This window comes from Taurulus bubalis (genome assembly GCF_910589615.1).
Source record: "Taurulus bubalis genome assembly, chromosome: 4".
Lineage (NCBI taxonomy): Eukaryota > Metazoa > Chordata > Actinopteri > Perciformes > Cottidae > Taurulus > Taurulus bubalis.
This window is the reverse complement of record NC_136592.1, coordinates 8,066,138-8,138,226: the sequence shown is the minus strand read 5'-3', so window position 1 is coordinate 8,138,226 and position 72,089 is coordinate 8,066,138. Positions and strand designations below refer to the sequence as shown.

Below are 72,089 nucleotides of genomic sequence, written 5' to 3'. Positions count from 1 at the left end.
AGACAAAAACGAAAAGAAAGCACTGCGACGAAAGATCATTTTCATCGTCGTTTAGCAAATCAGTGTATCTGAGAAGCTGCAAACAGAGAATTGTTTTGGGGTATTTGGGCTGACAAGCAATAGTCCGAAATGATAAATCAACCATCAAAACCGTTTTCTGACATTCGATTGATCGACTATTCAGTTTCAGCCCATAGTTTCCAATCTGGACTGAGGATTCATACGATGTATGTCAGATTGCATAGGCCATACATTTGAAGCCACTGGAAGTCTGGAAGGGCAAACACATGAGTTTCATCATTCATCACAAAAGCTTTAGCTTAGTTCTTTCTAAACTTGCACTCCAATTAGTATCCGACAGGTAATATTTGTGCTCAGCAGGTGTACCAACATGTCTGCTCTAATGTGATGCCAAAAGGGGCCTTTTCCACTCCTTTCCCCAGGCAACACACATACGTGTGAAATGTTCCTGCTGACTTGGAATGAAAACAGTGACCGTCATGAACCATGATGACAGCTACCGGCCCAGGCATCCTTACCGGGCTCCACTCTTTCCTCTTGTGGCTCCGTAGCAACGGAAGTACCACATCCCATGATATACAACAAGGAGGTCCCAGGGGTCACATCAGTTGGTTTGTCCAAAGCTGGGTCTCATCTGGCTGGTGGCATGCGACCTAAGAAAGTAATATGTCATGATCATGGTTGTCTGAATGGGAGAACTGGGTTTCACACTTCAGTTTATTAGAAGTTTTCTAAACACCATCATCCAGTGTCACGCAGGGTTCACTTCGGTGAGCATGTCCTGTAAAATGCTGTGTGTGTGTGTGTGTGTGTGTGTGTGTGTGTGTGTGTGTGTGGTGGGACAACCAAAGTGCACCATTAGGCTTCGATATAGAACAACAAAAAACTCACCACGCATGACGCAATAACGCAGCCATGAGGACAAATCAAAAAGGGAAATATTGCTCATTACGCATCGTTTCACGACATTTTTACACAGCATCATATTCCAACAACGTGCACATTTTACGCATCCGGCGCAAGTTTCATCCTACCTGCAGCTTGTGTCCGCGCGATCCGGAAATCATGAACGGGATGCGCAATTCCACTTGCATCGGTGCTGTGAGCGCAACGTTTGTCTACGCGTCCCTCCAAAATGACGGGTGAGAGGTGGTTTGGGCTTAAAAGGAAGGATACTATGAGCGGTGAGTGTTTCCAGAGACGCTGCAGGAGAGCTGCTGCTGCAGCTGCAGGGGGCGGAGGCATCAGGTGGATTTAAAGCAAGGAGAGCACCTCATAGGATGGAGAGCCACTCAGCAATCCCTCCCATCTTTTAAGTATCCAGTGCATTAATATATCAGCAAATGCATAAAGTCGGGTAATGTCTACCTGTTCCCCTTCAGGTAAAACACTGTTGGCCATGTGTCAGCACCGTTAGCTGCGAGCCGCCCGTCGCCATGTTGAGAGCCCCAGTGGGTGTGCAGTTTCAGTCAAACATCCAACAAAGTGTGGGCCAGGTCATTAAAGTCATGAATTTATACATTTACAGCACTTTGAGAAGCAGAAATCAAAGTAGAGTTTGAGAGCGACAGATTGTTCAACAAAACTACTCAACAGCAAGTTAGGACCAATGTGATGTGATCTGCTTAAATTTCATAATGATATTCGAAATTTCACAATATTCAAACAGCTATAGAAACTGATCCTTAGATTTGTATATTGAAAATGTGGGCTCACTTGACCGCAGTGTGTTTGAATAGCAAGCTTGAAGGGTTTTCTTTGCGCATGTTAGATCGTGTACAAGTGGAAGTAATCACTGTGACCTCACCTATTGGTTTTGGACTACAGTTTGAAGCCATTTTAACAATCATTAACATTAGCTAGACTGGATATGCGTCTATCCGTGGGTTGCTTTTCAAACATACTGGCACTCATTCCTTGTCCAAGTACACCAAAATGCTCCCTACAAATTCTTTAAGCCCTTTCTATTTAATGGTATTTTTTAAAGTACCTTATCCACAACATAATTTGATTCTGCCAACACTGTTCAAATGCTTTGTTGGGCAAATAGCCAATGGGCAGCCTCACATGAGTAATAAGTACAGACTAATAGTGAGGTTTAAGATGTCTGCAACTGTTTTTGGGGTAGTGAAAACTAACTGCGGTTTATGGTCCATTTTACTATCATTGGGACCACTAAATGATCATTCTGCATTTAACATTTTAGAACAGCAGTTGAGATCATAAACTCATGTTTATAAGTGATCATTTTCTCATAGACCTCTACACAGAACCAGAGGAGTCGCCCCCTGATGGCCATTAGAAAGAAAGCAAGATTAAGGCACTTGGAGAAGTTTGCCCTCGAGGCTGTGCGCCAGAACTCTCGAGTTTAGTCAACAAATAAATACTTTGTTAGGTTTTGGAACTAATCATGAGCGACTTGGTTAAAACTTTCTTCAGTTGTAATCCAGAGCAGACATTTAGCCTACTGGATCTAACCTGGAGAGCCAACATTCCATTTTACTTGGCATCGGTGTGCATTACTTGAAGAGAAGGCAACGGATTTAAAAATTAAAATTGTTTAATGATAAAAGTTATTTAAATAGACATTTTTCCAACTCGTCATGCAGCAGCTCTCGTATGAATCCTCCGTTGTACAAGTGTGACAGCAGCCCTGATCTCCTGCAGGGTGATCACTTTCAGCCTGTTTGTTTGGGACAGCCGGGAAGCCTCCAAGCTCACCAGTCTGAGCAGGACTGGTTTAGGAAAACAGAGCCGACTGGCCAGGAAGTCAGGAGTCCTCATCCCGGCCGGACTGACCTGCAGAAGAGGTGAAAGGCTCAGGTGAGTTGCACTCATCTCCTTTTACATGATCTGACTTACTGCACTTTGACACCATAGATTATACATTTTTGTAATCTTCCGTAATATTTAAAATCATCCCATGAAACATGAGAATGTCCCGTTGAGTTTTAAACACCAAGTTGCTGCAGTTCGTACCTCTTTATGAGCTCTGTAGAGGAGAGCAGAGTGGCCTCCATTCCTTTTCTTAGTTTGTGGAGGAGTCCTGCGCGTTGCTTGGACAGGAGCCTTCATTTTGTCTTATCAGCCTTAACACTTGCAACAAGAAATCAACTGATGAGATTTACAGCAGCTTTTTCCCAAAAAGCCTCAGGCATGAGTGTGGTAGAAGAGAGAGTGTGTTGAGTCAACATGATGTTTTAATGACTGGAAATTGAAGCCTGCTTTGCTTAATTAGGCTTAATTACTTTCACCTGGCAAGCGTGGAAACCCCCAGTGTGAGTTGAGAGGTCGTTACCTGAGTATCTACAGCAGAATGAAACGTCTGGATCCTTTTTAAACATGACATAATATTGTTTATAACTTTTGAATGCTGTGTGTGGTCTTATTCTTTAGTTTAGATAGAATATGTACAATCCTAATTGTGATTGCGTCTTGTAAATACATTTATTTCGGTATTCTGGTAAATAAATTCCACATTCAGACATTTCCCTCATTACCTATCACAATTTGTATCACCAGAGAAATACACTCATAGAGAATCCAAATTGTTAATTTTTTTTGGACATACTTGACTCCTCCCTTGACTTACCTTCAGCTGTGGGTTTGTAGAGTTAAGATGAGATGTTGAAATGGTTGCAATTTTTGTTTCATTTCATTTGACTATCCAATAATCACATTATTTCTTTCTCCAATTCTTTTTCAACAATAATGATTTAGATTTTTGAGCGTTAAAAAAATCAGATAAAGTATCAGCTGATATGATCTTTTTTTTACAGAAACAAATAACATAAACAAGCATTTTGGAATCTTTTAAATTTGGCAATGAAAGGTTTGTGACCAAGATATGTTCAGATATGAGTGGGACTTTTCCAGTTGAAAAACAAACACATCAGTTTTGCAGATATTTATTGTAACTGTACAAACTATCGGCCAACATATAACTATCTCTCTCTCTCTCTCTCTCTCTCTATATATATATATATATATATATATATATATATATATATATATATATATATATATATATATATATATATATGTGTATGTGTGTGTGTGTGTGTGTGTGTGTGTGTGTGTGTGTGAAAGCTAATCGCAGCCGCCTTATCCGTTGATCTCTACTTTGAACACGTTTTTCCCTTAATTTTATCATTATTTTTAAATAATTTAAAATGATATACATTTACTTTCTTTCTTTCTTCCTTTCTTTTGTATTATAATTAACATGATAATGCAAATGCAAAGTGCAGCAAACATACAAGGACATACAAGTCGACCTTCTGGTCAATCATATGGATCACAAGGCCCAGCATAAGCCAGCACCACCCTCTAGCAAACACACACATATACACACACACACACACACACACACACACACACACACACACAAGCGCGCGCAACCCAAATCTGTCAAATTGACCTCGCTGGCTTTTATTTTTTGCTGCAGGATGTTTGACTTGACCTCTGTGGCTGTGCACTGATTTCCAGAATGTATGGTGGTCGTTTATGGTGATGGATGAACAGCTGTAGGAGGGGCTTTGTCAGATAAGGATGGCATTAGGTAAGGCCATTAGTGTCCTGTGGATTATTGTAATCCAGCCTCTCTATCACTGCTGGCTCGGCTGCTCAGTCTACAGTCGGTGTCCTCTGGTTCGGAGCTGGTTGGAAGATGGCTGTCTACGTGCATCATTTCCTGCTGGCCCTGCTTCTGGGAGCTAACGGTACGACTTCACTCTTTTCGCCTGGTGCTGCTGTTGAGTTGTGAATTCGAATTTAGAATTGTAACATCAGAAAGCTTTGAAGGAGTTAAATCACCTCAAACTGGACAATATGCTGCAGAAAACTCAGACGTCAAAGGACAAACTACTTCCTAATTGAGACTTATATATATAGAAATATATCACATTTAATTAATAATCCTGTAGATTATTGTGCACATTTTCCTTGGCGACACTTTACTTGATTCTCTGTGTCCGTGTTGTGTTTATTTGCTTATTTTTAGTGTGGTAAATTGACAAACTAATGCACAGATTGTGTTGGCTAGAGTGGGTGACTACTGTGTAACAGTATTTTGTTCTTCTTTCTGTCCATCTGCCTGAACAGTGTTCATCAGCGTTCACGCTCAAGAGGTACGAAGAAAGCTCAGATTAATGTCAGAGATGATTGAACACTTGGAGAGTGTTAAAATCATCAGTGTTTGCAAAAAAATGTGGCTCAGAGATGTTTAAAAAAAAAAAAGCTTTGGTTTTTATTTTAAAAAATCACTGGAAATCTGCTGAGATGACACATTATTAGATTCCGTCTCTTGGCTGCATCGTTGTCTTTCCACTCATCCATGAAATTACTCTTTTGACATTTTTTATTAAAAACCAGCTGTATTTTAAAGATAGTGGTATTTATTATGCAAATATTTTGGGGTTTTCTGATGACACTACTTTGGATTGCATCGATTTCAATGTTTTATGTGTGTTTGTATCAGGCGGGAGTGTCCGAGGCGTGGACCAGCAAGTCTTGCAAATGTGATTGTGAAGGAGGTGAATCCCCGACTGAGTTTTCCTCCATTGGGGCCGGCTCTCCCATGGTACGAGGAGTGGACTGCATGCCAGGTAACGACCATCAAATACTGTTTTTGTTTGTGCCAGTAGCCTGTAACTTTCTTAGAAATGCACATGTTCGTTTTGTTTTCCCCGTTCACACCGAGCACAGATTTTCTCCTTTCTAATAAGGCCACTTTTTGATCTACTTATTCAGTGATTTAGTTGATTAGATGATCAAATTAAATCATTAAACTCCTAATAGTCCTTGTATCAAAGACTTTGTGTGTTTACGAGGACAAGAATCATACCTGCTGGAGATCTAGTGGACAACACGGTAGGCACAAAATAAAATAAAATCGTCAGTTGCAGAACTGACGATTTTATTTTGTGCGAATCTGATGAATGTTTTAGTTTGGGTTATGAAAGTAAAATTTAACGCAGCATAAATCACAGTAAAGCTGCACATATTCATAATCAAATTAAGCAAATAATTGATTATCAAATCAGCTGCTGATTAAATTTCTGTAGATTAAGTAATCGATTAATCACCTAGGCTCTACAATGCAGACGAATGTAGAGATGTAATATGTGTGATAGAGACGGAGAGAAGGGGACTCTCCATATGCACATGAGTGCATTAGACTCCAGATTTGACGCCACAGGGTGGATATGCTCCACTGGACACCATCAGAGAAGATGATGAAGCCATGAAAAGCAACACAAACACCTCCGGCAAGGCTGCACGGGCCGCTAGATTTACAATATCAATAACTGGAAATGTGGTCTGCATCAAAATACACACAATAGCTGTCAGATATTTTTTTTTATTCATTCTTGAGCTTGGAAACATCAGTTGACGAAATGTTCACGTCATATTCATCAGTAGATAGAAAGCTCCATTTTTCCACCGAATCTGCAAACTTGTTTTTGGGCTCTCCTATAAAGCAAAAAAACACACAACGAACCGAAAGCCCCGCTGGCATCGTCGTAAGAACGGAGATATAAAGATCAGACTTGAATCATGTCAGGCGTGATGAGAAGAGAAAGGCAGTGCTGATGTGCAGTGAACGGGTTTCCCTTCAGTTAGTCAATGTCTGTCAACTGAGTCACCAATCACATGGCAAGAAGAAGTTCAGCAGATATTCATCATCTCAGATCGTAATGCTCAGATTCTGGCGCTCATAATAGACTCTGATGATCGCACAATCACAAAAAGCAACAATTACCCTGGACCTGATGATGATAAGTGACGAGTGAGACAGACTTTCCTGCACGGCCTCCGACTCCATTGCACCTCAATCCATCGGGTCTCACCCCTCGGTTTTCCCAATAATTCATGTTTTATTCCACTCTTGAAATACATTAGAGCCCGACCATGGAGTCACCCGCATTACTGTTATGTGAACACTTATCTCCTGACTCACACAGGCGCTGTTGCTTGCTGCTGTATGCGTTGTAATACTGGGGATTAGATAGGATGTGACCCTGTGCCAGATAGGCCTAAGCCAGTAGTAAACAAAAGCGAAGCAGGTTCCTGCTCCATGTATCACACAGCTGATATTATTTCTGAAACTTTAGCGAGGAAAAAAACTCACTCGTGTGCAGCTCCCTCATCTCCCCCATTCATGCATTACTAATGTGTATTTACTAAGTCAACAGAGGACTGGCTCTCGTGTGTTTTTAGTGGAAGTGATACGGCAGATTGACAGATCAAAACATGGGAGCAACACGGAGCTAAAGCTGTTGAGGGTAGAACACGGCCATCTGTCCGCCTGCCGCCCTAATGGACATCGCTGATCTCTCGCTGAATTAAATTGCAGGCTTTTAGGATGGGATATGGGTCACACTGGGTCTGCTAACGACGGGGGCTCTGGTGTGAGGATGGAAGTGAGCAGGGGCGAGTCCGGAGAGATGGAGAAATAAGCACATAGAGAGGCTTATAGTGATGATCATTTGCTGGTCACATCTCTGTGTTTTACTGCTTAGCTGTTGGCAGACATGTTTGTGTTCTCCTTCTACCGGGATGGTGACCTTGAAATCCATGTGGCCAAGAGGCCTTTAAAGGCAATGTAATCAACAGAAATACAAAAGAGCTTGAATTAAGAACTCTGTTTTATAACTTTGTCTCTGATCCTCCTGCAGAGTGTCCATACCACAAGCCTCTGGGCTTCGAGGCCGGGTCAGTGAGTCCAGACCAGATCACCTGCTCCAACCAGGAACAGTACACCGGCTGGTTCTCCTCGTGGCTCCCGAGCAAGGCCCGGCTCAACACTCAGGGCTTCGGGTGGGTACACGCCACAAAAGATGTTACTATTTTCATATCATAAACAAAAAATGCACAGTTACATCGCTGCATGTATTTTTAGTCTCCATCAGTGAATGCAGAGATTTGCCAAAAGTTGTATTTGTTTGAATTTGAACTCACAAAATGCTTTTGGCAGAGACGGCTGTTCTAACCCTAACACACAAATGTCGGTCACTTGCCATCTGTGAGAAACAGTGTTAGAAAAGGATGCAGTCAAGAGAGAGATGAAACCCATCTCTCATTATATAAGATGTGAGGTCGGCATGCCAATATGCTCTTGTTTAAAAACATTAAGATATAAATAGGACGGGCAGTGCAAGAATAGATATGCTGAAGGAAACTCTGACTCTGTGGAGCTGTTATGCTAAGTGTTGAAAGTTTCCCCTCTAATATTAAAGGTCCCATTAATACAATTTATATTTAGACAAATATTTATCAAAAATAATACAGCCACAGTTTTTAGAAAGTGAATGAATAAGATTATCGCTTTTCCTTAAAAAAAGTATTGCTATTGTGAATTATTTGTTTAAAAAAATACTGACGGGTCCAAAATGAATGTTTTGTTTATCTCTGTGAAAGATATCTGAGGTTTGGTGCCAGCTTCTAACGAGGACTGTGAGCCAATAGTATCAGGACCTTGGTAGTGACCTTAGTGTGGAAAAAAACACATAAATGGCAGAGTTTGAGGTTAAGCGCCCGGCTTCACTTACTGACACCGCTGTCTGACTGCTCTCCATCAGGATACAGAATATGTGAACATGTGACATGGCACGGTAGCACATTTTATCTTTCTTCACAACCCCTGGAAAACAAGTGCTTGCTGACCTCCGGTGGTTCTTCTGCTTATCTTCTCACCTGCCTGGAGCAACACACAGGTGTACTTCAAGACCCCATGAGCTCTATTGGGTGTGCTTACAGCCGAGTACAACCAGAGAAGGCATGTTTTTAGCCTGGTGTTAAGTTACTCTTTAAGAAAAGAAATGCATAAAGGGAAACTTCAACCCTGTATATCTTTCTAGAAAAATAGAGAATAAATATATAATAATGGTAAGAATGAAAGCCTCCACAGAATATACAAATAGTGAATACATACGAAATAAATGCATTATATATTATATTATATTTGTTACAAAATACCTCAGCCTTCCAATACCAAGTCTCATTGGGAGGGAAAAGCAAATCAAAGAACAGCTTTAACCCTGTGTATTTAAAAATGCTTTCTATAAAAAGTCAAAATGTCCGCTGGGAGAAACCAGCTCTAGTGAAGCACCTTTACATATGTGGCCGAGCTGCTGCGTTACATCCAGACTTTGTGTTTGTCCTCCAGCTGTGCCTGGCTGTCTAAGTTCCAGGACAGCAGTCAGTGGCTGCAGATTGACCTGAGGGAGGTGATGGTGGTGTCGGGGATCCTCACTCAGGGCCGCTGTGACGCTGACGAGTGGATCACCAAGTACAGCGTTCAGTACCGCACGGACGAAACCCTCAGCTGGATCTTTTACAAAGACCAGACTGGCAACAACAGGGTCAGTTGAACATTATCATCATTATCATCTTGTTTATGATGGCTTGCACAGTGAAGAATTTTGTTTTTTATTTAGATTTTGAATATGTGTTACCGAATAACAATCTGAAAAATTGTTTAAGTCATTAATCAAGCAAAAAGGCCAAACATTTGCTGGTTCCAGCTTCTCAAACGTGAGAATATACTCTTTACTACATTGTGATTAAAAGTCTTTTACGTTTTGGCTTGTTGCTCTGACAAAACAAACAATTTGAACATGTGATTTATTCACTATTTCCTCCAGGGTTATAGATTTAAGAAGTAATTGCTCAATCAATGCCGCATCCCTATGTTAAAACTATTATTGACATTATTAGTAGTAATTGTAGTAACTTTACTGAAAAACAGGCACTATTTAGTCTGTATCAGCGTCTGTCTAAATGAATCCATCCTGGCCTTTCACTCCTCTCTCTCTCTCTTCCTCTATTTCTCTCTCTCTCTCTCTCTCTCTCTCTCTCTCTCTCTCTCTCTCTCTCTCAGGTGTTTTACGGAAATTCTGACCGAGCCTCGTCCGTGCAGAACCTGCTGCGGCCGCCCATCGTGGCGCGCTACATCCGCATCCTCCCCCTCGGGTGGCACACGCGCATCGCTCTGCGCATGGAGCTGTTGCTCTGCATGAACAAATGCAACTGAAAACTCTCCTCCCCGCCAAAGGCCCCGCCCCCCTCACCCAAATCATCATCTGTACCTAAGCCCCATCGTCCGATTGTGTGATCTGTTGTTACATCCACAGGTGTGTCCCCCTCCAGCTCCACGTGTAAAACCACAAGGTGAAGATACAAAGACAACAGTTTGACTGATGTGATCTAATTTAAATGTGTTCGATATGCTCAATGAGCTTTCATTCACTCCTCTCTCCATTGTCTGTGTTCAATCAGTCTCATACCGGGGGGCTTTTATTTGGTGAGTTCTCAATAGATTGTTCCAATGAATTTTGCAATGAAATGGCATAAATTCAAAGCAATAATTAGGCATGGAGAGGGAGAGACGGCGTTGCCATGGAGGTTGTATCCAACGGTCTGAGACAAGCTCTTCCAAAACATTTGTGTCCTCCTGTGAAATGTTGTCTGCTTCTCCTGATATTTAATAATAAACAGGGACCTCTCCTCCTGAAGGATGAGGCTGGTGATAGTCTACATGTTTCTAACGGTCAACAAATCCCACAAAACAAAAACAAAACCAGCAATGAGTTCATCCCAACAAGTATTGTTTTGTATTATTCCCCAGAAGTATTATAAGCACATCGCTGAGCCACATTGTTGCATGTATGTGACATGTGCCTTCAAGACTAAGAACACGGGCACTGTAGTTTGTTTTGAGTCAATAACACACACTGTCCTGCTGCTCTAAACACCCAATGGTTCAATGTGTATCACATGTGTAGTCATCCACAGCTGAAAATAGTCCCCAACAAACGCACCGTTCACTCCCGTTTGAGTAACGTTTTGTGCTCAGCTGGTTTTGGAAGTCCCTTTTTGTTCACTATAAAAGTATATGACGGTGACCACTCCGGTTTGACCGAATGGTCTCATGTCTGACCGAATAAAGAAGCAAGAAAGCATTGAGAAAAGGACTTAACGTGTTATTGTTGGTGCTGTAATGGGATTTGTTGATAATGGGAAAAATGTGGAATAATGTTTGACTTTTTCTTTAAATACGCCTGTGATGTCACTTCCTTTCTCCTCTTTCCTGTGTGTAAAAACGTACATTTGTACTCACCAGTGCTGTATAAAGGTCGAGGGATGGAAAAGTCACGACTGTTCAGATGTGGGTTCTGTATTGTGGTTAACTCCTGATTTCTGTTTGTAACATTTCAATTCAGTTTCTCATGATACTTTGGGAATACACTGCAGCGTCTTATTTACTCTGAAGATGTGTCCTTTATTGTATCTTTAAACCATTTCCCTGATTAAAATTAATACTCTGTACTCGTGATGCGTCTGTCTGTGCAACAAAAAAACATAAGAGCTGTTCAAAAATGTACAGTTGGCTTTTATTATGAGACCCTATCATTTTTAAAGTAGAATGGTCAGTATAGATACACTCTATTATTTCTATTTACACCCTGTAAGAAGTGGGAAACAGCTTAATGGGAGAAAAAAAAAGAACTGATGTTTTAGGAAACACATTCATATTAGTGAACATAAATTCTTCTCATCTCAGTTGTCAGCGTATGTGACTTGCTGGGGGTTGAAGCCTCCATCTCCATCTGAAGTGTTGAGTCAGTAAGCTAGTATAAGGCTTCGGGTTCTCTGGCAAGGCAAAGCTTTGTCATCACTCGGTCCCGGTAATGAAATAGACAAACCCACGTCAGCAGTCATTTACAATCATTAGCAATCAGGATTTTCAATAATACACAACATGGGGTGGTTTGTCCTGCCCTGGGTCACGTTCAAGGACAAATTGGAGAAAAGAAATAGATAAATGTGTATATGATATTTCACGTGGACACTCTAATCACAGTCTCCTTATGGAAATCCTTCTCGGCGCTATATTTGGCTCCAATTTAACTCGCCGCTGATTTAGCCAGAACAATCTGCATTAGTCTGAGTCTCTTTCTTAATGTTATTGCTTTCAATCAGCCATGTCGTCAATTGGTTCATTCCTTTTTTGTTGTATTTTTTTTTTTTTTGCTTGTGTATTTTCACCCATTCGACCGTTTAGAAACAAAACATTAAAATACTCCAAAGTTCTCTCTTTAGTCCACAGATGTTCTGAATTGTGCACAAATGTATCCGTCCTTCTGTCCTTTGTTCCCCCCTTCTGTGATACATATGAAAGGGTTTCTCCTTCACTTTAAGACCACAGAGGAAGAGGAAGGAACAAAGGATAAATGTAAGACTGGAAGGAAAACAATGCTGTATTTTTTTTTTTTTGCTTAGGCCACTCATAGTGTTTTGTTCTGTATATTTTTTCATTATCCACAGGTCAGTAGACAACATGTAAATGCTTCTATGAATAACCAAGCTGAGTAAAATCATCCCTGATCATGACTATTAATATTAAAAACAAGTTGCAATGCGAATACAGTAGGAAAACCTACATCGGATGTACAAAAGGCATTTACAAAAACTTTGATAACACAAGCTTTTAAAATGCAGACTGAGAAATGTAAACACACACATTAAAGGATTAGTCTGGAGTTATTCAATACCTTTCTTATTGTCAACAAATCCCATGAAAAAGACTAAACCAACAACAACATTGCAAGGGGCTGCATTAGTTATTGTTTCAGGTCCCAGTGAGACTTGAAATACGAAGCATGAAGTCCAGTTTGAGGAAGAGATTAATGCTTCTAAGGCCCTATTTAATCCCCAAATACTGCACAATAGTTTATAATACTCTGAGTCAGGTTTTTGCAACACTGGAAAGTTATCACAACAGTAATAATTATAATTATTATTATATTATTTATTGTCACGACGGTTACAGGCTACAAGTAATCTAATGTAAGTAGTCTAACATTCCTTGTTGCTTTTGGTCTTTTCATGAGATTTTTCCACATACTATTCTTTTAAATTCCACCAGACTTAATATTTCAGACCTTAAAGGTTGCAGGTGAGGTATGCCTTTTTTGCTGAATGCTCTCCTACTATCTTACACACTTAGATGTTGTATTTGAGTCAATCAAACCTCAGTTTAAGAGGCCAACTTTTCACCACCAAAGTTGATGTCCGTAACTTGCTGTTAAGGCTGTAGACAAAACCAACATGGCGGCACGAAGCTGGAAAGCGGTTGTGGCTGATGAATGAACTGAGAGACTGGAAATAGGGCTTATTTTGAAATGAGGACGCTAAGAGTGGGACGTAAAGAGAACCAACAGTTCCAGTGTGTAGAGCACAGAGCCTAACAGTCTCACTCTGGCTGTTCTGCTACCAAACCCTGCTGACAAATAGCCCGACCCGTCACAAAACTTCAAAACGAATGTCACGAGAGTGATGCGCAGATCTGTGAGAAATGTCCAAGATTTTCTGTTTTTCCCCCACCTTGGGCAACAAGTATTAATCAATACATCTTTACATTTGACTGAAACAAAGAGGAAAAAAAGGTGAAAAATAACGTGATATAATGTGAAAATCTGTTAATAACATATCAAATTGAACAAAAAAGGACATTCACCATTATTAAATATTCCTTTTGACACACTGTATACACATAAATATCTATGCATTTCTTTGTGTCGAAACTAAAGCTCTTGCGATTACACATTTAATTCTATTACCTTATAATATTCCCATATAGCCTACATACTGTGTCATTTATAGCTTATATCCTTGAATTTAAAACAAATAAATATTTAATAAATGATGTTGATATAAATCTTTTTTTCTTCTTTTTCTTATTAAATATCAGAGCTTGAAAAACATTTGAGTTCATGAGCCACTGGAGCGTGACAGCGGCTGTCTGACGCGTTGCTTTGCTGTCGTGTCCTGTGAGCAGAAGGTGGCAGCAAAGAGGCCACATGGCCAGTGTCTCCTTGACAGGAAAGACCAGCTTATTCTAATGTCCTAACCTTGTTAAGAAGAGAGAGAATAACATACAACTGATACAGGACTGGCATCCCGGGAGGGAACGGGCCTCTTTCCTGTCTTTGATTCCCTAAACGACACTGTTACTGGTCTTTGGCCTCTCGTAGTCAGAGACACGAGCGTCAGCACGCAGCAGCGTTTCTGAACGAGGACTCGAGCCAGTGAAATAGGCTTTTGTGTAAACTTTTACTACAGTACCGTGATGTCTGCGTCTGGCAGATGCTTCCAGGAGGATGGAGACGCCGTGGTTTGGGAGAGGGAGGGGAGGGGCTTACAGCGCGGTCTCCTTCAGGTCGTTGAGGTTTGGCATCCTGGTGCGGGAGGCTCGGGTAAAGGTGGGTCCGTTCTGCCCCGGTTTGATGCCCAGCTGCTCGGGGGTGAACTGAGCGCCCTCCGCCCGCTGTATGGCAGACACGTGCCAGCTGGACTCGATCTGTCCGGGGAGGGGGTAGCTGGGCTTGCGGCTCTTGGCCTGGGCGGAGCTGATCACCCCTGAGTGGCCCCTGCTCTCGACGTGCCCTCGACCCTCGGAGTAGACCACTTTGGACGACGGCTGAGGGGGGTTAGGGAGGGGGGCTTGGAAGCGCATGTCTGGAGGAGGAGGAGGAGGAGGTTGACCTTGATTTGAGGAGGAAGGGGAGAGGTGAAGGAGCCTGCGGAGTGACTTGAGTGGTTGACTCTGTTCGGAGAGAAGGAGATACAGTGGATGAAAGAGCTAGAGTTAGTCCATCCACCCTGTCTGTGTTCTTTCCTAGTTAAGACGTCCCTAAAGTAAATGTAGGTAGAACTGTTGCAGGAATAGCGTAATGAACAAGTCTTGGTGTTTCTACGAGGCCAAGTCTGTCTTTTGCATTCCAGTTGGGGACGATAAGGTGCTGTAATAGACTTCACATGGCTGTAATGGTTTAAAAATACTACCAAGCAGTACCATACCATAAAAAGCAATACAAAAAGCTCTTTCACGTTTCTTATGTCATGTGCACATACTTATGTGACTTACATAACATGATTTATATATAATTGATGTATATTAAGTGTCTGTTTGAGGCCATTTTAGTCTCCAGTGTGTAACAGTAGGCTACATACCTGAGAGTGCGAGTCCACTGGTTTGTCCGGTGCCCAGTCATTCACTCTCTCCCTCTCCCTCCCTCGTTCCCTCTCTCTCTCCCTCTCTCTTTCTCTCTCCCGCTCTCTCTCTCTCTCTCTGTCCCGGTCTCGGTCCCGGCTCTGCTCCCGCTCCCGGTCTCTGTCTCGGGATCGCTCGCGGTTTTTCCGCCGGCTGCCGTGGTGAGAGGACGACTTGGAGCTCCTCTGCAGGGACAGGTGTTCTTGTCCGTTACCAGGAACCTGACATTTCAGAAACCAAAAACAAAATTAAACACCTTCTCACACAATACCTGTCACTCAGATCACGGTGAGGTTCTTCATGCACCTCTGCAGCACCAGACGAAACACGAGGATGATGCGATGGTGATAAGTGACTTCGTACAGAAACATAAATGCAAACTATATACATATATATATATATATATATATATATATATATATATATATATATATATATATATATACATACAGTTGGGCTGCAACTAATGATTCATTTCATTATAATTTTTCTGTATTAATAAATTCCTCATTTAATCTAAAAAACGTCATAAAAAGTTAAAAAAAAATGTAATTAAAAGTTTTCAAATTTCTTGTTTTGTCGGTAAAAGTTAAACATTTGAAACAAAAATGTAACTAACAATAATATAAAAGAACAACAAATTTAAAATGATCATATACTATGATATTACCTATAATATTTGGCATTTTTACTTGATCATTGTCTGTTTCCCTTTCCAGTCTTAGTGCTAAGCTAAGCTAACCCTGCTCCTGTGTGTTGCTCCATGTTTCATGACAGACATGAGAGTAGGAGTATATCGACCTTCTCATCCAACTCTTGGCAGAGAAGGCGAAAAAAAGTACATTTCACAAAATGTCCAACTATTGCTTCCTGCAGCGCAGCGCATCAATGTGCCCTGTGTGAGTTTGCATGCACGAGAATACGTTCATGACCGTCATACGTTGCTTTGAAAAAGATGAGTGTCGTCTCACAAATGCAACGTGAGTACAAAGTGACTGCATTCGACAAACGCTGAAGCAAATACATGACGGACGCATAGACACCATGCAGCGTGACGACTCAAAATGTATTTGAAATCCTTTCAAATCGGAACTTTTCTCAGTCAATCAGTCATGAAGCGCTTTGAGAAGATTTCAAAAGCAGGTGATTCTGGCGAGGGCAGTGCGAGTTAACATGCAGCCGTAGTGCCGAGGTTAGATTACTGGTGAGGCAGGGTAGGGCGCGGTAGGCTGGTGCTGTGCCATGGGCGAGGCGACTACAGGTAGGACTTTGACAGCCGAGTTGTGCTTTAAGCTGTTCTTTGAGCTAAAGAGCGGGAAAAGGCTTTTCCTGATGCTGGGGTTCCTCCCGTCCTCCATGTCCGTCTGTGGAGCAGAAGACGCACAGCCACAACTCTCAACACAACTCTCCGACGACAGACAGACAAAACAAATGCAGCACCTCATGCTGACCCATCTAAATGAAATACCACTTAGCAAAAGAAACAAAGAGAAGAATCAATAGAAGCATGAATATCTGATTAAGAAGGTCAGGCCAGCATTTATGGATCATTCTGTTTTATTCTTTTGGTTATTTTAGCCATCATTTATATCTGTTGTAGTAACATTGTGCTCTTCAAAGTTTACTACTAGACGATCAGACATTCTGCCAGGTTATCTAAACCAGTGATTCTCAACTGGTGGGTTGCACTTTTTTGTTGGACTTTTTTGTTTGTGCATGAAAGCTGTTGAGTCTGTTTAAAAATGGCTGAAAATTCTGAATTGTCTGTTGTAATACCTCGTGTCCTGAAGATGCACTTTTGGGTTTTTAATTGAAATGCAGCTAGTTGAGTGTAAAAGGGAATAGTTCCCTCTCTAGCATCGCCGCCAGCTGCTCATTTTGGTTTATCATTAAACTTGTTTTTGTGTTGGTATATATATTCTGTACTCTCTCAGGTTCAAACTGCTTCAAATCTTTTCATTAAATACATTTGATAAGTTGAGAATGTTCCTCGATTTGGGGTCGCGACTTGTCATTCCGGGGTGATGGTGGGTCCCGGAGCCAGACCAGTTGAGAACCACTGATCTAAACCACTTGGTCTGGAGCTAAAACTAAAAGTGTGTCCAACATGTTGCTAATAATCAAAAGTGTGTTTCCATAAAAAAATGTACTGCAGATTTTCAGTTTGCACATAAAAAAATAAAAAAAGAGCGGAAACACTGATAACAAAAGGAAAAATGGAAATATTGCAACAATGTAAATTTGATCGGGAAAAAGAAAATGCAACCAAGCGCAGAGGAAAAACAGACTTAACGAATCAGTCATGAGGTCCACAAAACACCGCTCCACTGGGGAGACGAGGAACATCCGATCTGTGTGGACCAATGAGGAGGCTGCATCCGTCCTAACTAGTAGATCATAGATTCATGCAACATTTCCACTGTTTTGAGTTTGAGTGGCACTCTTTTAATTACATCATCTCGTTGCAACCCCTTCCTCTGCAGTGGTTTGACGGGATGGAAAATTACCCCCAAACTCTTCATCTCCAACTCCTAATAGTGGCGTAACAATAGTGGAGGCAAACGTGCGTTCATTTCCATTTTCTTTTTGACAATCTTTCAGGACATTTTGTGCAACTCTGATTTTAGTTTGGGTAATACTTTTACAGATCATGTTTGTTGTCTCCCCCAGATAACTTTGACTAATTGGGGCTTGATAGTCTGACTTCTCGTGCTTCTTGGTCTCATTCTCGCGATGCCGCCGTGTTCCCAGATTTCAACGGTTTCCTCGGTGAGTTTAATGTTATTATTACCAACAGGAATGATGGCAGAAACTGTGAAAATAATAAACCCTTCAACACCCTCGGTGGTTACATAGCATCGATCCTTCACACCGCAGGTTTGCTTTTAAGCACAAATAAACACTGATGCTACAGATAATCATTTTCCACTGATCAGCATTTACTACGCACTCAAATTAATTTCATACATAACCAAAGGAAATATGTCTACGTGTGCTATAAATGACTTAAGTGCTCTTACTATTTGCGTCTTCTTCTTTTTCTTCTTGATGGCTCTGAAGAAGCCTTGTTTTTCCTTCTCTTTGGCGGGCTCTGGAGGATTCATGACCATTGCTTCTGCAGCGGTCCTATGTGGAAAATGTGGAGAACATTGTTCATGCTGTTTGACTCATGTTTATAATTACAAGCTCAGGATTAAATGGTGACTTCTTATCAGGCTTGTCTCATATGCTGCGGCACAACCTGAATATCAGATGTAAGCAAAATAATAAAAATACAGTATGAAAAGAGACTGGTTCTAAAATAATAGCAGTCGTTATTTACTCTGAACAGAAACATGATCAAACTGAAAATACAAAAAAACAGCACGATGTGTTTTAGTGTTTTCAAGAAAATTGTGGATAGTGTAAAAACACTGCAAGTAATTTTCTTGTTTCTTGTTCACTTCATTAAATGTGCCCTCTAATGGTTCATTAGGACAATATTTACAGTAAATACTGTAAATAGGAATAATGTACAGTAAATATGGCTTCTTTTTCAACTGTCAACAAAAGAGAGAAAACATTTTTTTTCAATTCCATTCATTTAGAGACTGTAATAGTGACTTTGTAAAATCAGATGGATCTTAATTAGTGTTGTGACAACGAAGAAAATGTGTGCGGTAGTTTGAGAAAAACTTTTTTCTCCTTTATCCCTTTATCATGAGATATCTACCTCTGAGGTTAAAGCACGCTGGGTTGTAGAAGCTCAGTTTCTTTTTCACAACAATAAACGTAGACAGTTTCCTCGATGCAACCTTCAATCTACATCTACTATGCTGTAGTCACGGTCACATGCCACGGCAGTTAAAACATAAATAAACAATCATCACCAGTCAAAAGCCGTCTGCCGTTTGGAGTGGTTGACCATGGAAACAGGGTCTCCGGGTACAACGGGTGCAACCGGCCCTCGGCCCTGCACGACACCGTCATGGAAAGAGGAGGAGTTGTCTGGTCTGGGGGAGGGGACTGAGGAGACAGGCAGACAGACGGTTACTAAAATGCATCTCTGCAGATTCTTACTTTGGATGTTAGCAATCTATGATGTTTGATGTGTTCTTGAGTTTTATGAGTTATGTTTTATTTTGCTGCACTTACGTTTGCCAAACTCCACTATTTCTGCCTTGTCTATTGAAGCCCAAATTTATATGTCCGCCTATTTTAATTATGATTCCACACCCCCCTCCCCCGTATGATTGTTGTTTTTCTTTGATTCTAAAATGTGTTGAAGAGTCAGAAACCCCAAATGTTTGTGTCAAACTGAATGTTATGGCATCTCACTTGACAAGTATAAATACATTTTAAAAATACCACCAAATATAAAGAATAAGTCCAGAAATTCAATCTTGTTTTAAAACGTTGATGTATGTTAAAGTGGGCTCTTCCTTTAAGTATTTACTTTTGATCCATCGTTTTTTTTTCCACCTTTGTCAATGAACACTAAATGTTTTTTGTGTCTGCTTCCTATCCCCAGAGTCAAACATGGAGAGGAAGTTTCTTTGCAGAATAAGATACTTCCCTAAAATAACAAAACTGTCCACTAAATTAACTGAAAATGCAACACAATTTTATTTATATTAAATGATGGCTAAAAGAAAACCAGCATTGTTCTCACATCTACTACCCCTGCAGTCACACCTGCATTTTGTATCTTGCATATATATTTGTGTGGATATATTTGTGGGCGTATTTTTGGATGCATTTCTTTTATTTTTGTAATTACATTTGTATCATTATTTTCTTTCTCCTTTTAAAATAGCTGGCGTTTCACTACAAACACTATGCAAAGTGCATCTGGTCCTCGTCCAAAAATGTATGTTTCAGTTCCAAGGCTCCTGTGATGCCCATGTCAACTAAACTAAACAAATAAACAAATAGATCAGTAATTCCTTTTTCCTGTTGCCACAAGACACACAGTGTGTCTCTCTGTGATTCCTGCTCCTTACCTCGGTAGAAGCTGCCTACTCTCCGAGGCATGGATTCAGTGAAGATCATCCGGTTCTCCTTGGAACCTGCATCCTCCACATGAGGGTCGTGATACATGACCTAAGAGACGTCATGCGGACACACAAACCGACAAGTACACACATGGACACAGGACCATAAAAGGTTGCTCAGCATCTTCATATTTGTGATCAATAATCTCATTGAATTCCTCCTTTAGCGCTAGCTATCGCATTCACAAGATAATCGGGACAATCTTAGAGCTTTTCAGCGAGGTTACATTTATACCAGCGACAACATGCGGTGAAGCTGTTGATCTCAGTAGGAACAGAAAAAGCTATGGAAATGAGCGGTCAGAAGAGCGACTGGCTCTGCTGGGTGAACTGGCTGGAGGAAGAAAGGAGTCAGGGGGTCGGACCTCGTTTTTAGAGCGCTGTGTATGAAAAGCAGCAGCGTTGTCCCTCGTAGAGTCTTTGATGGGGGCACAAGAAGGGTGGCTCATGTCTTTAGGGGACTGCTCACTCTGTTGAGGAGACGGACAGGCGCAGGTCAAAGCAGACTGGGAAAGCAGCATGAATCAGTGGCAAAGACAATGTCAGACAGTGACAGTCCCTGCACACACACACACACACACACACACACACACACACACACACACACACACACACACACACACACATTTTCAATACATGTGTTAAAAGAAAGATTCACCCTAAGAAAAAAAAAAAAAAAGTTTTCCTCCCGCTTCACGCTTCACCAATTTCCAACATTTCTCAGATTCACTTTCAACAAACAGTAAACAGCTTTTACTTCAGGTGCAGTGCCTCAGTGATGGTGGAGCAACACAAATTTGTCCGAGACTTCCTACATTACACTACATTATGGTCGCTTGAGGTTGCTGTACTGCTTATGGAGAAATTGGGTTCAAATCTCAGGTTACAGTGGAAATACGTAATAATTGGCACCCCCCTCCTGCTGGCCACACTGTCACCTGCACATTTATTGCCTCTTGGCTCATCTTGTTTCATTACTTAAAACTTTATTCATTAACTGATCAGTTGTATTTCTGTAGTTTTCCTTTTTTAACTTTGTGTTTATTTTAGTGGTTTGTCCTTCATATGTCATGAGTCTCCTTGTTTTATTTATTGTGCCACAAAATCAAGTTATACATTTCAATTTAAAGATAAGAAACCTAATAATTACTTATAGCGCTTTATATTTATTTATAACCCAATCACACCGAACATTAAACCGACCACAGATGTTGCTGTTACCGTGAGACGGTCAAAAAGAAAAAAGTAAAAAAGTATTGCATCCATGGTTTTGGAAATACCCCCATCTCTTTTTACCCTATTTTTTTTTTACTTTTAATTGATCTCCTATACATTTACAAAACTGTGGTGGAGGAGTTTGAATGGCTCAGTGATCCTGGGAGCTATGTTGTCCGGGGCATCAGCCCACGGATTGTAGTTACCTCGCCCGGACCAGGGAAACCGGGGAACCCTCCTGGAGCCAGACCCGGTGGGGGGGAGCTCGCCGGCGAGCGTCTGGTGGCCAGGCTTTCGCTCTATGGAGCAGCCACCCTGTGGACTCAGGGTCGGGTGCTATGTAGACCGGACGGCGGGCCCCTGCCCGGCAGCATAGACTAGCTCTAAGGATGTGGAACGTCACCTCGCTATCGGGGATAGCCAGAACTGGTGCAGGAGGTGGAGTGGTACCAGCTAGATATAGTTGGGCTCACCTCCACGCACAGCAATGGCTCTGGAACCAAGCTCCTGGAGAAGGGTTGGACTCTGTCCTGTTCTGTAGTTTCCCAGGGTGAGAGGCGCCAGGCCCAAACATATAGTGAGGGTGAACTGGGAACGTCTGGCTGAGGATCCTGTCCGGGAGGTCTTCAACTCCCACCTCCAGAAGAACTTTTCACACATCCCGAGGGAGGTTGGGGACATGGAATCCGAGGGGACCATGTTCAAAGCCTCTATTGTGGACGCGGTCGCTAGAAGCTGTGGTCGGAAGGTCATTGGTGCCTGTCGTGGCAGCAACCGGAGAACCCGGTGATGGACACCGGGGTTGAGAGAAGCCGTCGAGCTGAAGAAGGAGGCCTTTTTGGCCTGGTTGGCCCAGGTGTGTCCTGAAGCAGCTGATAGGTACCGACAGGCCAGAAGGGCTGCAGCTGCGGTGGTCGCCGATGCTAAAACTCAGATATGGGAGGAGTTCAGGGAGGCCATGGAGAAGGACTTTCGTTTGGCCTCAAGGAGGTTCTGGCAAACCATCCGACGGCTCAGGAAGGGAAAGCAGGGCAGGGCTGCTGACCCAGATGGAGGATATTGTCGGGCAGTGGAAAGAACACTTTGAGGAACTCCTAAACCCAGCCAATATGTCCCCTGGAGAGGAGGCAGCGCCTGAAGACTTGGTTGCACTTAGGGCTGGGCGGTATGCCCAAAAATCCATATCACGGTATTTTATAAGATTCTGACGGTTTCACGGTATATCAAAGTATTTTTTTCACATTCATTCATTGACGCCGAAAAGGACCGCCGGCCAACTGTTCTCCGCTCGTTGTTCACTGCTCGCTGGCCTAGACCGGAAGGGTCTCTTCCTGTTGTTTTTTTATGTAGCGACGGATTTCTTCTTGTTCTGATAGTGGGCGAGCTGTACCTAGCATGCAGTTCGGCGGTGTAATTTTATAAATGTACAATTATTAGTGTCACAAATTGTTGTGTCGTGGTGTTTTACTTGTGGGTTATTAATTGTTGTTATAAAGTTATAACCATGAGTAAAGTTCTAATAACCATGACACGTAAGTAGCTCCGACCGCTGCGCCCTCAGCGGTGAGCTGTGAACAATGCAGCAGTCGTTACGGCTATGCACCACCAGTATGACGGTATATAAAAAATTCATACCGTATGGAAATGTGAAAGCCCTAGTTGCACCCATATCCCTGGCGGAGGCCACTAAAGTAGTCAAAAAGCTCCTTGGTGGCAAGGTACGGCAGGGGTGGATGAGATCCGCCCTGAAATGCTGACACGCCTTTTCAATGTCACATGGGAGTCAGGAACAGTGCCCATGGACTGGCAGACCGGGGTGATGGTTCCCATCTTCAAGAAGGGGGGCCGGAGAGTGTGCTCGAACTATCAGGGTATCATAATACTCAGCCTCCTGCAGAAAGCTTATGCTGGAAAGGAGGCTCCAATCGTTTGTCGAACCTCAGATTCAAAACGAGCAATGCAGATTTCGTCCCGGCCGTGGAACAGTGGACAGTGGACCAGCTCATTACCCTCCAAAGACTACTGGAGGGGTCCTGGGAGTTTGCCCAACCAGTCTACATGTGCTTTGTAGACTTGAAAAAGGCTTTCAACTGGGTCCCTCTGGGGTTTTTGTGGGGGGTGCTGCGGGAATATGGGGTGCCGGTCCCGTTGCAACGGGCCATCCGGTCTCTGTACGGCTGCAGTAGGAGCTGTGTTCGTATCCTCGGGAATAAGTCAAACACATTCCCGGTGGGTGTTGGCCTCCGCCAGGGCTGCCTGTCCTGTTCGTGACCTTCACGGACAGGATATCTAGACGCAGCCAGGGGGCGGAGAACGTCAGGTTCGGGGGTTTCGGGGGGTGTTCGCACATGATGTGATCCTGTTTGCCTCCTCGGACCATGACCTCCAGCATTCACTGGGGCGTTTTGCAGCCGAGTGTGAAGCGGCAGGGAGGAGAATCAGCACCTCCAAATCTGATGCTCTGCCGGAAACCGGTGGATTGCTCCCTCCAGGTGGGGACAGAATGCCCCAGAATGAGCTGGAAAATGTTGCGGGTGAGAGGGAAGCCTGGGTCAGCCTACTGGACCTACTGCCACCACGACCTGACCCTGGATAAGTGGCTGATAATGGATGGATGGATGGATAGGCCCAAAAACAGCAAGAATAAAAAAAAGCTATTTAGTCTAAAACCTTCAGAACTGACACCTGATGTCATTAAGATGCGTCCGACATCATCTGCTTTTTTGAGCATCAACAAAAGGCAAAAAGGGTCCCGCACTATTTTTAAACTGACTGAGCAGCTCTGGTCTAACATTTATGTTCTACATTTATCTTTTTGTCGCAAAAACCCATCATTGCTCTTACAGTACTTTTTTAGGGTGAATGTTTCCTTTAGCTTCCACCACATTCACAGGACTGTTTGCCACTAACCCTCATCATGTCCTCCGTGCAGTCCTCTCTGGACGAGCTCGCTGAGTGTCCAGTCAGGGTGGTCCGGTGCTGCAGCTGGGGGGAGAGGATCTGCAGGCTACTGGCGCGCGTTGGTATCGCCTGCCCCGGCGGAGGCAAGCCCGCCATCCCACCCTCGATCCCGTGTGGTCGGTGGCGGTCCCTCCTCACGTACATGGAGTGGCGTTGAGGCCGTTGCTGAGAGGAGAAAGGCGAGGTGTAGCCCAGGCCGTAATGATAAGACTCATGTGGGGAAGGCAGAGTGTGAGTGGAGGGCATCCCTGCTCCTCCCGGGTCTAAGAGCTCTGGAGCGCCGGCCTCTTCTGGAGCAGAGAGGAGAGATGGAAGCGATTAGAAGGCTTCAAGTCATGGTTATTCTGTTATTTGGTTTGATCAATCATTCAAACTAATGTACAGTATTTAATTTACAGAGACATAAAACAAAACAAATACAAGAAACATTTAAGAAGCTGGAACCAGCAAATGTTTGACATTTTGTCAGATAAATTTACTGAAATGATTCATCAATTGTCAAAATTGTCAATTAACCAGCTAATAATTTCCGCACCACATGTCAAAGTTGTCATTTATTCCATGTCATCCATTTTAATTACTGTTCCAAATACAGATAATACACTGGGAACCTGTCATAATGCTAAGGACTTTTTTATTTATTCATGAAAATGAAATTGACTTGTGGATTCTGAACTCATATCCTGAAGATGCTTTGTTCTAAACTGTTCAATGTACAGAAAACTCTCATCTTGTGGTCCAGTTCCCACACACCTGCCTTTATACCCATGAACTGTCTCTGGGGAAAACCTTTTTTGGATTATGGATGTGGAAGTCAAGGATAATATATTAATCATTTAACGACACATTTTTCTGTTTCCTGTTGGGTGGGTGTGGAGAGCTACTGTTTGATGAATATAAATAATTGTAAAGACCTTGAACAGGATTGAAATAAAGGCTGGTTGAGGCCTGAAGACAATGGCAAATTGACAATAAAGTTGACTCTTGAATTTAAATTAAGCTCTCACACCTACCTGGAGCTAGAGGTTTATGTCTGGATTTGTGTCTGGACGAGGAGTCCAGCGTGCTGCTCTCCATGCGGACATTGCCGCTGCTACGAGAGGCGGGGCTGTGACCCGATCGATCACTGTGCCGAGCGGAGGGGCTGCCGGGCGGCCCCTGTGGAACTGAGGGGGCGTTGAGGTCTAAACAGCTGGCAGGGAAGAAGCGGGCCCCGGGGCCCATCCCTGGTGTCGTGTTGGAGTTGGGGTCATCCAGGTGGAGTCGGCCGTCACTGAGGTTCCCCACCGATTTGGCGTCGCTCAGTGCGCTGTGGCTCTTGGACAGGCTGAGGTAAGAGGCCGAACTCTTTGAAGAGGAGGACATAGATCCGTGGGCAGAGTCGGCCATGCTGTGGGTGTGTCGGCCATGTTGCTTCTCCGCTCCAGACTGCAGAGTGTTGGTCTTGCCTTCCAGGAAGGTGTGGCGGCCGGCCTGCTGCTGCTGCTGCTGCTGCTGCTGCTGCTGCTGGAGCTGCTGCTGCTGGAGTTGCTGCTGCTGCTGCTGCTGCTGGAGCTGCTGCTGCTGGAGCTGCTGCTGCTGGAGTTGCTGCTGCTGCTGCTGCTGGAGCTGCTGCTGCTGCTGCTGCTGGAGCTGCTGCTGCTGCTGCTGGAGCTGCTGCTGCTGCTGGAGCTGCTGCTGCTGCTGCTGGAGCTGCTGCTGCTGCTGGAGCTGCTGCTGCTGCTGAGAGCGAGACGAGCTGGGTTTGCTGTGGCTGTACTTAGCCCCGTGTCCCTGGTCCGGCAGCTTTGTGGAGGGTCCCAAGCTGAAATCAAACTCTGTCTTGCCTTTGGCTTCTTTGGGGCTGAGGAGGTGTGGCAGGTTGTTGTTAGCCAGGTCTTTGTTGGACGAGGCAGAACGATTGAGGGTCTGGGACATGTACTGGGCCTTGGGATGGAGCGTCGGACTTAAGCTGGACGGAGCCGGTTTGTTACCATTGAGGAAACTCTTGTTCCCGAGGTGATGGAGGTCGCCATGGCGAGGGAGGCTGGAACATTCTTTGCTGGCGGAGCGGCGGCTTGTGCTCTTAGTGTGACTCCTGGAGGGGCAGAGAAATCGATGGAAAACTTGCTGATGAAAACCTGCACTTAAAATTCTCACCTTAGCTCTTATTCCAACAATCCTACAACTGCTTGGGAAAAAAATAGTTAACTTTTTTTGCAAGGGACATCTTCTCCCAGGAAATTATGCTTGTGTCAAGATGCAAGGGCTGCGGCCATTATAGCGAATTGCTGTGATTTATTTGCTTTATAAGGAAATTTCTGAAGAAAAGTCTGAATAAAAACTGTGAAGTGCTTTGAATCAAGTGCCACCTAAGTGTCATATACATTTTCTTTTACGGAACATCCTGATGGCACATCTTTTAAGTATTATTAAGCAAGCGCTGCGCATATGCACGGCATCAAGATGACGATGATGAAGAGACATTTTTGGGCTTGAAAGGTTGCACTCTTTCTAAATTTAGTTCAGAAACATAACTTTAAAAGGGAGCTTTCTACAGTATAATGAATCCTTGTGAAACAAATGAAAAATATGGTTGTTCACATCAACAAGAACCAGTTATATTTAGTTATGTATCCGAGGGTTTATCTTGCTCCTATACTTCACTTTATTAATAAAACAACAACACAATGCTGCATAGTTTACACAAGACGTCAACCACTTTTATTCTCGTGCCACACTTCACTAGAACATTTCCTCTCTTTCGTTTTTCCCTTCACAATTGAAGTCCCAGAAACGAACATCAGAACACTGCTTCCTAGAGAACTGTCCAAGTACTCAATATAATAGCTTAATATGATTCTTGTGCTGGCAGTTACATCCCAGCACATGTTAATGGTCACACGGGCCCTGTGACGAATCACACGTCCAGAAGCTAGCAGGTCATCACAATGTAGTTTAACCCGCTATTCTACCATAGAGAAACAGAGGTGAAATCTGATTGATGAGAAATCTCCTTAACCACGGTGGCTCACACGACAACATCTATCCATATACTGAACCGTGACAAGAGTTTCCTCTACCCTCTATATCATCAAGCCCTAGTGTTTACTCAGAGGAACTGGACTGCATGTGGAAGCTGTGACAGTGAGTAAAAATCAAGGAGTCGGACCTCGTGGGGACTGTGTTCTCTCCATGATGGTGTGTTTTCCTCTTGGAGGAGCGTGGCGGGTTGGGAGACGCAGGAGGAGGCCTCTCTGCCTGCCTCAGAGGCTGGAAGGCCGGATGGTTCAAACTCTGCTCCGTCAGATAACGCTCAGTCGGGTTTAGCAGCAACAAGCTCTGATGGGAAACGTGCATTGATACCAATGTGAATTATTGACAAAGTTTAACAGGAGCAGAAGAGGATGGATGACACAACAGGTCCATGTAAATTCAATTAAATACAATTTGAGTTATATTACCTTCATCAGATCCAGCATCAAACCACTCAAGATGCCTTGGTACCTTCTCTCCAAAGTCTGAGGATGAGCGACTGAGGGAAACTGGCACACACACACACACACACACACACACACACACACACACACACACACACACACACACACGTATATTGAAACTGAACTTTTGGAAATTATTGGAAATTATTATTTGGATTTCCAACTTACAGTAGATGTTCCTGCCAGTAAAAACCATCTCTGTTCAAATCACACATAAATCTATCACTGGATCACACTAAACAAACTACCAAATCTCTCTCTCTCTCTCTCTCACACACACACACACACACACACACACACACACACACACACACACACACACACACACACACACACATCTTGCTCGGTCTTCTGGGACATTTTCTCTTGCTGCTAAACTGAACACCAACCACCTATCTCATGAGTCATAGCAATCCACTCAGTCATGGTGCTGGGAACACTGCCGAGAGAGAGAGAGAAAGAGAGAGAGACAGGGAGAGAGAGAGAGAGAGAGAGACACACACACAGAGAGAGAGAGACAGGGAGAGACAGAGAAAGAGAGAGAGAGAGAGAGAGAGAGACAGAGAGAGACAGGGAGAGAGATAGAGAAAGAGAGAGAGAAAAAGAGAGAGAGAGAGAGAGAGAGAGAGAGACAGGGAGAGAGAGAGAGAAAGAGAGAGAGAGAAAGAGAGCGAGAGAGAGACAGTGAAAGAGAGAAATAGAGGAAGAGTGAAAGAGAGAGAAAGAAAAAAAATAGAAAGAGAAAGAGAGAGATTAAGAGAGAGAGAGAAAGGGAACAAGAACGAGAACGAGACCAAGGAGGTAAAAACAGGGAGGAGGAAGAGGAGGAGGAGGAGGAGGAGGAGAACATTTCCTACCCTGATTCCATGAAAGCGAGCGTTGTTGTAGAAGAGTTTCATCTGCTCTGCAGGAAGTGGCCCCAAAACCTTCTGGATGGTGAAGAGCTGGAGGTAAATAAAATGAATCAGCATTGCAGTGTGACACATTTGGAGGTGTTTCCAAGGTCAAAAATGACCAATATGACGCTTAAAGTCTCGCAAAGGACATTTTCAACTACCATGGCAACAAGGCAAAATCTACCTGTTGATGAAGATCATGTGAAACGATCGAACATCTACCGAATGGACATCGAGATGATTTCTGATGTTCGTAAAGCTTAATTCAACATCCAGCAATGCAAGTTCAATATTCACACTCCTTTTAGCTCTGCTTGGCTCTCCACCAACTCCAAAAGGAAGTATAACCGTCCCTTTAGCGGCTAAATGCTCCACTGGGTTCACTGGCTAGTTGCCAATGTTGTCTTATGTTTTCTTCTTGCTGTAAGCAAATGCCAAGGCAAACCGAAACAGTAAAGTCGCCTTGTGATTTGCTTATTTTCGTCATTCTTGTCCAGGTGTTGGGTCAAAAGACCTGTGATCTCACAAGGTTTTGCAACACTGTTACACCCTCCCTTTACATTTGTTTTGGGTTTATTTTGTCTGAACGAGAGGACCAACAAATACTTTTCGGTTGATTCATTTTCTGTCAGCTAACAGCTAACGGACTAATGGACGTCTTGTCTCTTTACCAACCTGATCTATCTCACTCTCCCCTGGAAACAAGGGCTGTCCGTCACTCAGCTCCCCGAGGATGCACCCCACCGACCACATGTCCACCGCCTTTCCATAGGGAGCCCTGAGATGGAGAGAGAGAGAGAGAGAGAAAGAGAGAGAGAGAAGACGATCATGAGCAGGGTGGTGGTGAGGGTGATGTTACGAGTGTCGGGGAGGTAAAACATAAGCATGGACGCTGTGTTCCTGGTGGAGACGCTCATGAAGGAGATGGTCATTTCTGAGGGAACGGAGCTGAACGGTCTGGTTAAGAAATGGCGAGAGATCTGGCAGCAGAGAAGCAGAGGAGTGGTGGTGTTGGAGGGAGAGAGTATTTGAGTGGGCGGCATTCAAACACTGTCTCAATAAATGTTCCAGGGCATTTACTAAATCAGGCTACAGCAGTGAGGCTAGTTGACGTTCAGCTGTCTCCAAGCTAGAATGGACATTCAATGCAGCAAAAAAGCATTGAAAAACAAGACAAGAAACAGAAATTGGGTCCCTAGTTCCGGTGTGCTTTGTGCACAGGGATTTGTGTCATCATGTTGGAGCAGGTAAATCATCATCGGCTCTTTTTGTGGAAAAGAGTGACACCTGTTTCCCTAGTGATGGGATGATTTATAGGACTGAACCGTGAAAACAGAGTTTTTTTCTGACATCATGAAAGCTGATTTGGAGACACCAGATTTCCCTTGACAGGGACGATATGCTCGATGTGACTTGTTGTTCCCAGAACTGCTAATATCGAGATGTAGCATATTTTAGTGTGTCAACAATTTACACAGTACAATACTGGAGATGCATTAATCTGCAATGCCAGATCATTCTGGACTAGAGCTGGCCCAGGCTGTTATTACCATAACATAAACAGACATAATCCATTAATTTGTCAAAAACAAATATTCATCTGTCAAATACATACAATGTGAAATGTGCCATGTGGTGAGTTAGCAAGCTACTAAGTTAACTAATGATGAAAGTTACTTTGAAAATGTGAAAGTGAACAATTCATTTATAAATGTTTGACAATGAGGAATGAATCGAAATAGATTGATTATTTCCTTAATTATTCTTCAATTAGCTGCAGGACAAACAAGCTACTTCCCACCTGGTAACAGCTAGCTGACAAAACAAGTTGTAAAGTGTGTACTTTGCTTTCGGCTAATATCTGCTGGTTAACTGTAATATCATAAAACATATCAAATATATCCACTACAGTATTGCAACTAAAACTTACATGAAAGCATATATTTCTTGTGGCTCAGTGCAGCAGCGTTGGCAGTAGTGTGGGCCGCACATGTGCACAGTGCATGCAGAGGGATGAAACTTTACTGAATTCTTATTTCATGCCATGCTGGTAATCATCTGAGTGTGTGATGGGAATGCAGCTGAATGCAGTGCACGGTTACAATTCAATTAAATGGGTTTACTTTTAACCAAAACATATTTTTTATCCCTAAAACAAATTCACCAATAAAAAAAGTCTGATTTTTATATCCAAACAATTCTAAATTACTGACCTTAATTTCTCTTGGAAATCTACCGGAAACTTTTCGGGCCCTTTGCAACCCTATTTATGTGATTCGCTTCATTCGATAGATGTCCCATACTTTTTGGATCTGATGGTTATATCTTTCAATGCTGCTGTGAGTAGTATGTGAGGAGGTATTTTTTGGCACTCCCATGCAGGCCTTCAGGTAACGCTCCCAATATTGCTACTGTGAGTTCTTGTTGGAATATCTCTTTGAGGGCATCAACGACTTCTCTCCAGTACGTATTTAACTTAAGGCATAGCCAGAATATGTGTGTGCAACCCTATTTTTGAGACAATTGACGGAAAAATTCAGCTTTGTATCTTTATAAAACTCAGTGTCTTCTCTATCAGTTACTTTCATTCAGTCATGACAAGCCATTGACTACAGTTTTTTGTTCCACAGCGATTATTGGCCTCATGTTACCTGACATAAATTATTCTTTGACAGATTTTTAATTTGGGAAAGTGAGAGCACTGGCATTGGATCGATCGACTGATAACCTGAACTGAAGTATTGGGAACGGTAGAGAAAGAGATGGATCGGTGCGTCCCAATCGTATCCAAAAACTAAATGAAGTCACTCTCTCATTCTCCTTGTTTCTCACGTAGTGTCCTACACACACACACGCACACGCGCGCGCACACACACACACACACAGACAGACTCACCCCAGCAGCAGCTCAGGCGAGCGGTACCACCTTGTAGCCACATACTCAGTGTAATTGGCATCTGTTCCCTCAGACAGGTTACGAGCAAAACCTGAGCCAGAGGGAGATGGAAATGAACACATCACGTAGATACTCGTACTGTTTTTTAGACTTCCAGCTCTGTGATAAACAAATGGCTAATTAGTAAGAAGAAAGTGCAACCTACAGTCAAATCGTTTGGACAGCTACAGTAACAACATGGCCATCGTCCCATGTGACCAGACTCTAATGAGTTATGTCATTGCAGGCGGGCTGAGGCCAAGCTATTAGATAACTGGTGCACATAGAGTCCATTTTAAGCACAACACATCACAATAAACAGAATGTCAGCTCCAACAGTGAATAACAAACAAATCTCACCCCGGCTGACTCAGTAGGATTGCATTAGAAATAAATATGCAAAGCTAACTGACCGTGGGATTTTGCAAACACATGTAGAATATACCTGAGAGATTGTAAAATCATAAAAAGTATGCTGTATCAATACAATCTGTCAGTATTTTACAAGAGAAACAGGAGCCCAACATTAACTGGAATTTCTTGACATATAACTTTGGTGATTAATTGGGCGTATAATAGTTCTTATTGGCTGCTTTCTAGTGGCAGAATTGATCTTCTCAACTCACATGGTGGCAAATTAATGGTGGGATTTATTTCACACAGAACCGAGCCCAAGAAACCAAACTCGTCAAATCACGAATATAACTGCAAAAAAAAACAGATAATTTGACAGCAATACGACAAATGTGCACCTGTCTAGTAAACCAGTTAAAGCTGATTCAGTCTGTCAAACAAATATTTGGATTTGACAAGCAACTCCCTTAATTGGACATGGGCAAACGTGCAAGCACGTTTTTTTTTACCGCATTGCACATGTAAATCTCAACAATTCAACGTGACAAATATGGCTGCTGCATAGAACAGAGGGATGAGACCAAAGACTCACCAAAGTCACAGAGTTTGAGGACATCCTCGGAGCTGATGAGAAGGTTCTCCGGCTTGATGTCTGAAACACAGACACAGACAAAAGGCCCATTTTAAAACGCAACACCAGAATGAGTGGCACTGATATTTTTGCAGCAGATACCTAAATGTAGAAGTAAAGATAGACCCCTCACCTCTGTGTACTATCTCATTCGTGTGACACCAGTTGATGGCTTTGATGAGCTGGTAGATGTAGCTGCGGACTTTGTCAGGCGGTGCGCCGTTGGGCAGTTCCTCTAATAACTCCAGCATGTTCTGCAAACCACAAGACAGAGCTAGGACGCGTGGCTGCAGGTGTGACTGTTTATACTATCGATTGTATGAGAATGTGCTTTCAAATATGAACGTCGTCCTCGATCATTCTTACAGTGGGGGGATTTCTCTCCTCTTTCCTTCTTTCCTTTTTAAACCCTGACTAAGAGAGTGAGAGTGGACACCATGCTAAAGTGACTGTATTATAATAAACCTGTCAGGAAGTAAGCACTTGGCTGGATACCCTGGCAACACAGTGGGGAATACCATTATTCACCAACTGCATAGTTCATATGTTGCCATGGTGATGCTTTTCTTTTTAATGCTTAACCGAGCAGTCTCATCATCCTGAAACTTGGAGCCTGGATATAGCAGAGCGGAGATAAGAATTCATGTGTGCATGTAGCATGAAACAATGATGAGCTGACCCTCTCGACGTATTCGAAGACGAGGTAGAGTTTCCCCCTCCTGCGAAAAGCCTCCTTCAGCTCCACGATGTTGTCCTGCTTCAGTGTCCGAAGCATCTTCAGCTCCCGAAGCGTCGTTTCCTTGACCTCCTCATTTTCTGTGAGGAAATGAAATAGACAGAGATGATACCGGCGCTCCTCTTTCTCTCCCTCCTCATCTCCCTCTCTCACTCACCTTCGCTGTCTTTGAACTTCTTAATGGCCACCAGCTCATTAGTTTCCTGTGAAGATATGAGGATGTGCGTTGTGTTAGGAAGAAATAAATCAATGTGTCGGGTCAACAAAGCTGCTTTCTGAGATTGATGGCCAGATAGAAGCATTAAAAAAGAAAGTGTTTGTAGAACAAAAGGTGAAAAAGACAAATAAGAGAAACTGTGCAGCTATATCATTTCATTTCCTGCCCACATGAACAAAAAGATTTGGGCTCAAGTTGCCGGCAGTGGCAACGCAAACCGTGCTGTGTGCTCTCTTTTCAATTATTTTACCACAGGGCTTTCACACACAAAACAACTCTAAACTCTTGGCATAGTTAATATGCATCATAGGTTTCCTTCAGCTTCTTGCGGGTTGCTAGTTGACCTTGCTGAATTTTAAAAGCTGCCGTGGATGCAGATTCAGAGATTTGCCGTGGCTTTGTTTCAAAGGCTGTGCTGCAGCTTGAGACATCAAGTATAAAGTGTACTGGAAAACAATAAAAGGGTTTAGGTTTTAGTGCAGCATTTCACGGGTCAAGAACACCCGATATGTGTTTGTACAGGATACTCATAGAATGATAGCACATGTCTTCATATACTCTTTACCAGGATTTCTGATGCCTGCATCCATGCTGGGAGTCGGGGAATTGGGCAAAATGCAGCTAACGTAACCAGAAAGAAATCATGCTTTTACCACTTTCTTTCTACTCATTGTAATATAAATAAATATCATACTTTCCCATGAGATCCTTACCAACAAATTATTATGAAATAATAGAAATCAGACTGGTCTGTGTTCATGCCCAGGGAGAAGCTGCAGAAAAAATATCCTCAGAAGTAAAGCTGAAGGGTCAACGTTTATCTGCCATGTACATATAAAGTAGTCAGAAGCCCGGACTTTGATGAGCTTTGCCAAGAAACTGGGAAGGAAGAAACATCTGATTTAAGGTAAAACTTCTCGATTTGTATGGGTCTTTTTTGCAAGGTCATACATAATCCAAAACAAATGGCGTTGGATGGAGAATGCATCACACACATTGCACTGCAGGCAGGCATGTAACAGCGTGAGCTTCTTCTAATCTAATGTCTGGCCTATTTTGCTGACAAAAGCAGCAATTTTATTCTACTTCAAACTCTAACATGTCACTAGCTAATGTGTCAAACTGGTGTTTAAACTACAGCTGTCCATGTGCATACGGATACTTATGTTTGTATTTTATTTTCCAGCAAGGTGTGTTCATTTCTAAATACTGGGAAGTATTTGCTCACATCGATTAAACGGAAAACCTGTCTGTTTAATCTGAGCGTTGGATGCTGAGGTTGGAGTGGGTGACAACAGCGGTCCAGAGAGAATGAGACCCTCTGTCTCAGTCCTCTGTGTGTTCCTCTATTGTCCTTTTTTTTTTAATGCAGGGTCAGACAACAGAGTCGGCCTCAGTGTCAAAGAGGCCACGCGGTGAGGAGCTGCACGCCACGGCCAGCGCTCCGGCTCACACAAGCCAATTGTTAACACCACTTTAATTAGAGTTGGCTCTACACAGATGTTCACACAAGATATGAATGAAATGAAAGATGGACTTATAGACCTGGAACGTACACTTAATCCTGAGAGTAAAGTTAGTTTCCAGTGAAAGGAAATACGTCTGAATAGCAAACAGGGAGATTTACTGTGTTTACCAAGCAAAAATCATAGCAGGTGACATTTCAAGCTCGTGGCAGCACCTTGTAATGTGCTGATGATGCTTGCACACATGTGTGAAATCTCTGCCCTCGACTGATTTACCTTTTTGAGCCTCTGTTAAGTCAGCACACCTAAAAGAAGAAAAGCAAAAACCCATGTTTTTACTTCACCAACTGCTTGAATAATTCCTCAGTTCTCAAAGAGTCAGTGATGATCAACCACCAGTGATTAAATAGCATCACTTAAGCACTATAATACCGCACTGTGTTAACGTATAGGTCCCGGGAAACGCTGGCTAGCGTGTATTGTCACTCCCAACACACAAATTCAAGATAACACATAAGCCTCCACATACACACACCCACATACGCTAATACAACACTTCCATAAAGTGGCAGAACATTGCACAAACGCCAGCACATGTTGGCTCGGCTAATTAAATGTTCCCATCAAACGCATACTGTACTGTAAAGTATACATAATTTATACAGGGACACACATTCATAATGCATTTCTTTTCTTGGTATTCAATTAGTCTCTTCTGCGTCAACTGGTTGGGTGCCTATGATTCCCTCACACAGGTCGGCTGTCGACTCCTCACAGGGTGACCCATTTACCGTCAGCATAGTCTCCCTATTCAGTACCTTCCTCTGCACCTCCTCCTCTCCATCACACACACACACACACACACACACACACACACACACACACACACACACACACACACACACACACACACACACACACACACACACACACACACACAACACTCTCTGCCACCCTTTTCTCTTTTGCCCTGTATCCAGCTGAGAAAAATAAAATATACTAAAAATAACTGTTCTCTCGCAGCAAAAGCTAAACAGCTTTTATTGCCATGGTCTGAGTCTTTGGCTCTACATGTGAAAATGAAGCCCCTACAAATGTTATATAAGTGGGAAACATGTCACCTCTTAGTGAGTTCGGGCAACAGAAAGGATTTAACGTAACCACACTTTGAGAGCTTGCATCTACATTTTTATGAAATGAGATTCGCCGGCAACCAAATTCACAGTCCAATAAAATGGAAAGAAGATCGAGACGGAAACATGAATTCCTGTTATTGGCTTTTTCCCGAGCATGAAAACATATTGAGGTTCAGCCGCATTATACGCACAGCTTGTCATTTTCTTTAATGATTGAGTTGTCCTACTTGTTGGTTCTTTCTCACAGACTCTTTGCTTTAATTTTCCGCACGGTATTGAGCAATATGACACATCTTCTGGTGCTTTTATGACACAGAATAGAAGTCATAATCAATAACTAGAAGCTTCTGTCTCTTCTGCTCTCGCTCATCAAAAGCAACCGAAGAAAGCTGTCGCATACAAATAACAATCAGCAAGCCAAGTTTTTACTTGCATATGTGTTCCATTCTAAACTAGTGCTGATACAGAGAACATTTGTCTCACAAATGCAGCCTTTTACTGCAAACAAAGTCCTTAATCCATGCAAACACACACACACACACACACACACACACACACACACACATACACACACACTGAGACATCTTCGGAAGACGAGTGGAATGTGACAACAAATTTCAGATGTGGATTGTCCTCTTAGAGTTCCTCTTTTATCTGCCTCTGCTGGGTTTTTAACACTCCTAACCACCATGTTCCACTTACCATGTCATTTTGTTGCTTGTGCCCAGAACACAAGCATTTGCATATTTAGAGTTTCACTCAATGTATATAATTTATGGCTCATTTGAAATTTTCATGAAGCATACAGCGTGGAGAAAACTTGGTCAAGTGCAGTGCCTAAAATGAAAGAAACATGCACAAATGGCATAAGGGACCACAGGGCAAACACCAAGCACCCCCAGTACTCCATAATGAATCAGCCCAGTTTAGTTCATCTGTCATACAATGCAGCGTTTGCTATCAAGCACATCTCCGCAAATTTCACTTTGAATCGAGGGCATGGGAACAACAACGATAGCCAAAAATGTACTCTTTCTTGCTGCTGAATCCTCTCCGTGAAGCACACTAGGGTATGAGCGGCATTGAACATTAAAAAAAAGCCTTTCTCCTCTCTCGTTGACTCTGTCACTCCTCCCACAGTAGTCCTCTCTCGCTCTCCGTGTGGAGTGAGGTGTTTTTCACAAATATATTATGTTCATAAATGTGCTGACAGAAGGAATGATACAAAATTAGACCCGAAACGTGTACTTCTATGCAGTCAATGCAGAACATGTTGCGCATGAACCGTCACCACAGAACCTTTTTGATTCATGGAGCCCACTGTAGTTGGATCCCGTGTAGGGGAGTGAAAGTATTTCCACACGTGAGAAATCTATTCAAGGTACATAGGTCTAAAACATATAAAGAAGTGAAGTGCGGGTCTATTTTTAGAATACAAAGCCACACTTATTTTAGTATCTCTGAACATTGATCTCGTACTATTCAGCCACCACAATCCACCTGAGCTGACATCTGAGCTGAGAACAATGCTGATACACAATCTGAGTGGCCTTCAATTATCACCGTGAGCTCTGAGCAAAAACCTTAACGAGCAGCAGTGCTGCAGGGTGATGTGTGGATGCTTTTCCCCCTCTCTGGCTGCATTCAAGCCGACCAACTTTATTGCTGAGAGGAATGCCTGCAGACAATGCTCAGGGCTTAAAAGGTTCTGAGCAATTACATTTTAATATCAATGCAAATTCAACCATACTCTTTCAACGATACAATACATATAACTCTAGTTTTTGTTATATTATCATTACTATAGACAACTCAATAACTAACTTTCATTTGTTTTATTGATTTAAATGTTGAAAACTAAACCTCAGCCCTTGTTAGCAACTAAAGTATGATACAAATGTATTTACTTCTATTAGGCAGTGTTTCCCAAGCACCTTCCTGCATGAACAAATCCTTTCAGTTTTGCTTTCTTAGAAATAAATTAACTTTTGTAACAGTTATGAATGTTGCTCGATGTGACATTATTTACTTCGCAACTTCTCAAGCTGATGTCTATTATAAGAAAATAGTGCCTCAGGCTTGATGAGGTTAGAATAACGACTGTTATGCTGATGGTTATGGTTTTGGTTCAGCAGTACTCAATGTGAAAATTACAGTTTTTTTATGCTGCTCAGACCCCTCCGTGTGAAGAGTCCCTGAATTATTTTAATTACAACTTTGAGTCTTAAATTAACAAGTCTTCTCTTTCTACAGAACTGCAAAAATAGTCTTAAAATTGTACATTTCTGGTATGGATCTTGAATGTCTACTCATCTGATATATTCACAATATATATTGATGTGAAAAAAACAAACTAGAATATGTATACGCATATGCATTTCATACAGCAATGCAATGTCATGTTGTTGATGAGTCACCAGTAACAGCTTCTTTCATTCAGATTAAACTCAACATGACTTCATTAATGAGGCCTTGAATGCAGGTGATTACAACATTAACCCAGTTATGGCCGATCAGGCCGGGACATCCGTTTGGTGTTTCACTCATAACAATGTTGATGGATTGAACGATGTTTTTAGCCTCTGAGATTTTGCTTTCTAGGTTTATTTTCTCACATACTTTGTGTAGCTTTCTAAAGAAACTGTCTTTGCTCTCTTTAAAACACCACACAAGATTGACAACGTGTCAAAATGCCTCCGTGGAGCAATTGCATTGTAATAATGACACTAGTTTGATTACCAGCCATGACAGGATCTGGTTACCTGGTACTTTCACTGTGTGTGTGTGTGTGTGTGTGTGTGTGTGTGTGTGTGTGTGTGTGTGTGTGTGTGTGTGTGTGTGTGTGTGTGTGTGTGTGTGTGTGTGTGTGTGCGTGTGTGTGTGTGGAAGGCAGAATGTGGTCCTGGAGACACCTACTTTAACGGATAACGGGAACAGCCTCTGACTGAAGTGTTTCTGAGTACCTTTGCCAGGTGTTTTCCAATCTGTCTGTGGACAGTTTGTCTGTGCAAGACGCAGTCATGAAACTTTACAGGTGTGTACCACAGACTTTAAAATAATAAAATTAATTAATATATATATATATTAATATAAGAGCTATATATTCCATGCTGTAAACATGTTTATTTCTGCTGTAAAGTTGGACATTTTAACATCGAAAAGGGATTGACACATGTTTTGCCTAAAGTTGCCATTTGAGGAACTGCATTTTTTTAGCACTTGTGTGCTGTCTTTTATTATTTTGAATGCCAAATGTTATGGTGTGTAGTAGAGATTGAAATGAAGGCCAAGGAAGGGTGGGATTTGAGCAACGGCAATCTAAGTGGGAATCAAGGAAGTGAGGAAGGGGACATTGGACTCTTTACACATCTGGCCGGATTTGGCATCGCAGAAGGTGTGATCCCGTCGCCAGATGATCTCTAGTTCTCTTTAAATTAGCGAACTACGTTTTAAGAAATACTCCTGACACCAGACCATCTGTGAAGTAATGTGTGGAAGCTTTTGGGATTCCACACCATAGATGGAAAAGTCGTTGATAAAATGTACGACAGGGATTTTTAAGATACGGGCAACATGCTTACCTTGAAAATAATTTGAGAGAATTGTGTTAGGTTGTTTCAATTAAACTTGATTTATGGAAAAGTGACCAGCTTATATTAACTGATGTTATATATGTGTAACTGACTGAGTATATTTGCTGACTTTGACTCTAATTTGTTTGAATTCATCATTATTATTATTAATAATTGTCACTGGTTTTCACAGTGTCACAGTACTAATAGGCATGTGTTAATATAATAATATATGCTAAAGGTGGTTATCAAAGTGAAGCAAATTAAATAGCACATAAGAGCTATTTGGATGATTAACAGACTTTTTTCTTTTAGCTCTTTTTCAAAGTTAAGTTGAAAATAACCAACTTGAGCATTCGAAACGTGTCTTTGCTTGATAAACACACACTGCAAGAAGAGGACGATACAACAGTATTTTAGTGTTTCCCAGAGTGTATTAGAAGTAGAGGAAGATAACTAATATATTAAATCTTGTATTCTTCATCATCGTCTGATTTTATTATTGAAACATATAGACGTCATACTTATGATGAACCATACATATTTTTTTTACAAATGAGCAGAAAGGAGAAAGGCTGTCTTACCTTGTGCCTGCACTTAAGCACCACTCCATACGCTCCTGGACCGAGAAATGGAGAGAAAGACACAAAAGGTCAACATCTTAATTACTGTTTTGGTTTCACCTCGAACAAACAAGGTCATAAAAAAACAGTGCAGTAGGTGAGAACCACCAGAAACAACCGCTAATAGGTGAGGCGGAGGATTACGTACTCCCTCCCACACACACACACACACACACACACACACACACACACACACACACACACACACACACACACACACACACACACACACACACCTTTAGCTCACTACCATTACTAAGAACACCATGTTCTCGGTTGGTTATTCATATTACAGATGTCGGGTCGTTGAGGTTTTTTAGGAATGTCAGCCAGACTTGAAGTTAATTATTTAATTTACAAACTGCTTTGGTTGCCATTCAAATCACACGATCAACCTCATAAGCTCCGGTTCCAGTTTAAATGTTTAATTGAAGCGTGGACAAACAAATCGTCATACGTGAATAAATCTAACAGCAATAACATCAATATAAAGTAGAGTAATTTTTTTCAGGAGACTGCATTGTCTGTTGAGTTGAGAAATATTCAAACATACAAATGTGAATTAACAATGGTAAAAAAATATTTTCATTAGCATGTGCCTACTATTTGAACAATAAAAAAAAAACGCTTGAGCTTTAAATGTCTCGTCATTTAATTGCAGTTCTCGTGAGTCTAACTCTTTGATTTATGTATCCTGACGAGCACCAATGTAGTTCACAGTTAGTGAGAATTATCAACAGAACAATAAACACTCGGTTACTCTGTCTTCTCACATTAGAGTGAAGCCAGGGATACATGCTAGTCCAACGCACTGAAACGAGTAGAATGACGCTGCAGACTGAAATAAATCATTCCTGCTTGGTTTGATGTGTGAAGGACTGTGTGTGTGTGTGTGTGTGTGTGTGTGTGTGTGTGTGTGTGTGTGTGTGTGTGTGTGTGTGTGTGTGTGTGTGTGTGTGTGCGTGTGTGTGCAGCTAGACTTTAGCTTGAATAGTATCCTCATTTATTATATTTTATGACCAGCCATCAATGCTGTCAATGGAGCAAGAGTTGATTCTCCTGCATAACACACACAGTTTCCCCGTGATAATTTTTTTAATTCTGGTTAGAAAATAAATAAATATATATATATATATATATATATATATATATATATATATATATATATATATATATATATATATATATATCTAAATATATATATATATATATATATATATATATATATATATATATATAAATATATATATATATATATATATATATATATAAATATATATATATATATATATATATATATATATATATATTTTTTTTTTTTTTACTTGACCATGGCTTAAAAGTGTTCTAAATATACTCATAGAGTGAGATAAAAAATTGTGATATCTTATTTTCTGTCTTTAAATTACTGATACTCTACACCAAATTTCCCCTTGGGGATTAATAAAGTATATATTCATTCATTCCTTCATTCGGTCACATTCACGCGAGTGTACACAGCAAAGCTGTGAAGGCAGACGAATTGGCGTGGTGACGTTTTGTAGTCTCATTTAGCCACTTGTTGGCGACCGCCTTTTGTTTTTAAACCAAAAACCCGTTCAAGAAAACAAAATGCTACTTTACAAAAATGCTAATTTACAGGTTTTTGGACATATTCCTTCAGCACTCTATTATCAACAGATTGATAATGTGTGGAGCTGGCACAGCACTGTTGAGATAAATCTGGCTATGAGACACTACATTGATGGTAACTTAACCGTGCTTGAAAACAACAAAAACAACTGGAAATAATTAGGGGATAAAAACAGTATTTCTGTGAAACACTCAGAGCAGCAGAGGGTTGAGCATGACATGACTGTTATTGCACTGATACAATGAGTGCTATGGAAACGTACACTATCAAGAAAACAGGCAACAACAGGGTTTCATCAACAGCAAATTAATCAGGAAACGGGGGGACTTCTTAACAAAATCTGAGATATCTAAGATATAAAACAGGGAAATGTTGAAGAAATGTATAAGCCTGTTTCAGATAAAGGCCTGGTTCTCTCAGCAGTCGAGGTAACTAAAGGCCCTGGAAACTATTTGCGAATATATGGTAAACAAATGACTAATGCTGTCGTTTTCTTCGTGAGGACAGTCTTGAAGGATTACATGCTTCCCTATTAGAAACGTCTGCCAGCTCTCAGGCTCACAAGCCCCTTCAAATACCCTCTGTGTCGAAAAATGAAACAAGACCTGACAACTGTGCAGGTTTCAGCTGCACAATACAAACTGATATAAGACCCCGAACCCCTTGAAAACACACAGTATGACCTCATCTGATCACCAGGATCAGAGTTAAGGCTTCATGCAGTAAAGGCCTGTGCGCTGTAGAAAAAATAAAACACCCACCTTCTCCCACAATGCCAAGGACTTCAAACTTATTCATCACATCACCAAGGGTGGGGGCTCCTCCAGCAGGTGAAATGAGCTGCTCGGGGGTTTTAGCGAGGAGACTCCTGCTTCGACCGGCAGCTGACGGAGTTAACTGTAGAGTCCAGGAGAAACGTTGTCTGACCACACTCCATCTTCACAACCTGCTTCTCTCTCCCTCACTCTACAGCTCTCTTCCTGCCCTACGTGCTTTGCTATGTCAGTTTTCTTTTTTTTTATGGATTTGACTCAAGTAGCTTCAGTTGTCTTCGAACACCCTTTATTCCATGTCTTGAGGCAGTTCGTCGAGCGCTTACATCCAAACCTCCACACGGTCGAACCTGCAGGACCAGAGACACACACAAAAAGAAGAAGAGAAGCAAGGTTTTCAAACATGCTGTCAGAGGGTCACTCCAAGGTCCAACTTCCCATCATGCCTTGCACAGGCAGTGGCATGCTGGTGGTATTCCTGGCACAGATGGTGGCTAACTAGGGCATGTGCATGTACAGAAAGGCAGCTTTTCCTTGAGGACACATTTAAATCATGGATGACTTAAGCATGACTTCCACATACATTCCTCCTATTTCATCAGCCACACATTCAATATGGAGGATGCTGCAATTCTGACAGTCTATGGTGGATGTACAGTATAATGTAGCACTGATAAGCCATGCTTAGCTCAGGTCTAACTTACTGGTTCGCTGTCAGTCAGTTGGACCACCACTTTGGTCCAGACTAAAATATCTCAGCATCCTTTTGACTGGATTGTCGTACAATTTTGTACCAAAACCTATGGTGCCAAGAGGATGAATCCTATATCTTATTCAGTAAAATATCTCAACATCTCTGAGATGGGTTGGCAAAATATTTGGGACAAACATGCATTGTTCTTATATGATGAATTCTACTGGTTTTGGTGATTCAGCTTTTCCAACCAGCAGGTTGGCAATTTATGTTATTTGAGACAAATCTCAGCAACTACATTTGGTACAGACATGCATGTTTCCCTCATGGTGAATGTCAATCCCCCATCAGCCTCAACTGCACTTTGTGTTTTGTGCTAACAGAGTACTGCAGGGGTGACATATTTTTCTAGGCCAACCCCGAAAGTTAGCATCACAATGGTTCCCTCGAAAAAAATGGATATTATAATATTTTACATGGTAGAACCAAACTTTAAGATATCTTTATCATGTTAACCACAGACCGTATTTCTGGCATCCAACCAAAAACACAATTACAAAACCATTGACTTCAAGACGAGGGAACAGGAAGTGCAAACAATGCTAAATAATTTACTGGTTTCGGACTCATTACTTTGGCACTGTATTAGCAAATATTAGCATGCTAACACACACAACTAAAATGGTTAACATGGTAACATTGCAGCTGCTCAGCATCCGCATGTTAGCATGCATGTTCATGAGAGCATGTTTGCATGCAGATGCCAGCATTTAGCTGGAAACATGGCTACAACTATTGGATGGACTGCCATGGATTTTGTTGTTCTTTTCACTTCGGTAATCCCCTGACTTTTAACCCGCCATCATTCGGTCAAAATCTCCTCCAACACTGTGGTTTGTGAGCAAATACCTGCAAAGCAAAGGGCATTCCCATCCGCCGCAGCAGCACTTTGTGTTCAACCCACTGTATAATTACCCAGAGCTCCCTGTTGCTGCCACATTCAAGATGCTGAACTGGATGGGTTGAAATGTGCGATGATTAAACCGTCTCACGACTTAAATGTAGGGGTCAAATGTAGCCCCATACTTTCCTTTTCCCCATTGAGAGCATGTTCTACATACACGATGAAGTGTTTTGTTGGACGAAGAAAAAAACACTTTTATAACACAATTATATCCTAAGGCTTGTCACACATCCAGAACTTGACCACGATTATGAAATGCCTCTTTTGTAATGCGAATGCTTTTGGACTGGAACCATCAAAGCTTCTCACAGTATCAGCCCAACCTGGTTTGTTTAACACTTGATTTATTCAGCAGTGCAACAACACTTTAATGTTGATTTGGCTCATGTGCCTGTGTGGGCGTTTTCCTATGCAGTGTGCACTCCACACACACCGCGAAGTCTTTCCAGGGGAGGTGATGAGGTGGATGTTGAGGCCATGGTCATTTCAGGGATATGGTGATGCCACTGGGGAGTGATTAGATCCATATTGTATCTTGTCTGAATAGACCCTGCACCTGGAGCAGCCGATGGATTATTGCCTGCACTCGAAGATTTTTTTTTTTCCTAGAAAATGGGTTCAGCACAGAGAAGCTTTATTGATAAGCTGATGCTCCTTCTTGCAGCCATCAGGCAGACCGCTGCTGGTACACGGACATAAGGTGGAGAGACGTCAGGGAAGTCCAGAGAACCCTGACAGAACGGACTGGACCATTAATCTATCCTTTTTTTTTTTTTTTTTTACAACACACGCCTGTTGGAGTCTCGCAATGCAAAGAGAAAGCACGGGAATGGTTGAGTTCGGGAGAGTGATTTTAATAGGCTGGTGCGTGCGTCCGCGCGCACGAGAATATGTGTGTGCGCGTGTATATATGAGGTGTGTGTGAGAGCGAGAGAGATAGAGAGAGCGAGGGAGGGAGAGAAAAGATAGTAATGCTGCTCTCTCTGCATCGAAACTGCGTCTCTCTCTCTTTCTCTCTCTCTCTCCTCGCTGCGTTGCGGAGCGCACCACCATTCCGTCGCTGTCCACGCGTTTCTCAGCCTACACAGCGACCAGTGCAAACAGCATAACGTAGTTCACGGAGCATGTTCACGGCAGTGTTGCACAACAAGACCAGCAAACAGCGTTTACCCATACAGCCATAATTAGACATCGTGATAAGCACGCATAAATACAAATACAAAATTTGAAACAATCCACAATCCGTCCATCAATAAAAGCCCTTTTTACCTGCAGGTGTGATGTGTCGCCAGTGTGGGGTGAGACTGCTCGATCCGTGCAGCACACAGCATCATGCCCATGAGAATGGTGATGTGGGAAGGCGAAGAAACATCATGTGGAGCGACAGAGAGAGAGAGAGAGAGAGAGAGAGAGAGAGAGAGAGAGAGAGAGAGAGAGAGAGAGAGAGAGAGAGAGAGAGAGAGAGAGAGAGACCCGGGCCTGTGCGTCGTGACACGATCAAATGTCCTACTCACTCAATCCCTGGATGGAGCCGAGACCGAATCCGCAGGCATAGCCCCGATGACGGGGTCTCCATGTACCGTCAAACAGTTCTTCGGAGGCTCCGTGTTCATAGCCTCAGTATCAGCTGGTTATAGCAGCAAAAAAAGGAAAGAAAATCGTCATTCCTCTGAGCGACGCTGCGTGCAGCCAATAGAAGCGCGTTCCGGCAGTCGTTTAACACCCAGGAGCTGTGGTGAAATACAACTTTGGCGTGGGAAAAAAAATCCAGCTCATCGTTTGTTAAATCAGAAACACGCCTGATATTGTTCTCCCTGTTGTACTAGCACATATTCCACGCGGTCGTCTCCTGACATTGCTACTGCATCAGTCCATGTTGTGTCACTGGTTCAGCATCTCCCTGCAGCTCGTCTCTCTGCCTCCTACACCTCCCCTCCACCACGCCACTAATTGGCAAATCAGTGCGAATTCACTGGATTCACAATGTATTTCAGAATGAGCAGGTATTGTGGATATTGTACACATGATATGCTGCAAAAACACCTTCTTCTTCTTCTTCTTCTTCTTCTTCTTCTTCTTCTTCTTCTTCTTCTTCTTCTGTCCAACAGTCAGAGATGGAGGACCATAAATACCTCATTATAAGTAAGTAAGTGTGTCATATAACTAATACAAATATCTGTAATACAAGTACATAATTATGTTCTTATCAAAAAGTCTTCTCATTATATTGCCCTTTGAATACTGTTATGAAATTATTTTATGACTGGGGCGTTAGAGCTTTTTCATGCTTGTTGAGGGGGAGGAAACAGGCTCTTTATATAGCTTACTGTATAGACTGAGCTTTTAATCCATCATAAACTACTTACTATTTGTTCTAAAACAGGGCATTGTAAACGTAGCATTAAAGACTCAAGTTAAGGTGCAATACGCTTTCACGAGTACATGATGGTACAGTGACTCATCATTACTGATTACTGTGTGATGTGTTATCGACAGAAATAAAGAGACATTTTGCATTTAACTCCACAGTCAGTTTAACATATAAGATCAATGTTATTGGTCCAAGGGAAATTCGATTTTTTTTTTACTTTACTTTACTTTTTTTTAATAAAAGTACACTTTACTTAAATGAAAGCTCATGTGAGATTGTAAATAAGCAAACATAAAGTAGTTCAAAGTAACTCCACCTCTGCCAGCTGCTTAAGCTTCATGTCAATATTCATAATCTATGAAGTAATATATAATTATTCTGCATAATGAATACTTTAAAGTACAAATTACTGATAATAATTGTGTACTTCACCCAAAGAAAAATACAGGACTTTTGGAACAGAATAAGTTCACACTGTGGTGTTTGTACACAAATGGGAATCGTGTGCCTTTTTTCATTTAGTGACGTTTCCCCTTCATTAGCAGCATCTCTCTGCTGAGTTCTCCTGCATGAAACACAGGAAACAACACAGTCGGTGTTTCTGTTTTCGTTTCCACACCCCATGCAGTTTATTATCCCAACCCAACATGAAACAATATCCGTCTCAATAAAACGACTAATTATCAATTTCCCACTCCTCTGTCTGATTTTTTTTCTTCTCCCACCTCCAGTGGTAAAATGTGAATTACAGCACTGCGTGGTGGACATGCGCGGAGCTGCAGCGAATATGGCGGCTCGCATCCGATAGAAAGTGAGGATTCTCCCATCAAAACACCCGGTTCAAACGGTTGGTATACGGCTCGTGTCTCGTTATTCGTCTCGTGGGCTGCCAGGGACGGGTTTCTCTCTCGTAGGCGACGAAAAGCGGCGCTCCTTCCCGCTGTGCGTCCCCGCAGCGTTGCGTTTGCGGAGCGTGTTTATCGTGTTCCGTGCAGCGGAGAGCTCGGTGCGTACAGTAGCGACATTGACCCCCCTCCCTCCCGTCCCACACTCCCCTGTCTGTTTACTGGATTCCTGCAGAGGGTTACTGCAGCTAAAACCAGTCGGTTATGGTCCTGCAGCCTCGTGTTGTCGCCCGTCGTGGCACCGTAACGGTAGCGGTGTGTGTTTGGCCCGCACGGTGCTCACGGTCCCGCCCACAGCACCGTGACCATAACGCAAATGAAAATGCGTCACAGACTTGTTCCCCTCAAATTTAATTAAATGTTCTGCTGATTCAGTGTTTCCCCTTTTCCGAGCCCAAATCCGTGCACGCGGAAGAAATGATTTATTTATCAATCAAGCACACACACAAACACACACGTGCAACCAGGTGCCACAGAGGTGTGGTGTGTGTAATCGAAATGTCTGCATCAACAGCTGTCTTATTGAAAATACTCTGTATTGAAAGTTTTTTATGGGGTTGTTTTCTTTTTGGCTCGATCTTAGTTCGCACCCTGGAGGTGACGCCCTGCAGCGGCTCACACTCCTCAGCCTCCCGGCAGTAACGTGATCCTTTTACCCTCCTTTCTCCAGCTGGCCCGCCTGAGAGAGAGAGAATGGGGCTCAGTCTGGTTTTAGAGGCTGATCTCATCGTTACCTTATAACTAAAAGACAAATGTATTTCACCTCCAAGATGAGCTACAGGGTAAACCCACATAGACTCACTTTGGCAACTCTCTTAAGTCTGAATGATTTAAATGAATTGCAAATGTAATACAGTATCAAGCTAAAACGACTGGCTGGTTAATCAATCAGAAACTATTTTGACGACCGATTATCATTTAAGTTCATCATCAAGCAACAAATGCTGCTCAAATGTCAGCATGTCTTTCCTCTGCTTTTTATCATGGTATATTTGGTAAATTGGAATTTGGAATGGTAAATCTTCCAACTATTTTCTGAATTAATCGATTCATATTTTTGTCTATATATAAAATGTCCCAAATTTCCCACAAACCTAAACATATTTACATTCCCATAAAGCACAGATGCAGCATAATGCAGCAAGCAAAGATTGGAGAGGCTTGAACCAGCAAATATGTGCCATTTAGGTTTCTGGTATTATTCATCAACTAACAAAATAGTTGTCAAGACATTTTCTGTCATTTGATAATCGGTTAATCAACTGATTGATCCATATTTGCTGCTTTTCTTCCTCTTTAGGGATTGTTTGTGAATATCTTGGGGTTTTGAACTTCAAAACCAAGTATTTGGAGACATCTAAAAAATAAACATTTAGTTGGGGTATTTTGATTCTTTGATGTATATGATTATTACATAAAAAACAAAATATTGGGCTGTTCATGGTACAATACATTGGAATCTGTCAATTTGAGCTTTATGCAGATTGACACAGATTTCTGACATTTTATAGACTTGATCAAGTAATCAACTGGTTATGTATTTCTTAATGGAATGAATAATTAGTTACAGCCCTCGTACTATATAACATTATTATGGATTTCACATAACTTCAGGTGAAATATAGAAAGTGATAAAGTAACACAATAAATACAATAAAATTGTGTCTGCAATGCTTCATAATGCAGTCTGAATACTTCATGCTATTCAAATTTGGCATCATGATAACAAAACATCTTTGAGTAAAGTATAAAGTTTCACTCACATCACTTTACTCACTAAAGAAAAACTACTATGGGAACCCTTTGACAGAAAGCATTACCTTTAACATACACTGATCCCAGATAAGTGAGTGGCTTAGTGGCAAATGGGGGTTGTAAAAATTAAGTGCTTCCTGGTCTGCTGTGCGTTTTTATTTTTTTGTCTGACCCTCTTGAGCCAGACAGGCAGACCAGTGCAAACATTGAACCAGTCGGCGGCTGAGCGAAGAGCAGAGCTGGAATCCTTTTCATGTCGGCCAGCAGACGTCCCGCATCCACACGTCTTAATGGCTTTTTATGGCAGCTTGGAATCTTTATGGCTCCTTCTCACTCAATGGGATTCAGTGCAGAGACAGAGAGGAGTCTTCAGAGGGAGGGTCAGGCCCAATGCATTGCAGATGCTCAGGTTTTCCAACACATGGAAAAGCAGACAATGGCTGGCTTCTGGATGGATTGTAACCTTTGAGTTTCTGGGTTTACTTTGGAGTGCATCACTTTTTTTTTGGGATGCTCTGGTACTTTGGATTATTTTTCTACCTCATTTTTGAGCGATCACTATGTGCGGACTTTGCAGGGAGTGGGACTATGCTCGGAGGGTTTGTGAACCTGAATGTTCGGGCCAGGTTTTCAGTGTGGTAACTATTTTATTTGATGAATCATTTGAACAGTGCATCAGGACTTGGAACCACTTCATTCAGATGTGTTCATGCAGTGGGAGGATTATTTATCTATGATTTATTAGTGGGATACGATGTCGTTATCGAAATATAATGCATCCTCCATGGCTGTTGTATTTATGACCTGCAAAGTTTCCATAAATTATTGAAGATTATCTGTTTATATCCAGGTTGTGAGTATGAGATTAGATATCACAGGAAGGATGACAGTAATTAAATCAGAACATTATTATATAGTATCCTTATAGTAATATATATATATATATATATATATATATATATATATATATATATATATATATATGTATGTATATGTATATGTATATATATATATATATATATATATATATATATATATATATATATATAGTTTCCTTTAATAAACACTAAATTAAATCTGTAGCAAAACAAAGTATTTAGATGGAAGATTGGCTTTAAGTACGTTGTTTTCACAGCTGGACACCGTGACTCAAACGGTGCATTTGTTGGGGAATATCTTCAGCTGTGGATTGACAAACATTTGGTGCTCTAGTGAATATTTAGGATGTTGTGTGTGTGTGTGGGTGGGGGGGGTTAATGATGGACCACATAAATTCATCAGTGTAGCTCGTTGTGTCTTAAATCGTTTGTTAACAACAACGCCATTGATTCGTTGTTGGTCTTAGTTTTTTCATGGATTTGTTGACAATACAAATCTCACCAGCCAAAACTATATTACCATTGTTCAATATTACTGTTAGAAAAAAAAAAATATATATATTTTTATTTTGTAAACTCAAGGTGCTTTAAGACTGAAACATGGGATTAGACAAGATAAGAAACACAAGACATTATAAAAACACATTGTTGAATAGGTTTCAAAAGAGTAACATTAAATAGAAGATAGAATATAAGTTAAAATAGAATATGACTAAACAAGAGAATATAAATTTCAGTAAAGTTACAGTGCAATGCAAGATATGAATAAATGGTACCAAATTTAATTTAACAAACCGAAAAGTCTTAAGCTTTGATTTGTAAGAACGGAGAGTTTGAGCAGAGTTTGTTCCATACGATGTGTTGGATTAAAACTTCTCTGTGTTTATTTGAGACGAGGGCTGAACAATTCTGAAAAAAATATCTTCCAAATTATAAAAAAAAAGAGTGACTGCTTTAATTGAAATTGCGATACGATTCACGGGAGGGATTAATAATGTTTGCATCATTATTCTCTTATTGGTGAACATTATATAAAAACTATCATGGTGTGATTATTATTTATGTGAACCTAACACAACCAACTTACTCAGTCTCTCACAAAACTAAATCAGAATGGTAATTTGACACATTTTGCCTTTAACAAATATTGCGCTTCCTGCAGTAATAGGTTTTGGGATATTGCACTAGTCCATATGGCGACTTCAATAACACTCTAGACGTGCAGCCCTGGTTTAGACTGGATGGACAGACCGTCTGAGAAGTCTGGATGATTCATAATTGAGCAGCAGATCATTTAATTTAGCCCTAAATCATTCAGTGCTTTATGTGATGTGTATCCGAGTTCTGAACCTAAAGATCCTGTCCTTCATTTGACTTGCGATGCTGTTAAATATCACATGAACCGCCCTGTAATACCTTGCTCGCATCATGAAGGGATCCCCATCCCACAAGCAGACATCACAGTGCGTCTGTGCATTCTGGTGTTTTGACATCTTGGGATTGTTTGTGTCTGCTCTCCAGTCTGTGTAGGTAACGTCCTGTCTGACTCCAGCTCCTCTGCGGCCGCTCGTTTCCCTTCGGTCACCATGGGCCGAACGCCACACAGAGGTAGGCCTCCCCGGTGTGCTGCCACTGTCGTGCTTTTGCTGCTTCTCAAATGTATTAATAATAGGCCTCAAGGGCAGTTTGATCACGAAACAAACACAGAAAGATCAAAATGCTCACTGACGCTTTTTGGTGTTCGTGTTTTTCCTCTAAGCTATTTTTTATGCCTTCACTCTCACATTAATTGCAATCTGTATTTCAGTAGCTCCCACATTTGGATGGGCTGTTCAATCATCTTTTGATTTCAGATCAAAAAGAGGAGAAAGAGAGACAAAGCAGCATCACAGCAGGAGCTCCCCTCGACAAATCTAATGGTTGGCATCTCTGTTTTGTTCTCTTAATTGTTGATCTTTCCATTAGCAGTCTAAAAATGTTTGAGTCAATTAGCTTTATAAAAAAACCCTGCCACTTTGGTGTCAGTACTTGCATTAACAGTGATCCGTAATCTATTTTGTCTTTTTATTCTGTCATTTCTGGGGTGGGTTAACAAAAGCACTCATACGTTGCATGTTTTCAGAAGGTTTTTTTAGCAAGTTCTTCCCCAAGTTTTTACCAAGATTACCTTCACCTCCTCCTCCTCCTCTTCCTCCTCCTCCTCCTCATCATCATCATCATTTAATTTCATATTTCTTCTCAACTAACTGAACTGTACAGATTTAGCAGCTGCGGTATAAATTAGCATAACATTAGCATTTTTCTCTCTAGCTGCAAACCATTGAACATCCAAACAATTAGCTATGAGTAGTAGTAGTAATAGTAGTAGTAGTTGTAGTAGTAGTAGTAATGGTAGTATTAGTAGTAGTAGTAGTGACAGTAGTAATAGTACTAGTCATAGTAGTTTGTTTACTGCCCAAGGCCTGTATATTTAAGTGTTCTTTAACAAATAACAGCAAGATTTTGTATTGACTAATCAAGCAATGTTTCATTAGCTTCCATGTCGTATGTGTCCAGTGTAGTAACATTGAAACTACTGAAAACAAAATCATTGGATTTTAGTGTGTATTCTGCAGGGATTGAATGCAACTTATATATTTATGTGTATAAGTACTGTACAACTTTGACACTCCACTACATTTATTTTACCGTTCTACTTACTAGTTACTCTATACTATAAAAAAATATATACATGTTATGCTTATATGACGGTGCTATCCACTTATGTGTCTAATATACAAAGTATCTAAAAATGTGCTTCTCATTGACAAACTACAACATCAACATGCTCTTATATGTATTAGTCAGTGTTATAAACCGAATAATACAATATTCTATAATGTAATACTTTGAAAGGAGCCATTCTGCATAATGAGTCATTTTATTTTTTATACTTTAAGTACATTTGGAAGGTAATACTTTTGTACTTTAGTAACATTTTGAATTTAAGATTAGGAGTATTCTTAGACTGTCCAGTGTAGTAAGCTGGTAAAGGTTAGTATATTTATATATCGTGGTAATGATATGGAGTTTAATCGCTAAATCACAATACACTGAAGCGATTGAAAACATTACCATTATTGAATTTCTTTTTTACTTATATAGGCAAGCATGAAGGTATTGAAACAACCCTGGGTATGTCGTGACTAAAACAGTAACTATTGAGGGTCGTGGAGATGAACGTGAAACTGAAGAAGAAGACGCAGCTGACGTCAGACTTCAGCTTCAGCTCGCGGCTCTCTAGCGCGCGGAACATGTGGCAGCTAGCTAGCTTTCAGAGCCACATCTTCCCTTCAGTAAGCTCAGGAGAGACACACACGCGAGTTTAACGCGTGAGTACAAGACGTAACGTTACGTTCGTCACGTGAGTCTAGTGAATGCTCATGTGGCCCGTAAACAACGTCAGTAAGTGGACTAGCTTAGCTTAGCTTAGTTTAGCTGCAGGAACTGTTAGCTTCCAAGTTCAGCGTCATGTCGCTTCAGTGTTGTCTTCACAGTTTGTTTCTGCTGCCCTCAAGTGGTCAAACAAGTTATTATAGGTTTTAAACATATTTAATTAATCAGTTGTTGTTGTTGTTAGAACCCTTCAGGTGGGAGGACTATCTGAGAGAAACGTCCTCCACTGCAGCGTCGCCTACTTCCTTCAAACAGGTAAGGTATTAAGGTGCTGTTCAGGGAATGACATGCATTTCTTTTAAATTGTTTTCTTGCATTGATTGTATTTTTGTAATATTGTTAATGTTAGATACAATCTGCCACGAACTAGAGGGACAAGCATGTTTCATAAATAGGGGATGTTTAGTTAAAGGTGTCCCTCTAAGGATGAGTCTGGGGGCCAAAATCAACAATCCAACTAATGTCTGTGGAGATAAAGCCTGACATGCAGGAGTTATTCCTCTGTGCCATGCAGCTACATCTTTAAAAACACATGAATGAGCTGCAACGTTGTTGTGAGTGTCAGGTTTCATCATCATGATTTTTTTTTTCTTGATTTTTAAATATAGGCAAATAAGCTGGTGCTGTAAAGCTATGGCTGAAAATTGTCACAAACAAATAGTCTGTTTACTCCTGTCAGAGTCCGGCTTTAGTGGAAACACATTTGGTCATTTAAAAAAATAAAAATAATGCAAGTTTATATTTATAACCCATTTAAAAAGATTTACGTTATCAGTTTTACATTGTTATTGGTCTTCCAGTCATACGTGTCCACACAATGCATGCCAGTGAGTGAAGGGCCCTCTGTGTTCCTCTGCAGTCCAGAGTCACCCCCTCTAATGACTTTAAAGCGGGAATGAAACTTGAGGCGCGGGACCCTCGCAACTCAAACTCTGTGTGTATTGCAACGGTGATGGGCATGATGGGTACCCGCCTGCGCCTGCGCCTGGACGGAAGTGACAACACCAACGACTTCTGGAGACTCGTCGACTCATTAGACATCCAACCAATAGGAACCTGTGAGAGGAACGGAGACATGCTGCAGCCACCGCTGGGTGAGCAAACGGATATTTGTCTATTTTTACATGACTCAAGTTGGTGTGAGAGTTGAAGTATGTCAATAATTGTTACTCATAATGTGATAGCTATGGAGTTGGTTGTAAACAAGGAACACACTTTCTGGGACTGTCTTTAAGCATTTTATTGCAAGACATCAGACATGGTCATACCCAAAGCCCCCTGCTATTGTAGAAAGACAAAGAAGTCAGAATGTCTCTCTTGTATAAAAGCTTTCTGCACCTTCCAGGTAAAGACCAGAATGAGAAGAGAATGTAAAACCTACTGAAGTGTGGTAGAACAAGCGCTACACTTCCTGTTGAGACACAGAATATTCCTCCAAGTTTTTCCTCTAGCACATTCTACATTAAAACATATTTCCTCTCAGTAAAATACACAAACACTTTAGGAAGCCATCAACTAATTAAATATATAACATTGTGATGACATAATTTTAACCTTAAAGCCCCTAGACACTCACTCAGTAGTTTTCAGTGATGAGATCTCTTTTCAGGACTGTGTTGGCGTGTAGAGACTGACCTTTATGACATGTCACAGGAGGAACAGCACCGGTGCGAATCATAAAATTAATGAAGTGAAGACTGAATTCCATTTAGCTGCTTCATTTTCAGCATCCAGGTATTGTTGGCTCGCTGTTACACTGCGGTGGCTTGCTTGGACAGTTGAATAGCACAGAGCCATTGTTAATGTTGTCAGTAACTCCTATGATTTTCCTCCTAAGACGAGTCGGAAGTTGTTTTGTTGCATCTGTTCAGGTGGGACAACTTAAACCTTTATCGTTTTAATTAGTTAATAGGCATCGTGTCATTCTCAGGATGGTGAGGACTTGTCTCGGTCCAGATCTTTAATTATCTCTGACTTGATCAGCGATTCAAATAATGCTGGTGTTGTGCCTTTGACAGCTGTTTTGCCAGCAAATATCAAACAAATCGAGTCACACAGATGCAACAATGATATGTAAATGCAGTCTTGACATAAGAAGGTCCTGCTCATTGACGACGCCAACCTCTGTCTGCAACTGAATCAATTTGTTTAGGCTTCAGGATGAATGCTTCGTCGTGGCCTATGTTCCTCCTGAAGACGCTGAGTGGAGCAGAGATGGCCCCGGCCTCTGCTTTTAAAACGGTAATGACGACTGGAAGAAATAGCTATATTACTATAATACTTTCTGTTTTACTGAAGCTGATCGACCTTTGAAGTTGTCAGAATGAATTGAGAGATCTGTTGTCAGTTTTATGAGAAAATGGTGACAGTATTAATTGTTGACCTTAAATGGGGCCTATTTGTCCAGGTGTCCTAATCCTCTCACAGTCAATGTTAAGGACTCCAGATATTACATTTTAAAACTTCTATTTTTTAAACTCACAATCTTAAACATTTAAACCAACTAATAAAAGTGAATTATTGTCTCTATGGTTGGGATCATAATTGATACAACTATACATTTTGACAAAATGTAATGGCAGTTTCCACTTTTCCTACTATTGCCTATATTGCAGTAATCGGCCCCGACACAAGCCACTCATATTTAATTTACACTGGATCAGACACAGCAGCATGCCAGTCAATACATATAGTTTTTGTTTAAATAAAATATGATTACAGTTGTCTATATTCATTAGTAAGCTTCTTCAAAGACTTGCAAGACCCAAACAGCGAGTCTGTGATTGTACAGTATTAATTTGCTTAATTGTGTGTGTGTGTGTGTGTGTGTGTGTGCGTCTGTGTGTGTGCGTGTGCGTGCGTGCGCGTGTTCGTGTGTTCAGGAACCAGCCTGCCCAGTGAAAAACTACTTCCAGCCCGGTATGAAGCTGGAAGCCGTGGACAGAAAGAACCCTTACCTGATTTGTCCCGCCACAGTTGGAGAGGCTAGAGGTCAGGAGATCTTTGTCATGTTTGACGGCTGGCGAGGCGCCTTTGACTATTGGTGCCCCTTCGACTCCAGAGACATCTTCCCCGTCGGCTGGTCTGCTCTGACCAAACACAGCTTACAGCCACCTGGAAATTTCTGTAAGTGCTGCTTTGATTGTTATGTTTTATTGTTGTGTATGTGTCATCTGGAAATTGTGAATTTCAGATCTTTTGTGCAATGTTGTGCCTCAATAACAATAGATGAATGCATTTGCACCAATATCACAGATTTCCATTATAAAGTAGATCATATGATTATATTTTATATGCATTCAAATGAATAAAAAGATTATTCAAGCAATAATTCCACAACACTTCAAGATTGAGTTGTTATAACAATATTAGTTGTAATTGGGTGTGATGTGAAAACCTAATAAATTGTCAAATTACTTAATATATATATATGTTTATTATGCCATGAGGATTAGAAAAGGACACTGCTTCTCTAGTGCTCTTTGACTGAGAATCATGTAAGATTCAGAATATGGTCGTTTAATCCCACAGATTGCTTTAAGGTTATCATCCTAACAGTCAGACGATGCTCATGTGGGACAGTCAGCCCAATCGTAAACTAATTCATCACACTGACTTGTTTTGAGTGTGGACAGGTGTTTTATCGCAGATCACTAAATTACATTATGCAATTCTCACCACTAGAGGGCAGCAGAGCATAGATTCAGAGGTGTCTGCTTCATCGTAACATGAGAACATAGTTGTGCCTCAACTCTTTAATGCAGTGGTTTTCAATAATGTACCCCCAGACAAGTACGCCCTGACAAAACATTTTTGTGAGAAAGCAAAATGTGTTTGTTGCTGCAGTTGTCAATTTACTTCAATTAAGTGTATTGAAAACAGAAAAGCTGAATATAAAATGTTGTTTATCGCACTTAAATTTTCATTTTTATTGTACTAAATATAGTATAGTTTTTTCTTAATCTACCGAACCCCCTGAAGCGCTCCAAAGTACCCCTAAGGTGCTAATGTACCCCTAAGGTGCTAATGTACCCCTAAGGTGCTAATGTACCCCTAAGGTGCTAATGTACCCCCACTTGAGAAACAACTCCACAGCTCAGCAGACCTGTGGAGTTGACTTCACACGTGGGTTGTTCGGTGCTCTCATTTGATCATCCCCGATGCTGGGTGTCATATTTCTCGGCCATTATTGAGACAGAGAGGCCTTGTTCAGAGCTTCTTGAGTCTGTCTTTGTCCCTCAAACGGGTTGAGTTTAATACTTTATGTCATAATGTGTCTCAAACAGTAACATTTTACCAAATATGTGGCAAATTGTGACCATTGGTGGAGGAAGTACTCAGATCTTTTAATGAAGTCAAAGTGGCAATACCATGGTGTAGAAGTACTCAATGCAAGTAAAAACCCTGCAATCAACATGTCATGAGTAAGAATGACCTGTTTCAGTGTAAGATATGTTGCTAGATTATAACAATTGATGCAGTTGATGTGTCTGCTAAACATGAAAGTTAGTTTTATTAGTCAGACATCAAATAAAATCACAAAAAGTCGATACAAAATATTTAAGACATTGTAATCAATAATCTTCCATGTTTTTGAAGTTTTACAAGGAATGAACAGATTTTGGTTAATTTCATGGATGTATTTTCGGGGCATTAATTCATAGTAATTATTAAAAGTAATGATGTAGTATCATGACATATTGGTATAATGGGCAGTGTAACTGTCCAGTAAAGTGTTAGTTCCTTTTATTATTGTAACTACTTGTAATACTTGAAGATGGTCATTATGCGGTAATGATTTCAGTGATATGAAGCCGCAACACAGCAGAAGTTACAGAATTTACTAAAGTCTTTAAGCTTTTTAGACATTTGAATGTCTTTGTCTTCTTGTCCCGGAAGGCACTTGTTTCCAATGGAAAAGGTTTGTGAGGAATAACCAAGTCACTTGTGGAATGTTGAGGTCCGATTTTCATTTGTGAATCTGCTCCGTATGTTTTGGTTTGAGTTGGTTGTCTTTGTTGGTGGGGTTGTGACCTCCACAATGAGGCGGCAGAGTTCTCTGAAGATTCAGCGAGTCTGCTTGAATAGATTCCACTTTCTGGCCTGACTCTCGTATATTCATCCACTGCTTTACATAACACGTGGGATTGTTTGGGCTGTTTTTAGCTCCATTTTACCTTTTTGAGAGATGTGGCAAGGCAGCTTGTGCAGTTGGAGCAAAACAGCATGTTTCCACAGAGATACAGCTTTAGGCATGTATGTCCAGAAACAATGTATGTTTCATGTTGGACATGTATGTTCTATTTTTCTTATTTTGGGGGGAGGAAAAAAAGTAATATAAGATTTGACCTACTGTAGAACTACGCAGTCTGTCTACATAAGGACCGGCATGGGGGGAAAGTATCAACAATAATGTAAACAAACTATCTAATTAAAGATTTATATTTTTTAGTTCTGTTCATTTTAAAATAGTCAGTTCTTATTAATCATTGACAATGCATCTTTGCTTTTTTGAGTAAAAAACAGCTTGAAACCTCAGATGCTTGTCTGATTAATAATATATCCGTTATCAGTCATGTACAAACGTACATGCACATTTAGGTCATTCAAATAAATGAACCATTATCCAAAAATATTTTCTGCATTTAAATTATCATTTTAAAATACTATAATTCATATTTTTGTAATATCTTAAAGCCTTCTAGAAATGTCTATTTTGAGATTGTTAATCATACATTATTTGTTATTGTTTTAGAGAGGAGCCTTTTAATTACGATTTATATTATAAAAATAAATAAAAATCTAAATAAATTGTATTTACTGTTATTTTGTAGAAAATCCTTGCTTAAACCAGGTGAACCCCATTTAGGTTGGACACCTCTTTTGCAAGCCTGAATTGGCCAAGATGTTGGATAAAAGGTTGCAGACAAAACAATAAAAACAATACTGAAGATACATAAAGTAGAACTTTAGGAGTAAAATTAGCAAAGAGGTGATAAAAACCAATGCTCCCGTCATCCTAAATGACATAATAAGGCTGTAGCTTCTCAGTTTACCTATTCTCGCGTACTATGTTGATTAATTTTTGTTTATGTTGAATGTAAATATTATAACTAATTTGCAGGTGTTTTTTATGCTATCGCCATTTCAGTTCAATGTGACAGTTAGCAAGAAATATATGCTGTCAGCTTTTTAAATGCTTGTAAAATATCTAGTTTAAAAAGTGCTTCTCTCCCCATTTCAAGATTTATCAAATGTGCACATTCATCTGAGGCCCTTTGAGATAATCCTCCTGTTCATCTTTGATATGCTCTTTGACATGCTTTGATATTTTCCCGTAACCTCACGTAGACAAAACATTCCCCCTACGTGTCGGGCAAATTAGAGATTTGGCGGATATTATAAAAGTGTGAAGGCAGTACTGAACTAATAATTATCAATCAGGGTGTAATTACACGGTAATTATGCTCAGCGGTTACAGGAGTATATCGCGGTGTGATTTAAGCCTAATGTTCAAAGTGTGGCTCTTTAGTTTCCTCGGCTGATGCATGAACGTTTGACTCGGTGAATATCAACCATCCTCACGTTGGCTGTTGCGTCGCGTTAGCTCCCTCCAGCAACCCCCTCTGGTCAGGAAACACGTGGATCTGAATAACCTGCACCAACGCCTTCTTGGTGAATGAGAAGTGTGAGTTCATGTGTATGCGTGCTTGTTTTTGTTTCCCTCCACTTTGTTGATGGATGGCGGCAGTTACATGTTCTCAGTGAGGCAGTCAGGTTTATGTATCGATACACCAGAGAGACGTTGGCTGCTTCCGATGTGGGTCCATACAAGACAACCTGGCGACAAACTACTAATCCATGTGTGTAATGGGAGCTGTCATGATGTGACATCACTATATCCGCCTCTACAGCTCACCGGGGGCCAGTTTAACAAAGATATTGTAGATTGGTGTGTTGTGTTAGGCAAGACTCAATTTTACTCTCAGATTAGTCTGTTTCTTGTGAATCAAGTCAGACTTATTTTAAACCTAAGCTTATCTTGGCTACCTAAATCTAGGTATCTAACTACCTAAACCCTACCTAAATAAAAGAGTATTTAGAGAGCTCAGTAGCCTGTTTTTAGAAACTACTAACCTGGATCTTACTGAGGTAAAAAAACTAAAAACAACAGGACAATGTAAATCACCAGACAGCTATGTTTGTATGGAGTAATTGAATAAGTAGGGCTTGGTTGAGGTGTTAATGAGCTGATAATTAGCCGTACATGTGAGAGAAGGAGTGAGAGACTCTGTAATTACTATTACATTTTAGAATTTCTAATTAGCTTTTATCAACATTGTCCTGCTGTGACCCTGCCACACGTTTTCACAAGCAGTAACAAAGGATGCCAAGATTGGATGTCTTAATTATTTTCCCTTTTTTTGGTACAGGAAATAATCACGCAAAATAGGTTTTTGCATTTTCTTTTTTACATTATGTGTGATTTGCCTTTGTCTTGTTTATATTAAACTGGGTCAGAATGCTGAATATGCTTTCTGAATAATGCATAGAATAATAGAGCATGTCTTTATTTCAGCAGATTTAGACACATGATAGTTTTCTTTCTTCTATTTCAGGCAAAATAATTTATTTGTTTCCTTTTATATTCTATATTTGGGAAATACTAACCTTGTAGACATGCAATTTAAGTGACTAAATACTTTATTCATGTTGACAGAAACACATTTTTACACATTTTAGAAATCAGTGCATTCTATAAAAAAATGTGTTTTAGATTAATTGCTTTCAACCTCTTCCTTTATTTTGAAACCATCAATGTGATTTGGCTTTCATAGACTTAACAAATCAAATTCTCAGCGGGTTTCCTGACAAGAGCAGATTTGAAGATACATTTTTGAATGTTTGAATGGTGTCAAATAATGATGTATCTGAAAGCCATATCTAATTCAGAAGCATCATGCTGTACACACAACTAGCAGAATAGTTTCATTCTTGTAAACGTCTGCGCTGCCGTTCGTCCCTTTCGAAGCAGATTAGGACATTTTCGACTGAATGGACTTTTCCCACGCAGGCTTCCTCTGACTGCTCTGCTCCACATTGTTCCAGAGCCTCGCTGATATCCGACTGGGCAACTGCTTCCTGGAGCTGGACCTGGCCATCTTTCATCAGGGAATGTCTGAATAGTCTAGGGTTACACTCCTTTTGGGCTGTGTGTGTGAGACTCTCTGTGTGTGTGTGTGTGTGTGTGTGTGTGTGTGCGTGCGTGCATGTTGAGGGAAAGCTTGCATATGTGTGCGCCAACTCCAAGAGTTTGCTCCTTTTCACCCGTTTCAATCAGGACTTCTGATCCAGGCTAACCTCTTACCTCCCCCATCCCCCGTCCCTGTGGAAGCCCCACCGTGAACCCCTCTCCCCCGGCATCTCCCTCTCCCCCAGGGGCTTGCTGAGAAGCAGGTGACTGATGTAGACTGTCGATATGGCCTACAGATAACATGAATAAAGGGCTCAAAACTCACCCCCTCCACACCCACCCCCTTTCCACGCAACCCACCACACCCACCCACTCTTCCCTCCCTGACTCTACCCCTCCCTCGCCCCTATGCAAATGTAGTACCCCCGCTTCCCCTCCCCTCCTTTTGCTCATTCATTGGGAGGGAAGCTTTGCTTCGACCAGAAGCAGAAGCAGCAGCGGCGGCGTGGGCTTTGTTGTGGACTACTGCCTGGAGAAAAGAGAGGGGAGAGACTCACGGAGAGAACTGAGAAAACAGCTGATAGAGAGATAGAAAATAGACAATGAAGTGTATTTTAGAGGAAGTTAGGAAGAGGAAACATTAGTCAGAGAAGAAACACCAGCTAAGAGAGAGAGTTTCTTCCAAGAGAGAACAAGGAAGCGACTGTACTGAGGGACTAGTATTGTTACGGACATTACTACTCCTACCACTGCCGCTACCTCCACTACTATCATTACCACTACTACTGCTACTACAAAAGCCACCACTGTAGCAGTGAAGTTCTGCATTTTTGGAGGGGATTTCCTGGTGAGTTTGATATGCTTACCAAGTCCTTTCTATTTGCTCTTTTTGATAAATGAAGGAACAAAACTTCTGATAAAGCTCTCGGTTGACATTACCGTTATTTATTTCCCCCGGCATTGTGTTTTATGGGTGCATTATGATTCGATCTACCAGTTACAGTATATTGAAGTGAAGTGCAGGCACATTTATGAAGTTTTAGACAGCATTTTGGTTTCTTTTTATGTATAATATGATTTTATTTCCACTTCCAATTCTCTCAACTGTAACAAGACAATTTCAATGAATACTGCACACATTGAAAGTCATTCAGTCAAATCAGGAAGTTGTAGTTGTGTCTTGGAAGTGATTGCTTGTTACGATTTCATAATTCTGCACTCTTAATAGCTGTAGAAAAGATTATTTAATAAAACAACTCCTACTTGCCTCCGTGCTAGTGTCGGTAAAACATAAAAAAGGGAAGTGAAAGCTTAATCTGCAGTTCAGATGAAAGTTGCATGTCTTCTCACATGTGTAGCAGTTTCCTACCCTGGTGTTAATGATTAAAGCTGCAGTTTGACACTGTTTTCTTTGTTTAGCACGAAGACTTTTTGGAATGACCTGCATTCGGTCCGATTCATTGCCCTTGTGGCTTTTTCTAGTCGGGCAGATCTAAAAGTATTTTTGGCTCTAATTATGTTTGGAGCTCCATGTGTTTTTGATCGTGTGTGTGTGTGTGTGTGTGTGTGTGTGTGTGTGAAGCATCAGGAGTCAGTTAGCAAAAGGCTCATGCAAGGATGAGTGGGTATCAACACTTTTCAGTGCACTCATTTCATGCACTCTTCTTTTTTTATTGCGTGAACTTAAACAGTTCAGAAGTGGTCGTCCACACAAAGCTCGGCTCGAACATGAGTGATGTTTGTGATGCTTGTGTGCCGAAGAGTTTGTGCAGGACAACTTTATGGTGTTTATATTTTGTGCCCTGGAGTTACTCACCCCTCTTTGCTGTCACACACACACACACTCACCTGAATCTGCACTTCACGAGTTTCATACGGCTTCAGATTCACTTGAAGGAACAACCCGTGTGTGCTTGTGGCTGACTGGACTGTTTGCTGTGGTTGTAATGAGACGAGGCAACTCTGTGGAGCCCCTCCCCCAACCCCCCAGACAGCAGACACACTTCTCGGCGACCCCGTTCTCATGCGTGCACGTACGCTCACACACTCTCGCACGTTTCCTCGAGCTGTGGCTCACAGGTCAACGGGTCGAGTTGGAACGATATAGTCATGATCAGTACCATATGTCTGTTTGGTTGTTTCCACACTCAGGATGCCACGCTCGAAAACATTGTTATTTTTTTCTTCTTCTTCTTTGTAAGTTTATCTGAATGTTGCAGATTTTTAGATTTGTGCAATATAATACACTTTACATAAATGGTTCTGCATATTTTATGAGGTCTAACCATCATTCAAACCGTACCGCTGTGTTTTAATGTTCAAATGCATCTTATCCACCACAGCGGGCAGAACTTGGTTACTGTTGGACAACAATGGTTGCCTGCATTAGGAAGAAAATGTATACAAACATATAAAACTGTATAGCATATAGAGCGAAGTCAATTGAAAATCTATTTGCAAAATTGGCTAATTCTAGCAAAACATACATTTGCTGGTGCCAGCTTCTTAAATGCGAAGATTGGTAACTTTTCTCTGTTTTATATCATTTTAAATTAAATAATTTCGTTTTTTGACAGTTAGTTGGAAAAACAACATGTCAGATAGACTTGGCTTGTAGTTAAAGAGCTGACATTGCAGTAAAATGTACCAGTACTTTAACCCTTTCATGCAAACAGCCTTCCAGTTTGGGCTCAGCTATTTAGTCTGTGCAGACAAACAAGTGTCCCCAGATAATATAGATAGGTCCCGCTGTGTTTTGGGGAAATGGTGTATAAAAGGATGCAAGACATTTAGAATATATTCATTTAAAGAAACGGTGCAACCACGAAAAGCACAGAGGCTTAGGTTTGAGTATTTCTCTCAGTGTAAATATCACTTCCCCTCCTGAAGCGCTTGAACAAGCGGATACAGAATATATATGATGCTGTCAGCCAGTGTGAAATGAATTGCATTCATAAGCTGATTTTCTTTGAAAGTTGTAGTAAAATATGCAGAGGTGATTAGAAGGTGATAATAAACTAAACAGTGTGACATTAATCGGCAGTGTGGAAGTAGCACATGTTGCTTTGGTGTCTGTCACATAATGTGAATGGATTAGATTTTTCTTTTTTACAACATGGAAAGATCAGAGAAGGCCCCCCAAACCCAGCAGATTTCCCGTGGTGAATTAAAACCGGCTGACGCTGATTGGTACCCTGGAAACAAATTTTGATCTGCCTTTGTAGGGCTTATGGCTTCGAGCTCGGTGTGAATGAGCGTGCCGCTGCGTGCACTGCAGGTTAGTGTTGCTGCTCCTCGGTGGGCACGCTTTGTGTGACCACTCCTGCAGAGGAGTGAGACCTCACCCCTCTGAAACAAAACACTGCTCTATTCTACGCCCACTTTCACTCATTTCCCAATTAAGCAGCTTTCAGGGTGCCCCCGGCCGGCCCCTGAGAATACTGTAAACCTTCCATAGTCGCTCCATATCGCGTCAGTCAAGGAGGCTCTAATGAAAGCCTCGGCCCCACGAGAGCCTCCACAGGCACTCAGGCCCCTGCTCTAACCAAGCAATACGTTTGTCTTGAAATAGGAGATGTTTATCTCTCTCTTTCTCTTTCTTTTTCTCTCTCTCTCATTTGTGCTCTCCGTCTTTCAAGCGTCCACTATGATGACCATGTGATCATATCACAGTCACTCCAATGAAGCTAATGAAGACAGAAGGGCGCCACTGCTTTTTCTTCTTCTTTTGAACTATAGTTTCCTTTTTCTCACTTTATTGTCACTTTCCTTCTATTTCAACACCCAAACTGATTGTCATTTTGTAGCAATATTTCGTTCTTGAGAAAAGACTGTAATGATGGAGCACCTTCAAGCAGGTTGCTGGAGCATTTGTTTTTCTTTTATTTGGATAGTGGACAGTGAGGAGGAGGAGGGATTGCACACAGCGAAGCTGGACTTGAACCTGGGACATTTTGAGAACATGAGCGGTGCACCAAGACCCCATAAGACCACCAGGACTGTGTACTGTAGAGTCGGATTGATATATCAGCCAGGCTTAATATTATCAGCCAATCGAAGGTTATTGCTGATACAGCACTGAGAAAAGTAAATATCCACCATGGGATGTTTTTTTATTTGACAATTTCATGCAAAAATATGTTGCCAGTCAGCAGAAAGACCTTCTAGGGACCTTACAACTCTCATGTATAAACCCTTGTTTGGTTCAACCAAAGCACCTATTTAAAAACACTCACATATGGGAGTTGTTGAAATTCATAAATAGGCTAGTATGGTATTTCTAATAATCCATTTCTAATATTTTCTCTCTAAATCTGTTGCTATACACTCCAGTATCAGTGTCTGTGTAGATCAGCTGATGGGTAATAACAAATGGCAGTACATTGCCAAATTGAGGAAGTCCTTTCTGTTGACATGATTCGCGGTGGACAAAGCTTTCTAGCAGCTTAACTACATATATATTAATTTCCTATGTATTACATCCATTATAGTTTACCATATGTTTTATTTGCTGCATTGTATCTCAATTTAAATATATTTCATTGTATTTTTACCTATTATTTTTCCCGTAATTTTTACTGAATAAAATGTACTGTTATACTCATCCCCAACCATCAGGCTCTTTTAATAACCAAGTTAAAAAAAGATGAAGATATAATGTTATATGTTTATGTTGAAAAACTATTATTAGCAGATATATTGTCATCAGATTTTTTGAACTCCCAATTGACACTGGCCGAGTGCGTTCTATTGAAAAGATTGAAAATCGTTTTGCCATAATCACCATATATATATATATATATATTTATATATATATATATATATTATATGTGTTGCTGGACGCAGAAGGCTGGAGGAATCGTCTGGCAGGCGGCTCTCTGGGGGTTTGTGACTTCTGACTCTGATTTCATTGTAAGGAGGGGCTGAATACAAAGGACCTGCCAATCTCGGAGGACTCTGACAATTCAAAACAAATCTCCTCTGCAGGTCCTTTTAGTGCAATGCAATCTACCATGTGCATCACAAAAAGATTAACAATATCTTTTTTTCTCTCGCTTTTTTTCTTGTCTGTCTCTATCCCATTTTTACCCAGTCACCCTCCCTAGTGCGCTGCTCGCTCCCGTGTCTCACACCTCAGCCTCCCTCGGTGCACGTCGCTCCTCGTCCAACTCCTCGTCCTCCTCCATGCAGACCTCATACCGACTGCCCAACCCCTTGCCACCCCTGCCTGTGCGCAAGGGTGTCCGAGGCCGTCGGCCCAAATCCCAGACGATCGCTTTGTTGAAGGCGGCGGCTGAAGCGGCGGCGGCGGCGGCAGTAAATGGAGTGTCGCCGAGCCCTGCCAGAACGAGCGCTACGGCTCAACTGGCCCCCAGACCACACAAGAAGAGAGGGCCCAAGCCTAAGATCAAGGTGAGGTGTCACAAGAGCTGCAATCTGTCATTTTGTGTTTATAAGTATTATGGCAGAAATGATTTTGATGACGAGGTCAGAGGTGGAGCGTTAATGGAGGGAGGCGTTTGAAAGGAGGAGAGCAGCTTTGCTCTGGTCGCTGCTTTCTGTGCTGCACTGCAGTTCACATGAAGCAGAGAAGGAGTTACAATACACCTTTAACAAATCATGAGCCAACAACCTTTGCAGGTTACAGAGAGTTAATGAGCTTGTTTGTGTTTTGCTCCAGAAGAAGCCTCAGGTGGGGCCATCTCTGTTGGGGCCACCAGCAGTTACAGCTCCGCCTCCAGAGACCAGACTGAGCTCCGGAGCCGTCCCGGCAGACAACAATCATAGCAACAGCTCAAACGTCGTCTGCACAGGTAAACAGGATAACAGATACAACGGACTCTCTGTGGGTCAATTCTAGCTGGATTTCAACAGTCAACAGACACAATCCAGCCACGTTTCGGTTGGTTCATGTTCTCCGTCTCTTTGTGTCGTTCCAGTGTGCGTCTATGTAAACAAGCACGGCAACTATGGCCCGCATCTCGACAGGAAGCTCGTGCAGCAGCTCCCGGACCACTTTGGTCCCGCTCCAGTCAACGCCGTGCTCCAGCAGGCGGTGCAGGCCTGCGTGGACTGCACGTACCAGCCCTCCGTGATGCTGTCGTTCCTGCAGAGCCAGTCCCACACAGGGGGAGAGGTCATCAGAGGTAAATACAGTGAACACCACGGGATATTCCTTCCGACAGACACTGACAGCAAACAATTCGCAATTCGCTCGTTTTGTCCGACTGAAAACTCATTTGTAGTTAATATGAAATTATATATATAAAAAAAAAAATAGAAGTAGCAAATCCTCATGTTTGAGAAGCAATTCAGAAAATGTTGGGCATTTCGCTTAAGAAATTAAACTGTTCACAAGTTTGTGAATCAACGTATTGTTCCAAAAAAAAACGTAAACGGATGTGATAGCCCTAACCACTCAGTTATCAGGTCACCAACTATATATTGTGTCTTTAATCTTCACAAAAATCTAAAGTGTAGAAATGGCAATTCGCTATATTACAGTGGGCTATGTGTTGGACTATTTCTTGACCGTCAGCAGTATCATCCAGATAATCAAATGAGATATTGTGTTAATTACTGAGTTTTAGAGTTGCTCATAGGCAGACTTTTATAAAAAAAAATTGTATTAAAAGTTTTTTTATTACGTTTTTTTTATTGCTTATTTATAATACTTGTTTTTGATTATTATTTTTTGTCCCTCGTGTGCAATTTACCCTCTGCTGCAGTAATCCTGTACATTTCCCCACTGCAGGACTAATAAAAGTTTATCTTATTTTATCTTATCTTATCTTTCCTTTAGATGGAGCTAAGCTAACCTTTATGCTAAGCTAACCTTTATGCTAAGCTAACTAGCTGCTGGCAGCAGACTCAATCTCATCATCTAACTCTTGGCAAGGGTGCAAACAATAAACCATTGCTTTAAAATTCACTTGTTGAAAAGTGCCAGACAAACTCTAATTTATACAGCCTGGATAGGCAATCAGCTAGGTGAAATTGGTTTAAGCACACACTCATGGGTCTAGTGTGTGTCTGTGTGTCTGTGTGTGTGTGTGCGTGTGTGCATGTGTGTGACAGGGGAAAGAGGAGGAATAAAAGACAGTGCCTGTGGCAGCAGCTGATGTGAGCACTGTGTCTGTAATCAGAAATGACATGTGCGTCTAACCTGGTTTGGGATGCTGGGATTGGGTCTCCCTTGGGGGGCCGGATTGGGAAGGCTGTGGGTGAGTTTAGGTGCGGAGGGGGGTTTTAATTTGTGGATTTGTGCAGGCTTGGCTTGGGTATGTGGGGGCGGAGGGGGGGTGTTGTGTGGGATGGGGCAAAAAAAGTGCTTTTAAAGGGAGGGTGGTAACCCTAAACCATCTGCTGTTTTTCTTAAGCTTTGTGTGTGTGTGTGTGTGTGTGTGTGTGTGTGTGTGTGTGTGTGTGTGTGTGTGTGTGTGTGTGTGAATACACAGACTAATAGCTGTTTGCGCTGTACCCCCCTTAGTGCGGTCAGAGCACGGTATCCGCTACGTGAAGCTGCCCTCCGCCTCCAGTACGTCTTCTGTGCTGCGGTTCCTGGAGAACATGTGCCAACATCTGGAGAGCGACAGCCTGTTCAGCTCGCAGCCATTCAGCCCCTTCAGCAACAACACACGCTTCTACAACAGGACCAAGTCAGGTGGGCAAATGTGTGGACGGAAAAACATTAAGAAAGAGGGAAGGTCAGAGGAGTTTGATAAGATCATGAAACAAATTAAATAATGTCTATGGCGACACAATTATTATCATTGCAAAACGTTGTTCCTTCCTCTGTTCCACTCGCCTGTTCAGTAATGAACGTTTGTATCGTGCTGTTGTTCAAAAAAGATAAAACATGATTTTAGCATTTAACAAATACAGCAGTCATGATTATTCAAATTTTTTATTTTTTATGATTATTCATGTCAAAGACAGAATGTGTGAGAAAGTTACTCCATGTTCTTAGTACAAACTGGTTGATTTTTGAGCGGATCCAGACTGATTTGTGGATTTTATTTTTATTTTTAAAGATTGCTGATGTCTCCCTACTTTCTGCTGTGTTTTGTGCAGATTTCGATTTAAATGCAAATAAAAGAGGAAACATTTGTTATTGATAAGCTAACAAGTTTAGACATTTTCCTTAAACTTAAAACGTTATTATTTTTGTCATATTACATGCATACATGAAATTAGGTCTCTGCATTTAAGCCATCCTTAGCAGGATCAGTATAAGGCTGCGTGCAAAGTCCAGTACAGAGCAGCATCTTCTCTGTTTGTGTTCACACACACTAACACGATGTCTCTCTAAACAGAACCACTGTCCCACCCTGAGAACGGCCCGACCAACGACGATTCCACAAAGGATTCCACTCCCGACACTCGCCCCCCTCACGCCGCATCGGACTACAGAGCAACAAAGAAGGAGCGGCCATATTACCCCGGACACACACACACGGCGCCACCCCTCCGACGCGTCAGCTCCAACCCGACTGAACTCAGCCTGATGTGTCCGCCCAGACGAGTGGAGGGTAGGTTGAAATACACACACAGTGATTTATTTTATTTTATTATTTTTATGAAATACTTTTACACTGCCGAATATCCTTATGTTTGTGTTTTAATAAACGATATGATTTTATTTTATTTCTATTATTTTGACTTTGTAGCCAAATAGTACATTTTTGAGCTGTAAAAAGCTTTCCCCCACATTCATTTTTAATTTTGTATTCAAAGCTATGCTTTATAAAAATCATAAGCAGGTGGACTGGAAAAGTCCTTGAAAAAAATTAAATCCCAAAAGTTTTGGAAAGGTCATGGAAATGTGTTACATTCATATGTTCATGTCGTTCATTTACGCTGCGTTTGAAATAACGCTCAAAATATAAGCAGGCGTGCATCTATATAAATGATGTTGATAAATGTTTATAACTATTCATTTGTGTCATTTAAGGTACACTGTATGCTTTGTAATTCTCATTGTTAGTTTACTACATTTTTTCATGTATACGCCGAGATTTCACAAAATGTTTGGTCATGGAAATTTGGTGAAAAGTCATGGAAATCCATCGGCCAAAATGTGTATGAACCCTGACTCTCTCTACAGCAGCCAGCTCAACAACAGGCTCAGACCACCTGAAACAGGACAATGAGGGTTCAGGGAACGACGCTTCCTCCTGGTCAGTTGACGAGGTCATGCGGTTCGTCCAAGAGGCGGACCCTCAAACTCTCGGCCCGCACATCGAACTGTTCAGAAAACACGTGAGTATTTTATTTAAAGTGTCTTCTTTGTCGTGGTTAGATAAACTGACTAAACTCCCCCTGAGCGTTTCGTCTCTCTGCTCAAGGCGGATCAGACTTCCACCATTCAGCATGTTAATCAAGTCATAGTCATTTTGATGGAATTGTCCTGACAGGAAGTGTTGGTAACGACGCCGTGCTCCTCTCTCTGCAGGAGATTGATGGCAGAGCTCTGATGCTGCTGCGCAGTGATGTCATTATGAAGTACATGGGACTGAAGCTGGGCCCGGCCCTCAAACTCTGTCATCACATCGAGAAGCTGAAACAGACCAAGCAATAGAGGATGAAGGCACTCTCTTTTGTCCCAGGCAACCAAACACACACACGCACACAGACACACACACACACACACACACACACACACATTTTGCTCTACAGGGATGTTGCAGTGCAAATCCATTGTGGACACTGAGGTCAAGTGCTCTTTATTTATTTGTGTGTTTGTGAATTAGCAACCTGTCGGGATATTACCAATACAAGCGTACACATGGTCATGGTACTTTTAGAGTCAAGCTGTTGGACTACTTTTAGGCAAACAAATAAATAAATCAACAGCATTTAGACCAGAAGGTATAATGGAAATGGTCAACTGAATAAATAAAATATGAAAAACCCATGTTGTGAAAGACATTTGAGATCTTCATTTAGATTTCAGGCGGTGTGGCGTGCGCAATTTTTTAATTTCCTTTCACTTTTAAACAGACTTGCATAAGTGTAATTAGTATCAGATATCTCCGCATTTTCTTATGTTAGTGTCTTTTTGCCTTATTGGGAACAGCCGGATGCCGTCATTTATCAAACTTTAATTTACTAGACATGCTGTAGGTATTGTAGCTTTGTCTCTTCAGATATCC

The 72,089-nt window shown here is 41.5% G+C and overlaps 4 protein-coding genes across 4 annotated transcripts in view; 2 read left to right on the top strand and 2 right to left on the bottom strand.

Moving 5' to 3' along the window:
* The window catches only part of ppef1 (protein phosphatase, EF-hand calcium binding domain 1), a gene marked incomplete at its 3' end in the record, with an annotated part of 7,513 nt that extends 6,901 nt beyond the window's left edge, over positions 1–612 (bottom strand). Inside the window, exon 1 of the mRNA XM_079217493.1 lies at positions 540–612. Coding sequence (XP_079073619.1) covers positions 540–594 — 55 coding nt within the window. The 5' untranslated portion in view covers positions 595–612. The remainder of the gene's footprint in view (positions 1–539) is intronic.
* A 474-nt stretch (positions 613–1,086) lies between these two features.
* Positions 1,087–10,057, top strand: rs1a (retinoschisin 1a; the record flags this gene model as incomplete). The annotated part of the gene is given in 10 exon segments (XM_079217492.1): positions 1,087–1,163; positions 2,689–2,844; positions 4,469–4,493; positions 4,596–4,671; positions 4,674–4,742; positions 5,125–5,150; positions 5,501–5,627; positions 7,701–7,842; positions 9,191–9,386; positions 9,905–10,057. Coding segments are annotated over 10 exon segments (1,047 nt in total).
* Positions 10,058–14,224: 4,167 nt separating this feature from the next.
* On the bottom strand, positions 14,225–42,770 carry cdkl5 (cyclin dependent kinase like 5; the record flags this gene model as incomplete). Its single annotated transcript, XM_079216726.1, has 21 exons — positions 42,728–42,770; positions 40,295–40,329; positions 33,477–33,522; positions 33,263–33,399; positions 32,717–32,837; positions 32,545–32,604; positions 31,560–31,650; positions 29,339–29,441; positions 28,625–28,711; positions 27,732–27,812; positions 27,440–27,609; positions 25,999–26,365; positions 25,302–25,794; positions 24,238–24,578; positions 20,478–20,582; positions 20,062–20,161; positions 18,949–19,084; positions 18,100–18,205; positions 16,282–16,443; positions 15,040–15,300; positions 14,225–14,632 (listed from the first exon to the last, which is right to left on the bottom strand). The coding sequence occupies exons 1-21, from the start codon at positions 42,762–42,764 to the stop codon at positions 14,225–14,227; spliced, it is 3,447 nt and encodes a 1,148-aa protein (XP_079072852.1). The 5' UTR covers positions 42,765–42,770.
* Positions 42,771–51,892: 9,122 nt separating this feature from the next.
* On the top strand, positions 51,893–71,715 carry scml2 (Scm polycomb group protein like 2; the record flags this gene model as incomplete). Its single annotated transcript, XM_079216727.1, has 13 exons — positions 51,893–51,914; positions 52,160–52,225; positions 53,926–53,996; positions 54,601–54,835; positions 55,894–55,982; positions 56,624–56,867; positions 67,028–67,347; positions 67,616–67,748; positions 67,875–68,081; positions 69,425–69,598; positions 70,251–70,466; positions 71,042–71,196; positions 71,390–71,715. The coding sequence occupies 13 exons, from the start codon at positions 51,893–51,895 to the stop codon at positions 71,513–71,515; spliced, it is 2,058 nt and encodes a 685-aa protein (XP_079072853.1). The 3' UTR covers positions 71,516–71,715.
* Between the last annotated feature and the right edge of the window lie 374 nt (positions 71,716–72,089).